The 60,948-nt window shown below is 40.2% G+C and overlaps 1 long non-coding RNA gene across 1 annotated transcript; it reads left to right on the forward strand.

Annotated features, from left to right (window-relative positions):
- The first annotated feature begins 40,371 nt into the window (after positions 1-40,371).
- Positions 40,372-55,293, forward strand: LOC138924309 (uncharacterized). Its single transcript, XR_011439282.1, has 3 exons — positions 40,372-40,586; positions 44,158-44,213; positions 54,347-55,293. It is a non-coding gene; the product is annotated as an uncharacterized lncRNA (long non-coding RNA).
- Positions 55,294-60,948: the final 5,655 nt, after the last annotated feature.

Genomic DNA, 60,948 nt, shown 5'->3' on the forward strand with positions numbered 1-60,948 from the left:
CTGCGACTTGACTGTATTCACTTATTGTTTCTAAAAGGTTTTTAGTGGATTCTTTAGGGTTTTCTATATATAAAATCATGTCATCTGCAAAGAGTGACAGTTTCACTTCTTCTTTTCCAATATGGATCCCTTTTATTTCTTTTTCTTGCCTGATTGCTCTGTCTGGGACTTCCAATACTATGTTAAATACAAGTGGTGACTGTGGGCATCCTTGTCTGGTTACTGCTCTTGGAGGGATAGCTTCCAGTTTTTCTCCATTGAGAATGATATTTGCTGTGGGTTTGTCATATATGGCCTTTATTATGTAAAACCTGATTCTTTGAAAAAAGTCAATAACATTGATAAACCTCTAGCCATGATAGCTAAGAAAAAAATAGAGAAGACGCAAGTTACTCATATCAGAAATAAAGGAGAATTTATCAATACTGATCCCTTGAATATAGACCCAAATAAATCTAGTCAACTAATCTTTGACAAAGGAACAGAGATAATTCAATGGAGAATGGATAGTTTTTTCACCAAATGATGCTGGAATAATTCGACATCCATATGCCAAAAAAATTCATTTAGACAAAGATCTTACATTTTCCACAAAAATAAACTTAAGTAGATCATAAATATAACTATACAAATGCAAAATTATAAAAGTTCTAGAAGTTAACATAGAAACTGTAGATGATCTTGGGTTTAGTAATGGGTTTTTAGATACAAGACAAAAACCGCAATCTATGAAAAAAATAGAAAAGTTAAGCAGCATTAAAATTAAAATCTTCTGCTCTGTGAAAAGTCCTGTTAAGAGAATAACAAGATAAAGACACAGAGTTGGGGAAAATATTTGCAAAGTATATATCTGATAAAGGACTTGTGTCCAAAATATACAAGAACACTTAACACTCAACAACAAAAACAAAATCCAAACAATCATATAAAAATGGGCAACAAATTTGAACAGATACCTCACCAAACAAGATATGTGTTATGAGCTGAATTATGTTCCCCCAAATTTATATGTTGAAGACCTAACCCCTAGTATCTCAGAATGTAACCTGATTTGGAAATAATGTCTTTAAAAAGGTAATTAAGTTGAGATAAAGTCTTTAGGGTGGGCCCTAATCCAAGGTCACTGGTGCACTTATAAGAAGAGGAGATTTGGTTGCTCTGGCCCTGTGGCTGAGTTGTTAAGGTTCCACACACTCTACTTCAGCAGCTGGGGTTCACGGGTTTGGATCCCAGGTGCAGACCTACACCACTCATCAGCCATGCTGTGGCAGCATCCCACAGACAAAACAGAGGAAGATTTTCACAGATATTAGCTCAGGGCTAATGTTCCTTAAGCAGGAAAAAAGAGGAAGATTGGCAATAGATGTTAGCTCAGGGCAAATCTTCCTCACCAAAAGAAAGAAGAGGAGATGGACATAAGATGTATGCACAGAGGAAAGAATATGAGAGGACACAGAGAGAAGGTGGCCATCTTCAAGGCAAGGAGAGAGACCTCAGAAGAAACCAAACTGTCAACACTTTGATCTTGGAGTTGTAGCCTCCAGAACTGTGAGAAAATAAATGTTTATTTTTTAAGCCACCCAGTCAGTGGCATTTTGCTATGGCGGCCCTGGCAAAATAATGCAAAATAACAAGAATGCAATAATATACAGATGGCAAATAAGCATATGAAAAAGTGCTCAACATTATATGTCATCAGGGAATTGCCGATTAAAACATTAAAAGATAAAATTAAACATTAAAAGTTAAAAGGTGCCACTACATATCCATTAGAAAGATAAAATCCAAAACACTGATAATGATTAATGTTGGTGAGGATGCAGAGAAACAGGAACACTCCACTGCTAGTGGGAATGGAAAGGGGTTCAACCACTTAGGAAGACAGTTTGGCAGTTTCTCACAAATGTAAATCTTATCATATGATTCAGTAATCATGCTCTTAGGTGTCTACTCAATTAAGTTGAAAACTGATGTCCACATAAAAACCTGCACACAAATGTTTACAGCAGCTTTATTTGTAATCGCCAAAAACTGGAAGCAAGCAAAATGTCTTTCTTTTTTAAATTTATTTTTACTTTATTTTATAATTTTCTTATTGAGATGTAATTGACATACAACATTGTGTAAGTTTAAGGGGTCCAATGTGTTGATTTGATACACACATATGTTGCAAAATGATTACCACCATAGAGTTAGCTAACACCTCCATCACATCACGTAATGCCCATTTCTTTTTGTAGAGAGAACACTTAAGATCTACTCTCTTAGAAACTTTCAAGTATATGATACAGTATTGTTAACTATAGTCCCCATGCTGCATGTTAGATTCTCAGAACTTATCTTATAGCTGAAAGTTTGTACCCTTTGACCAATATCTCCCCATTTTCCCCACCTCCCCAGTTCCTGGTAACCACCACCATACTCTCTGTTTCTATGAATTTGGTTTTTTAGATTCCACATGTAAGTGACATCATGCAGTATTTGTCTTTCTCTCTCTGACTTATTTCATTTAGCACGATGCCCTCAAGTTTTACCCATGCTGTCAAAAATGGCAGGATTTCTTTATTGCTCATGGCTGAATAATGTTTCATTGTATGTAAATGTCTTTCAATAGATGAATGGATAAGCAAACTGAAGTACATCCATACAATGGCATATTATTCAACACTAAGAAGAAATGAGCTATCAAGCCACAAAAAGACAAGGAGGAATATTAAATGCATATTGCTAAATGAAAGAAGCCAACCTAGATAGAAGCCAGCTAGATTATTCCAACTATTTGACTTTCAAGAGAAGGTAAAACCAAAGATCAGTGATTGCCAGGGAGTGGGAGGGGTGGAGATGAAGAGGTGAATTACAGAGGATTTTTGGTGTGGTGGAACTATTCGCATAACACTGCAATGGTGGATATATGACATTATGCATTTGTCAAAACCCATAAAACTTTACAGTACAAAGAGTGAAGCTTAATGTAAACTATGGACTTTAGTTAGTAATAATGCATGGATACTGGTTCATTAATTGTATCAAACGTACCAACTAATGCAAGATATTAAGAATAGGAGAAACCGTGTATCCATGTGATACAAAGCATGTGAGAACTCTATACGAGCTGTTCAATTTCTCTGCATATCTAAAACTGCTCTAAAAATAGTCTATTAATTTTAAAATATTTATATTGGAGCATTTTGGGTCCAAATATAGCAACAATTTACTTTCTCTAGCAAGCTTAGGAAATCACAAAATTTGTCACACAAATTATTATATCCTCACTATGTAGTATGAATATTACATTTTTTACCATTCAGTGTGTTTTGAGGCTTGCTTCCTTTAAGGAGGATGCTGCGGTAGACCAACTTTTTTGAAGTTATATGGAGGAAGCAAACATTCTTGATGACCAAGAATGCTTTCTGCATATGAAATATTTCCCCCATAACATCTAGCCTATTAGTTTTTCTTTTGTAAACATAGACTTTATTGTTTAGAGCATTTATATGTTCCCAGAAAAACTGAGTGGAAAGTAAAAAGAGTTCCCATATATCTCTTCCCGCTGCACATGCACAGCCTCCCTCGCCATCAACATCCCCACTAGTGGTACATTTGTTATAATCAATGAATCTATATTGACACAGCATTGTCACCCTAAGTCCATAGTTTGCATTAGGATTGGTGGTGCACATTCTATGGATTTTGACGGATGTAAAACGACATGTATCCACCATTATAGCACACAGAATAATTTCACTGCCCTAAGACTCCCTCGTGCTCTGCCTATTCGTCCTCCCTCCCTGCAAGCCCGGGGACCACCGATCTTCTTACTTTCTCCATACGGATCTTCTTTTTCAGAAGTTCATGTAGGTGAAAGCATATACTGTGTAGCCTCTTCAGATTGGCTTGTTTTACTTAGTACTATGCATTTGTGTTTTCTCTATGTCTTTTTGTGGCTTCATAGCTAATTTATTTTTAGCACTGAATAATATTCCACTGTTTGGATGTACCACAGTTTATCTCTTCACCTACTAAAGAACATATTGCTTTCAAGTTTTGAAAGTTATGAATAAAGTTATTACAAACACTCATGTGTAGGATTTTTGTGAACATAAGTTTTCAACTCATTTGGGTAAATACCAAGGAGTATGATTGCCTGATCATATGGGAAGAATATGTTTAGTTTTGTGAGAAACTGCCAAACTAACTTCCAAAGTGGTTATACCATGCTGCATTCCCACCAGCAATGGATGAATTTCTGTGCTCCACATCTTTGCTAGCATTTGGTGTTGTCAGTGTTTTGGATTTTATCCATTTTAATTAGTGTGTAATAATATCTTGTTTTAATTTGTAATTCCTTAATGACATATGATGTTGAGCATCTTTTCATGTGCTTATTTGCCATTTGTATATCTTCTTTGGTGAGGTGTCTATTCAGATATTTTGCCCACTTTTTAATCAGGCTGTACATTTTCTTACTGTTGAGTTTTAAGTTTTCTTAGTACATTTTGTATAACAGTCCTTTATCAGATAAGTCTTTTGCAAATATTTTATCCCAGTCTGTGGTTTTTCCTGTCATTCTCTTAGCAGTGTCTTTCATAGAGCAGAAGTTTCCAATTTTCATGAAGTTCAACTTATGAATTTTTTTTCATGGATTGTATCTTTGGTGCTGTATCTAAAAGGTTGTCACCAAACCCAAGGTCATCTAGCTTTTCTCTTACATTATCTTCTAGGAGTTTTATAGTTTTCCATTTAATATTTCTGTATGTAATCCATTTTAAGATGACTTTTGTGATGGGTATATGGTCAGTGCCTCAGCAAGGACAGATGTAAGCAAACCATTCACGTGCCTGATATTCTAGGAGGACATGTTTCAGAGAAAAGAGGGACACAATTCCACGACAAGAAGCTTCCCAAAGAGAGGGAAGCTGCCCATGCTTTAATTCTGATTCAACAGTGGGGAGAAAAATAGACACCTAAAGAAATTGGAGTATCAAGTACTGACCTCCACAAGGGAACTTAGATTTTTTTTTTAACAAAAAATTGTCCTGGACCAGTGATTCCCAGAGTGTATGGGCTCACAACTAAGCCTTTTGTAAAGTATTTCCAGGTATCCCACAGAAGAGATAGAGATCATGGGTAGTTGGAAGCTTGGCTAATGGACATATGTTGACCACCAGTCAGATGATGGTAGCCAGGGTCCTGGTCACTGGATGGGTTTCTGCTTTGGGGGATCTCACTGATGGGCTTAGGAGTCCTTGGCCCTGTCCTGGTCAACATTCCTATGAATGATTTAGAGACACCTGCATTAACTGCCTCAAATTTGTGGACTGTAAGAAAGAACTTGGGGAAAAAAAAGGTTCTTCTTTCTGTTTCAGCAGGTCAGATTGTGGGCTAACCAGGATGGGACAGGGATGCCCATAAGTGAAATATAGGCACTGATGGAGGGAGGAATGACTCTGTGTTAGCAGGGCTTAAAAAATAAATGACAATAGAGTTAAAAAAAATTGATTGTTTAAGGACAGAGTATTTAAGAACAAGTCAGCTGCCGGCTGACAAAAGATCCCCAAAGCTGCTTCTTTCATGAATCCCCCACATGAGTGCCCCGCCTCAGCCTCCTCAGAGCGAACCCTGTAGAGAAGGGCTGTCCTGGCTGGGGCCAGAGTCATCTAATCACACCCATAAACTCTCCAGAAACGGATGCAAAATGTTCACCATCAATTTCCTTATTTTGGAGGAGAAATGTAATTGTAAGGGGAGTGGATGCTTTGTCTCCTCTTGTCAGTGATTCCAAACTGCCTCAGTATCTCAATGGGAAAACTGGAAAAGCTACCAGTTGTGCCACCTGAACCCTGGAGGGGCTCTGTCCAGGTTCCCAAAATGTTTCCATTTCAAACACACTTCATCTGTCCGAGGACCCCTTTTCAATCCCTGGTTCTGCTTCCTGGCTGAGACCCTTCAAGGTGATGTTTTAGGAGGTGAGTTGTATTGCATCTGGGTTTTCACAGGGTTATTTTGAGTGTTTCTTTCTTTCCCACTCCTGTTTCTTAACTATGTTTCAGGGCACAAAGTCTCCCTACCCCTGTAAGGGATGATTTAGACAATCTCCCTGTCTGGGCAAGCACCTGGGAAGCCACATTGTGAAAAGGATTCAGGTAGCAGATAGCAGATAACGCAGTGGTCTTTAAGCCCTGGGATTCAATGAGTCTAGATCTCTATTTGTATAAACAAGTGTAGGGGTAGGGAAAATTTCTCTTCTTTCCTTCTGGATTCTTTGGCTGGCCTAACAATTAAATTGATATAAGACAGATTAACAGGAGAAAAAATTAATTTTGCAAGTAGGGGAGCCCCATGAAAATATGAGACTCAAAGAAGTGAACTTTTAGACAAAGAAACAATAAATTTGTGAAGAATTGACAAGACAAAGGGGTTTGGGCTTGGAGTAGTAAACTAGTGAAGAAGTGACAAGGTTTGTTTATATAGCCTTCTTGGCCCTAAAGTCCCCCTTTTTTGTGATAAGGATGTCTTCTACCTTCCCGGTACAGAGAGGGTAACTTTCAAAATGGAAATGTATTTCCTCGTATTCCTGGGGGACAAAGGAGGATCAAAGTATCCTTCTTATACCAGCTGTTTCTCAAATAGCTTTAATTCAAAATAAGCAATATTCCAAAGTGGCATATTTTGGGTGGTCTATTCTGCTCTTCTTCACATGCTACCTGCAAGGAGAAAGTCTTCAGACCTACCACCAATTTGCAGGGAATATAAGAGAGAGACACAGATGGAACAATTAAATGATCCTACCAGGAAGCCATCTCCCCAATGCAGAACAAGGGTGGGGAGAGGGAATTCCAGAGACCAGGTTCACCCACAGATCCAATGCTGGAGGAAAAGAGATGGAGGACTCTTTGGATAAAAAACACATAAGGTACAAAAATTGAAAGCAATATTTGGGTCCTGATTCAAAAATAAACCAACCGTGAAATGACATATTTTGAGACAACTGGGAAATTTTAAATATGTACTGGACATTAGTTGAAGTTAAGCATCTACTATTAATTCTGTCAGATGTAATTATGTCATGGTGATAATAGTAAAAAAAAGTCATTATCAGTTAGAGACACATATTGAATGGTTTATGGCCTATCTTTAAAATTCTCTAGAAAGCAATTTAGCACACAATCAAACAAATAAAAATGGGAGTGAGTATGGTAGATGGAAAAAGATTAGCAAAATATTGATAATTATTGAAGCTGAAACATGGGTACATGGGAGATTCATTATACTATTCTATCCTTTTGCTTATTTGAAACGTCTATAGAAAGTTTTTTTTTTAAGTTTAGGCTTTTTGTTTTTTTTTTAAAGATAGGCACCTGAGCTAACAACTGTTGCTAATCTTTTATTTTCTTTTCTGCTTTTTCTCCCCACATCTCCCCAGTACATAGTTGTATATTTTAGTTGTGAATCCTTCTAGTTGTGGCAGGTGGGACGCTGCCTCAGCATGGCCTTATGAGTGGTGCCATGTCTGCGCCCAGGATCTGAACCAACAAAACCCTGGGCAGCCAAAATAGAGTTCGTGAATATAACCACTTGACCATGGGGCTGGCCCCTCTATAGTAAATTTTTAAAAATTGATTTAGAAGGAGAAAGAAAAGGATTGTGACAAAAATGGCAAGCAATGGGATACATTGGAGTATATGAGGAAGCCATTTGGTGTAAAAGCTAATTTAGCCCAACTTTGTTTTTTCCAAAAGGGCCTGACAAGACTGTTGAGCATGCATTGTATATCTGCTTTAAGCATTTGCTATGTCCCAAAGACAAGAAAAAATGGTCTTAAGATAAAGATGCAACTTCTCCCGCATTGGCATTTCCTTAAGGATAAGAATCTCTCCCTGGGCTAGGAACTGATTGCTGCACCCACCCTGTGAGCACCCAGCTGGAGACAACAGACCTACTACCTGCTGTGTCCACCAATCGCTATGCCGACAGCAATCACGTGACTATTGTAAAAGGGACACTTCAATCATATGTGAAATATGCTCTTTGAGGGTATATAACCACTCTGTACACCTCATTTCTTTGGTGCCCTTCCTTCCCTGGGAAAGGAAGGCCCCAGTCTATATGGTCCTCACATTTGGCTCATGATAAACTCACCCCAATTTCCATTTATAGATTGGTTATGGGTTATTTTTGTTGACAATAGTTACTGTGATCTGTCTTATTAACAGACTTTAATGTTTTCAAATGAATTATTATTTAAATACTGTTTGTAAGTGTTTCTTATCTGTGGAGTTGAGTTCCTACACAATCTCATGTTAGGATCAGGCCTGGGAACAAGGAAACCAAAATGGACTGACAGTTTGGAAAAGGCTGAGATAGGGAGATCCAGGAAATAGTATCTCCCCTGAGATTGGAAATATTTTCTTTCCTTCCAAAGGCACACACTATGGTGAGACTATTAATTACATTACTGAGTTAAATTCAATTCACAGAGAAATAGGACACTCTAGAATATCCTTAAATAAATACTGAAGGACTTAATTGCAATGGCCACCAACAGTAAATCATAAGAAGCATATAGCCGAGAGGAAATCGTACACAGTTAAATGGCTAGGAAAACACATTTGCTTAAATGGCAATGCAATTTGGAGTTGTGTTTTAAATATTGCACTGCGAAATTTCAATTAGGAGCTAAGTGCTGTAAAATGGGTTGTACTCAAGGACTTCAGCCAGCCATTGGACTAGCACTATGATTTTCCAGATTTTCCAAGTATGATATAGACAGAGAGAGAGATCAGGGTAAAAATTGGTAGTTTGTTTAGATTAGAATCTAAACGTTTTGATGCCTTTCAGAGATGTGTGTTTTCTGTCATGGGGGACAAGATTGGTATCCCTATTTATAAAGGTGATATATGAAATATACTAGATGTTGTGTAAAATGTCAGACTGGGTGTAAAACAAAAAGTGGGAAAGTTCCCAGTGACTTGTGTCGACGAAAATAATCCATAACCAATCTATAATGAAAATTTGGGTGAGTTTATTCTGAGCTGAAATGTGAGGACCATGGTCCAGGGCCTTTCTTCCCGAAGGAAGAAAGGGCACCAAAGAAGTGGGGTGCACGAAGTGGTTATATACCCCTAGAGAGGATGTTTCACATAGGATTGAAATGTGCCTTTTACAATAGTCGTGAGATTGCTCTGCGGCACAGCGATTGATGGAAACAGCAGGTAGGTCTTCTCTCTCAGTGAACACAGCAGGGTGGCAATCTGTTGTCTCAAAGCTGGGTGGTCACAGGTGGGCGCTGCAATCAGTTCCTATCCTAAGGAAAGGTGCTTAATCTTTAAGGAAATGCCAATGTTGGGAGGGGGAGGGAAGTTGCACCTTTATCTCAAGGGCCTTTCTTATTTCCATAGAAAATGTATATACAATGCATTCTCAATGGCCACAGTCAGGCCCTTTTGGAAAAAACAAAGTCAGGCCGAATTAGGTTTATACCAAATGGCTTCCTCATATACTCCAATATATCCTATTGCTTGCCATTTTTATTCGTCACTTGACACACTGAGTTCCCTTAAGGGAAAGAAAAGAACAAGACTTCATTATGCTCCCTTCAGGCTGGTTTATCATTTGAAACACAAAAGCTGGAAGTGCAAAGTTAAGGCCTGTTAGTAAAGCACACTGTTTTACTGTAGACAGCAGCACTCCTAAAAGCAGCCACTCCAGAACTGATTGTGGCAAGATGTAGCACCATTAAATATTTCTTTGGCTCTGCCTCCTGGAGTGCCAGGAGGGGGACAATGGTTTTCTTTCAAGAGTGTTCTTAGAGTTGGTGAATTTAGTCAAGATTATAGATCTGTCTCTTCACTTCAGGGTCCTAAAATGGGATTGCCAGGAAGGAGTTAACTCTGCCAGCTAATGTTGAGATCATCACAGTCATCTTGCTGGGAAAATCATGGAAAGTGGTCACATACTGTCAAGACAGTCTTCCACCAATAGGCTGGAACCCAGTTTATGTCTGTGCTCAGGGCCCCTGCAGACAACAAATGCAGCCAGTGACTTCTGCCATGGAATTAGAGGGTGTTGGTTAAACTAAGATTGACATGTTTCCAGCCTCACAAAAAAAGAGCATGATGTAGAGGGAAATGAGGGATTTAGAATCTGAGTTATCCAAGTTCAAATCCAATTCTGTGGCTCAAGAGCTGTGATCTTGTTTTGGTTAATTATCTCTTAGTTGGCTTGGGCTGCTATAACAGAATGCCACAGACTGCGTGAGTTAAACAACATTTATTTCTTAGTTCTGGAGGTTGAGAGGTCCAAGATCAAGGTGCTGTCCAATTCAGTACCTGGTGAAGGCTCTCTTGAAGATGGTGTATCCTTCACAATGTATCCTAACATGGCTGAGTGAGAAAGAACCCTAGTCTCTTCCTCTTCTTATGTTTGTACTAATCCTATCATGGAAGCTCCACCCTCAAGACCTCCCAAAGGCCCAACCTCCAAATATCATCATATTGGGGATTAGGGTTTCAACATATGGATTTTAGAAGGACACATTCTTAACTTCAAGTTTGTAGTGGGAAAAATAAGAACTACCTTATTATATTTGATGGAAATTAAATTCAATAATAAACACTGCGTCCTTTCTAAGGGAATGCTTAGTAGGAAGACATGTGTTACATACTCAGGAAGCCACAATGCCATGTACTAAATGACAGTGACATAGGTGTAATGGTGATGCCAGCCCTGATATCAGTTCCCCTACATTAAACCCAGCATATGTAGGGTTAAAACCAAAGCACTCTTTCCCTGCTTACTCCTTGGCTCCCTGGATCCAGAATCCACTATCCGCCATGAAGACAAACAGCCAAGGTTGCCCACTTGCAAATTTCCTTATCATCTGCTCTTCCCTGCAAACAGCCTTCCAAGGCCGAACACAGGCTGGTGGGAAAGCTCTGACCAGAAAGGCCACGGATTCTCCCCACTATCTACAAGTAGCCACATTCCTTAAAAATCTTTAAAACCCCTCTCCTCCCCTCTTTCGGGGAGACAAGATGAAGCAAGACAAATTTGAGGGCTCACTCTCATCTCCCGGTTGATATTATCCAAAATAAAAACACTTTCCTTGCCATAAGCCTGGTGCTTCAGTTTTTATTTGGCCCCTCTTGTATGGCGGGTAAAGGACCTATGTTTGTAGGCATAACAATGGGAGTGAGGGTAGCAGTGATTCTCCAGGTGAAGACCTCTGAGCATGTGCTTCATGGGACAGAGGAGGGATGGAAGGAGTGAGGCAGTGTGCAGTGTCTGTAGGGTCTGTAAGTGTTTGTAGGGTAGGCCGGCTGAGGTGGAGTAGCCCATTGTGACTGTCAATGAGCTGAGTGGCCTCAGAGAGTGACTTAACTTCCTGGTCTTTAACTTCATCATCTGTAAATCCTCACACAATATCAATTAAGAGTTTTGAAATTCTTTACTTAATTTTTAATAGTAGTACATGAACATGGTTCATGTATCAAAAATATGAAAAAGTGGTCCTGGATGTCTTCCTTTACTTGTCCCCATCTGCCCAGGTCCTGTTTCCCTACTCCCCTATTTGTTAGCCTTCCAGAGGCACTTGTTTCTTTGTTTTCTGTGTTTGTGTTTGTTTTTGCACTTGCCACATATTCTTTTTTCTCTCTCTTTCTTATTTAAACAAAATGGCTGCATTGAGCATACACTATTCTACAACTTGCTTTTTTCACCTAACATATTTTGTGAGAATGTTTTAGAGTAATTTGTGGAAAACTGGTCTCAGAGCTCCCTCTCTAGAGATTGAACTATGAAGTTATCTAAGAGTCTTCGTCATCAGCTGGTTTCCTGTCACAGAGCCCCATGATGTATTTCATTATGACTCTTCAACTTGGACACCTCCAGTCACCACCCATTTGCTGTGGGACATTGCCCACATACCAGGGATGGCTCTCCAGATGCCCACCATCTGTCCCTCACCCTTCCTCAGTGCTCTAGCCCAAGAGACCATCACTGCTCCACAGTACAGCATGTGTGGGACATGCCCAATCATTTGTCATGCCAGCCACACACTTTAAAGTACACAAACACATGTGCATGTTGTGCACCATGCTGTGGGCTTCTACTCAGACTGTTAGGGACAATTGCCTTCAGAGTGATCTAAAACAGATCATTCAAACAGTATGTTGAGGTTTTCTCAGATCTCCCCAAACAGAATCATTTACCCCTCGTGCTCTGTGTTGACCTTTAAGACAGTGTTGCTAGTGGTAGTGTAAGTGAGCATAAGTGAGGCCATCTTGTTATGCTAAATGGCTCCAGCCCCTCTTCTGTGTGATTACACCCCGCTCTCCATGTACTCTAAAAAAATTCTCATGCTCTCCTGATTTATGACCTCTACTTATGTATGTACTCTCCGATAGCTTGATAGATTAAAAGTTTGTTCTATGAATTTCTCTCCAGGAACAGGCTGACCACAGGTGGGAAACACACCTGCAAGCTATTCATCACAGCTGAGAGAAAGAATGGAACAATAAAAGACCCTGGAGTCCATCACGCCTGAAGGAAACCCCCACCTTACTCTCCATTTTCCCTGTATAACTACCTTAAGATTCTTCAATTTTTGAAGATTTTTTTTTGTGACATTAGTCTGCCATCTTCCCAATTACGCTGCCTAATTGAACTAAAACTTCCCTCCTCAGTCCCTAACTGGTTGTGATTGATTGGTTCAGACCATGGCGAGCAGAGCAAGCCCATTGCTCGGATCAGTAGTTATTGTTATTTGCCATGAACGCTCCTGTAAGGTTCATGAAGGTGAGTCTTACCTATCTTGACGCTGGGAAGGTGATGATGGTGGGAATCAAACACATCTTCTAAAGGTTCACCTGGGGTCACCCAACACGTTCTCACAAAATGAGCCTTAAACTCCTCCAGAGAAACACTCTGCAGAGACAGACCTCAAAGTCCTTTTGGCTCCTTGGAGGCCTCATTCAGTACTACTGAATAGATGAATGGATGGCAAGGTCTTTGAATCCCACCCCTTACCGGACTCCTATGGAGCCTAACACAACATAAAGTGTGTGATGATAGCAAAACAACAAAAAAATCAGTCCAAAAAAATTCCACAACAAATACAACATCTTACTGAAATGTGACTGAAGGGATGTGGTAGTGTTTAGGCAGCTCTAAATGTTGCATGGCCATATAAAAGGATCCTTCATGCTTCTGTAGCCGCTAAGTTAGGGAGACCTTCAATATGGCCAGAGATGGACCTTTTCTTTCATTCTTCCTGAGTTAATGCATTTGCTTCTTTGCTATCTTTAGGAAAAGGTTCTGCATCGTAAATCATTTTAAAACACTTTATTTACCCAAACCTTTGTCCCTGGGTTTGCACTACTCTTTCTGCAGGAACACTGTGACAAGTGACACAATGTTGAGTTAATCCTTGTTTCCATTTCAGCGTCTATACAGGCTTTACACATCTAGGATGCTCAATAAATGCTTTCGAAGGAATTAATGAGTGAATGAATGAATGAATAAATAAGTGCCCACACCCTGCCAGTCACCGTGAAGACAGAGGTTTAGAGAAAGTGAGGGCCCTCCTTGTCTGCCCAGAAACTGTAACTCAGATTCAGGAGGCAAATAAGCCCCCAGGATGTCCTCCCATCCATGGCCTCAGGGGTTCTAACTCTCAGGGGTTGGGCTGAGATTTAAACATCCCACATTGAAAGGGATCTAAAAAGAGGGTCTTCCTATACTTACAGAACACGAAGAAGCAATGCTCTAGTTTTCTACCATTTTTTTATTAAACAAACAACATTCCTTATTGAAGATGGTGTGTGGTGTTTATCATGTTCCAGGAGATTAATTTGTTTTCACAAAGTGGAAGTCAGACAAAGGGAAGGAAAATCTAACTGATGGCTGGTGTTAAAGATCACACAAGACACACTTTAATCTTTGATACAAATAAATAGTCACACAGACATAAACACATACCTAGCCTTGAAACACCATTAGGGATACATTGCCCATGGCAACCAGAATACCCTGCTCTTTCATAACTGAACCTTTTATGACACGTTTCCATGGTGACTGAGCTCTCCCATCTAAACACACCGTCCTTCCCAGGAGGAGCTGATGAACAAAAGCTGCAAGTAGATTATTGCAGGAAAACAAAAGTTCCTTCCTTTTCTTTCCTTGCTTTTCCTCAAACTTCAATTTACTCTGAGGGAGGAATGGGAGTAAGCTGAAGTGGAAACATCTCTTGAACTTCAATCATATTCTACTCCGATTTTTAAGTACTTTTTAAAATTTGAGCTTCTGTCTCTAAATTATAATTCCAGTCATTATAATTTCATGATGGGTTTCTAAGAGTAACAGTGGCTGCTTAGGAAGACAAGTCTGACTGGTGGCTGAGGAGGGACTTCTGAGGAAAGGTGACAGTGCTGGTTCATTCCAAGTTGTTCAAGCTGATGGGTGTGCCGCAGGGTGCTGCAACCTGTCATTCGGGAGGGCTGCATTCTGCTTTTGCATCCTGAGGGAAGAAGGAAGCCTTGTTTTCATATCACATGGATGTGCTTAAATTGGAACTAAATTTCTCAGCCATATACTTTTGTGGTCATCAATAAATGTTTTCTGCTTAAGTAGTAATGATGACCATCAGGGACGCTGGGTTCCAGGCAGTGTCCTAAGTGCTTTACCCAGGTTGTGCCTCACTTAATCCTTACAAAAACCCTGAGACAGCCCTCAGGCAAATGTAATTATCCCTGATGAATAGATGAGGCAGTGAAGGTTGGGGAACCTAGTAGAGGCGATTCAGAAAGTGACTGCTCAGGAAGACTCTGATCCCTTTCCCTAAACTGATGCTCGCCCCTGAGATATGCTACCTCCCCCATCATTACTATACTTTGAAACACTCTTTTGCAGATGTCAGGAGAGAATGCATAGCATGAAAAATGTGTTCAAGGGCACTGAATCCCAAGAGGCCCTATTCCAGCTTCTGTAATTTCCAGGTAGGGTGAATGCTTCTTTGTTAGCGTGTCACATAAGACAATGGGGTAATCAAAGTCTGTCTTGAACTTTGACACCCAGATTATCAGAAGGACTGGAAGGATCACCTCGTAGTAATAAAATGTAGTCATGCATTCACAGTGCATGGCTGCCAAAGAAGTTATTGTTGGCCGCAAAGTCTAAGCATCTTCTTCCAGCTCCTTAGACTCTTGGAGATTGATGGAAAGTCAGAGACACAAGGTCAGTTTGGAAGCATGGAATCAAGAATCCATCAATCATTTCAGCTCTCTTTTTCCACTGGACCTTAGAATGTCTTGGTCTGGTAACATCTGGGTCACTGGGCAGGTGTACAGGGGCTATGGAGCCACCACTTACCATAAAAAGAAGCCAACAGTGCTCAGCCCCTGGGGAAATTCTACTTCCAGAATCTCTATCAGTGAAGCTCAGGACCGTCCACTTGGCCAATGAACTCCTACCATTTGTTTCATTTGCCTTTATTTTGTCTTCACAACCAGACTGAAAAGTCAGGCGCATAGATTCCCCTCCTCCCACCCACTCCTGCCAGTTCCTTGCCTGAGGCTGAGTGCGCCTCAGCTCTCTGCCTAAGTTTTGGTTGCTCAGGAGTGGGAATTTGCACAATGCACTGTTCAAATATCCTTGAAACATCCCAGTGAGAAATATGTTCCCCCTACTCAGTGCAGTGAAGTGCAATGCTTGAGGACCTGGCTGAGACGTGGCCCCGTGAGTGAAAAGAAAGAGGCATTTTGTGTTATAATCAAAGAAACATAACTTTTGCAAGCTAGGAGTGGCTTTCAAAATCATCTAGACAAACTTTGTAATTTTGCAGTTAAGTTCACAGTATGAGAAAAGTTAATGGACCGATCTGTAGTTGCACAGTTAGCTTTCAGTATATGGGTACACAACAAAGTGCCGTTTCTAACAGTGTATGATTGTGAAAGCTAGGCTAGGTGGCAGCATGTGTAGTGGCCACATGAACTAGTCTGTTGGCCCACCTTGTACCCATGTCTAAGGACCCCAGTGTAGCATAAACTTCCTTGAGTTTTCAAGCATGTTTCAGTTCTGCCCTTTATAAGGTCTGTAAGTGTGAGTTGTTTAAAGGATGTAAGTTAATTTTCATTATTCACAGTAGCTACGTTCTATAAAGTCTCTCTGAACACTGAACATCATTGCTCCCAGGGGATATACAGGGTTAGATTCTAGCCACAATATTTTCATCGAGTTATCATCACATAACCTTGTTTTATGTGTGTTTCGTTTTAAAGAGACCTTATTTAATATTGCGATGTTGTGACATAATAAGAATATATATTTAGTCTTTATCTCCACTTCTGCCATAGAGCTCCTAAAACCCTTGGAATTTCCTATGTGATGAGAGTGATAAAGGTGTCTTCTATTATGTTACCGAGTAACTTTTGGAAAGCACCTAAGGATGGGGGCTGGTTGCCAGGTGGACCAACCACTGATTAGAGGGTTGGAAATTTCAGTCTTACTTTCGTGACCTCCTGGGAGGCGAGAGGGGCTAGAGATCCAGTCAATCATCAATGGCCAAGGATTTAATCAGTCATGCCTATGTAATGAAGCCTCCATAAAAACCCAAAAGGATGGGATTCAGAGAACTTCCAGGTTGAGGAACCAGAACACTTCCACATGCCACCATGCAGGACCCTCAACTCCATGAGGACAGAAGCTCCTTTGCCCTATGTATCTCTTCATCTGGCTGTTGATTCGTGAAAGGTTATTAAACAGGTAATCTAGTGAGTAAACTGGTTTCCTGAGTCCTATGAGCTGCTCTAGCAAATTAATTGAATTGAAAGAGGCGGATACAGGAACCTCTGTTTTATAGCCAGTTGGGCAGAAGCACAGGTGACAACCTGGACTTGCAATTGACATCTGAAGTGCAGGCAGTCTTCTGGGACTGAGCCCTTAACCTGTGGAATCTGATGCCATTTCCACGTAGATAGTGTCATACTTCAGCTGAATCGTAGTACACATAGCTGGTGTCCAAGAATTGCTTGGTGATGTGGGGAGAACTCCCCGCACATTGGAGTTGGGTGCAGAACAGTAAATTTGTATCGTTGATTCAATAACTTTGAACTCATGGCCAACAGCACCGTAACTCATGCCTGAATCAAGCACATAGATTTTCTGCATGAGACACGTTGCAGTTCCCTGTGCTTAGCTGCAAGAGACAACACTTCAGCACTATGCTTGGGGGCCATTTCAAACAGTGAAAATACCAACAAAAATGTGAAAAAGGTGGCACTAAGTAGACCTAAGAAAAGACATTTGTTCAGTGTGAGAGCTGGAACAAGAAGGAGAGTGTCACCTTGTTCACCCTCAGCTGGGACTGTGTTCATCAGGTGACTCTAATTTTTCACTGCTCTGCTCTGCACATGTCTGCAAATGGTCCTAAAAGTATGTCAAGTATTGATTTTGTCGTGATAAATATTAGTAAGCAGATGAATTTATAAATATGGGATCTGTGAATACTGGTATGTGATTAAAATTAATGAACAATAGATTCCAAAATAAATCAAGTGTTTATTTTGTGGCTGGTACTGTACTTGGTGCAGGGAGAGTAAAGACCCAGTCCATGATATCTGTTTCCAAGGAGTGTACACTCTCTCCGGGGAAATATGTGCTGGGCAGTGTGACAAACACTAGGATAGGAGAAAGCTGATTACGTCATCAGGCCAGAGAAAAGTGTCCAAATCTGGAGAAAGTCGCTCCTGAGCTGAGTCTTGGAAGAGAAGGCACACTGGGCATGGGAGAGCCTGAAACACCTGTGCCGCCTTCTGGCCACAAGAACAGTCAGAAAGAGGCCAGCCTGGAAGGTGGGAGTAGGTCAGACAAAACCTCTGAGGAATTCTGAACTTGGTCTGTTACCCAGGAAACATGAGGAGTTATTATTTAAGCAATTTCAGGCAACTTCCTCTGGTAGGTGACACAATGCATTTTGAATTCCAAAAAGGTCCTTCTGATTGCTGTTTAGAAACAAGGTTGTTTGTAGAGGGGAGGAAAGGAAGGCAGCCTAACTGGAGAGGCTGTTCTTTCCCTAGTTTGTTTGCAGTTCATTCATTTCTTTGCTCCTCATTCATTCGGTCGTTCAACTAACATTTTTTTTAGGGTGCTAGTAAAGTTCCAGGCTCTAGGGATTCCGCAACAAACAGCCAGAATGCACTGCCTTTGAGGAGTTTGCATTCTAGAGAGGGGGATGGTAAAGCAAAGAAGTGCTGACATAATCTCAGAGGGTGGTCGTAACATCTGTGAAGGACCCAGGAGGCAACGGCAGGGTGGAGAGGTGTGGGTAGGAACGGTTGCCTCAATAGCCATCGGGCTCTGTGGAGGTAACCTGGGAGTTCTGGTCTCTGGGAACAGATGTGCACAAATGAAGAGATGAGTCCTGATGATCTCAGAGTCATCACCAGGGGGTGAAAGTAGCTCCTGCAAACGGTAAGTGGGTGGAGAAGGTGCAGTCTTATCAGAAGCCCACAGTCTGGGTCTCCCCAGGATGCCCTTGATTCAGCAGGAGGGAGTTCTAGAACAAGGGCTGGGACAATGGAGATAGAGGGAGCAGGATTTGAGAGATGTTTGGGAGTTAGGGGGCACAGGGCTGGGTCCAGTGGAATGGTAGGGAGCAGAGGAGAGCAGAGGAGTCTCCAGCTTATAAAGGTGGACTGTTTACTGCCATAGGGAACCCAGGAGGAGAAGTGAGTGGCAGAGGGACTTGTTACTTCTCCTTGTGTCTGCTGAGCTTGGACTCCTGTGTATCGTCTGATCGATTAGAGCAGTTTAATGCGAAGCCATGAGTGTGGTTCTAAACCCTTCATGTGGCATCCTTGAAAGAACCCTTCAGGGAGGGATGTGAGGACTCCCATCTCATTGGTGGGAGAGGCACGGTGCAGGGAGGCCTAGGTAGTAAAGCTGGACTTGGAACCTGTGACTACACTCCAAAGCCTATGCTTAGCCCTCTCGGGCGGGGATGGGGTACGAGTGGGAGCCTGCCAGCGCAAGAGCACAGAGGGGAAAAAACCTAAAAGAGGAGTGGAGCCTGACAGGCAGCGAGGCCAGCTGGTAGCAACGTCAGTGAAATTGCCGAATTAGGAGGGGAAGGGGGACAGCGGGAATCGGCATTAATGATACTTCAGCCCTGCCCGTTCTCCCACAAGCCCCACTACGGCCCGGGGAGCACACTCAGACTGGAGACCAGCTCCTCTGAAGATTCTAGGTCCCAAGCTCTCGCTGTGCCTGTCCCCAGGGAAGCTGATGATTTTTGGTTTGGAGGAGGGGGCCAGGGAGTTTTAAAAGCTACCGGATCTTCTAATGTGAAGTTAGCTTTGAGAGAGGAATCAAGGGTATCAGGACCCCAAGGCCTGGAGCCAGTTCAGAGCGAGAGGCCTGGATCAGGCAAGGGGATGGCGACCTGGGAGCTTCCAGGGCTGTGACAGTGTGGACCATTACAAACAGAAATGTGATTACTGGGTGTTGGATACCATTCTCCAGATTCCATGATACTCTGGATTTTGCAAATGTAATTTCCATGAGAAAAAGGAGAGTTAGGTCTTTTCACTCCACAGAGATTTCCCTGGCTCCTGACTTGGGGCCCTGCACAGTGGTTCTCCTGAGGCTTGGAGCACTCTTTCGCAGAGCAGAGGCAACAGGTCAGCTAGACCCGCCACACCCAGTTCTCTCTCCACCCTCCTTCCTCCATCCTTCTTGCCAGCTTTACATCTGCTCCATTAATCACTGAGTTGTGCAAGTTGAAAAATCTGCCTGTAACTCCTGTGAGAAGAAGTCACCCACGGATGTGGGTTTCCATGGAGACCAAATGAGAAATGCAACAGAAAGGAAAGGAAATAGAAATTAGACCTGCTGTCTGGTTTTCATTAGCGTCATGTTTCTCATTATCGCCTCTCTTGCATCTCTTTTAGTGTGTGCACATTTAGATCAGAGTGGTTTTTTCATTTTTTTTCTTGGTGAGGTTCTAGGAGTTCTGTTTATTCAGTTTAGAAAAGGATGATTAATTTAGAGTGCTTATCTTTGTGAAAAGCTATTATGTGGAGAATGGTGGCCACTTCCTCATTATTACTAAAGACAGATAAGAAAAGGAAACTTCATCCTTGTAGGAGAGATGTAGATCAGCTTTAAGGAAGAACTTCCCAATTGATATGGTTGTAAAATACTATATCAGAATTGTCGGGATGACTGAGAGTGTTGCTTCTGGGAGCTCCTTTAATTGTAGAATAGTGTATTAGCTTCCCAGGGCTGCCATAACAAAATTACCACAGACTGGTGCTTAAACAACAGAAATTTATTTATTCCCAGTTCTGGAGGCTGGAAATCCAAGATCAAGGTGTCGGTATGCTTGGTTTCTCCTCTCTCCTCAGCTCTCCTTCTCAGGGTGTCTTCCCATGGTCTCACTTCTGTGCGTGCTCATGTTGTGTACGAATTTGACACCAGTCAAATTGGATTAGGGCCACTGAAACAGCTCATTTTAATTTAATTGCTCCTTTAAAGTTCCAATCTCCACACACGATCACATTCTGAGGTACTGAAGGTTACGACTTCTTCTGTAAGTGAGTTTTGGGGGAACACAATTCAGTGCATAACACATTCCATCTGAAGAACAAGATTTAGAAGCTAGCACATGAGAGCCGGAGGAAATTTTCCTTAGAAGGTGGCCTCCAAGCCTGATTTCACAGACAGGACACTGGGCCCCAGGGCAGTGACTCAGTGCAGCCTACCTGACGGGATGGGGTGAGCAGGAGCTCTACAGGCATCCTCTCCCAGCTCTGCTAGACCTTGCTTTAGACTGTTTGGAACTCTCCAGAAGGACAAGATATCAGTGCAAGATAATGTTGCTCTGCCTTCTGATACAGGCTTGGTGTGACAAGTGCTTTTGTGAGTGAGTGATCCTGTAGTGCCCTCAGAACAATGACAGGAGGCATGATTCCATGTGGATCAATGGTCCTACATAGCATGTGCTTCTTCAAACTTTGCAACGTCATCCCCCAAATCCTGCTGACTGTGATCTGGTGAAGGTGATCCTTGGGGCCTCCCTACCCAACCCCACGCTCCAAGGGCTTTGAAGTGATAAAGGAAAAGACCTGGACTTCTTCCAGTTTGGCACCAGCTACAAAAGCCTGCACTCCCTGACACTGGAAGTTGGAATGATGACCCTCAAACACTAGTATGCAATCAGATTATTCTGTGACCACACCTGGAAGAACAATGATTTAGACTAACTATTCAGAGTGTGGTCTACAGACAAGCATGTGAAGCATCACCTGGAAGCTGTGAGAAATTCAGGATCTTAGCCCTACTCCAGACTGACTGAATGAGAATTTGAATTCTCATTCAAGTTTGAGAATCTCTGCTTAGGCAGGATTGCGTCCACGTGGTCTTATGGGCTACTGCAGTCCCTTAATGGCGATGATGAGATTGTTGAAATTATTATTAAAAGGATGTTTCAAAAATGTCCAAATGCTTAAGAAATCATCGTTAGCCAGCCTAAGAAAATTACTGTCAAGAACTCTGAAGGGCCAGAGATTTTACACTATTTTCAAGCTGAGTTAGCCTGCTGGCAGAAGACATGAGACTCCTGGGCGGTCAGAAACAAAGGATGGTGACCGCACAGTAGGCAGCCTGAGCTCCGGGTGCATAGTGGTCCCCCTTGCCCTCCACGTTCCCTGGAGGTGACATGGAGGAAGGACCCATGCGGACAGTGTGGACAGTGAGTTTGTATCGTAACTGAGGAACTCCAAGCTTAGGAAACCCAATCGATGCCACAGAAGGAGACATTATCTTTATTATCCTGGTCAGGAAATAAACCTACCCTCTGCCTCAGAGGGAGACATTCTATCTTCCAAAGCTGTTTGCTATACAAATATCCTTGAAATGATAGTCTGGAACAAAAGCTGATTTAAGAGGTGCAGAAAAACCATGGAGAATTGTCTCCCAGTCGTTATTGTCTTGAAAGTCCCCTTGTTCATCTACAATCTCTGTCTCAATACTCTTGTTTGCCGAGAAATCCTGATATACTCAGGTTTATACTCAACATGTACAGAGTTAATGAATAGTACCTAAGTCAGGCCTTCTTGGAACTTTAAGAAAGCTTCACATGTAGACACTGCATATATCTGAAGATTGTAATTTCTGTCTTGGACATTCTATAACAGAGACCTGTTGGGATCTGTTTTTACAGAAATGCAGTGGGTGAGCCAAGAAGCTGTTCAGTTTCCTTCTGTCAGCTTAATCATGTGAATTAGTTACAAGAATACAAATTGAATAGTAATAATAGCTTCTCTTCTTTAATACTTTACGTTTACTACTGCACTTTCACGCTCATTATCTAACAATTCTCAAAAAATGATTGCTTCTCTTTTCCACGTGAAGATGCTCAGAGAGATGAAGTAACTTGTTCGATGGCACAGCTAGTTCAGTAGAGCCAGCTCTCACAGCCAGAGGCTGGCACTTTCTAGGAGAAAAGTTTTAGCTGACACATTTATTCAGTCAAGGAAAAAACATGAAACCAGCTTCATGCTTAAAAATAAAAATCAATGACACTAGTTCTACCAGGAAAGAGAAGAACCAAAAGGCACAGATGAAGTAACTTTTCCCCGTCTACAGCCATTTTTGTGGCAACTTAGTACCTTCCAGGGAACATTTTTTTTCGCATGTAGGATCATTAACAAGATTTAGCTTCTTCTCATGGCATCTGCTCCCCTAGAATCAGGAATCTGAACAGAAACTAAATCTAGGAGGACAGTATTGTTTGTTATATTTGAAACTGACTCTGAATTCATTTAAAGAATCCTTCTGAGACATTATAAAAGAACCTTTCGTGGTATCACTAACTACCATAAAGCTTAGGTATGGGAGGCCTCATCTCATTGATCACACTGCGTAATCACAGGCTTATTCAATCATATTTAAGAGCAGACTTAAAGGGATTTTTTTCGTATTCCATTCAGTATATTTTGAAGAGTTTTAATGCCAACTTTCCTTTTATTTTTTTCTATTTTCTATATTTTTAGTCTACATGTTATTCTCTCAACATTAATGCTGCCTCACTCCCATCCTCTTCCTCTTTTATCATTGTATAGGGACAGGCTTGTCCTATGATTTTCTACCTATTTGGACATTTTCCTATTCCTTCGTTTGCTCTTTCTCTCTCCTCCCTCCCTTCTTCTCCCTTTTTTCTTTCTTTCTCACTCACTTCCTTCCTTCCTTCCGTCCTTTCTTCCTTCCTTCCCCTCTTTCTTTCTTTCTCTCTTTCCTTTCTCATCACTTGACAGTAGGTACTAGCAGAGCAGTGCCTGCCCTCCAGGTTCTTCAAGTCAGTGGAATGCACACAAAGCCTCTTGGTATAGCTCCTGGACTGTGGCATGCTCCATCTCTAATGGTAGAAAAAGTGGGTGGGCCTGGCCCTGTGGTCGAGTGGTTAAAATTCTGCATGCTCCACTTCGGCAGCTCTGGGTCGCAGGTTTGGATCCTAGGCACAGATTTACTCCACTTGCCAGCCATGCTGTGGTGGTGTCCCACATACAAAAAAATGGAGGAGGATTGGCACAGATGTTAGTTCAGGGCTAATCTTCCTCAAGTAAGAAGAGAGGAGGATTGGTAATGGATGTTAGCTTGGGGGTGAATCTTCTTCAGGAAAAAAAAAAATTGGGAGGGAAAACAAATCATATTTTTTTCAGGACTTCTTGTTTGTAGGTCACTGGATTCAGTTTCTGCCCTGATATCTTTTTCTTAACACCTTTTCAACTGTGTTTTCAAGTAATACAGCTGCTTGGAAAATTCTTGGGCCAAAGAGTGTAGAGTCAGTGTTGTGGGCTTGAGATTTAGGACAACATCAGACATGGGCTAGCCCAGGTGATGATGCCTTTGTTATTCAGTAAGGAGGGAAGACCAAAGGACAGACAGACAGGAGTTTGTGACCAGCACAAAGAGTCACCACGTTGGTCACGATTGTCATTTTGCATAGCTGTGCCGCCATTGGTTAGTACCACTGCCACAAAACTATAACCTGAGTGTGTGTGAGGAGCAGGTAGAGGGCAACAAAGTCAGGTCTGCTATGCGTCCTTTCTATGGTTCAGGTTTATTTGCAACCCACCAGACTGCAGGCTGGAGCTGCCTGAATTTGTACAGCTTCCCCTATCCACACCTCCTGAACTCCCCATAGCCCCAGGGTCTGTTGGGTGCCAAGGCTTTTGGAAAGAGGAGCCCTGAAGTTCATGGGCCAGTTCCCTGGATTTGGGGTAGGAAGGATGCACATTGCCCCTGCTTCTCCAACAGAAGGAGGGCAAGAAGCACAGCAGTAAGATCTCATGCTCTTCAACACATACCAGACATCTTTCAGAGCCTCATTAGACAGCAAAGTGCTCGTGATACTATAATAAAAATATCCAATGCACTGCAGGAAACAAGCGACAATAAGCATCTGTTATATGTGCTGGTGGAACCGCTGCTCACAGAGCTGTCCTGACTTGAGAACTCATTTCGATCAACTGAAAGCTGGCCAACTCTGAGGCTGCACGAATACACCACCCAAGAAATGTCTGTGTAATAACAGAAATGAAGCAGTTTCCTCTTTTCCATAGAGGGCTTAACTGAGAGCCGCATTGATTTTTATTGTAGTTCCCTCCCTTTAGTTTTATGTGATGTCAACAAAATTGGAGGGAAACTTGCTGGTCTAGGAGGTAACAGAAAAATCACTTCTGTTAATTATCAGTTTTTATTTAAATAATAATATAAACACAATTCAACCTACTGATTGAAATATGAATGCTCATATGTGATAAGAACCTAGGAAATATTTATGAGAACAATTTTGTTTTAAAATGAAGAACTGTGAATATTGTACAGTTAATTTCCTCACTGAGGATTCTGAACCTTCCTGTATTATTTCATGCATGTTGAAGAACATTGTTGTGCGATGCTTTGTGTAAAGTTACTGAGAAAATTTTGTCTTTATTTTTCCCACAGACCTCCCATAGTGTGAACATTTGAAGCAATACTCATATGTATACATATATCTGCAGTTGTTCTCATGTCGTTTATAAAAAAGCTGTCCTTACTTCACTGATATGCCTTGCAACTCTGCCAAAACTCAATTGTCCGTATATGTGTGGGTTTATATTGGGACTTTTTATGCTATTCCTTTGATTTAACTGTCTCTTTTTATGTTAGTACTACATTATCTTGATGAATTTAGTTTTATAAAAAATCTTGAAATCAGGTCTTCTTAGTCCTCCAATTGGGCTCTGTTTCAAAGTAGATTTGGCAGTTCCAGGTCCTCCGCATTTCCATGTGCATTTTAGAATCAGTTTGTCAGTTTCTATGAGAAAAAACTGTGGGGATTTTGATTGGAAGTGCATTGGATCTAGAGATTAATTTGTGCAGAATAAGCATCTTAACAATATTGAATAGTCTAACACGTAAATAAGACACGTCTCTCCATTTATTTAGGTCTCTTATTTCCCTTGGAAAAGATCCAGAGAAACTTTATCTCTTGAAACTCATAAATTTTATTTTAATTTTTGTTACTGTTTCATAAGAAAAAAAAAAAAAAACCAGAAACTCACATGCCATTATCCCTGGAGGCAAAAACCTTAACTCTATCTCTTCAAAATCATCACCTTGGCTTCCTTGGGGAGAATAATTCCAATCTTCCTTTTAATTACAATTTACCCATCAGTGATGTAGGGTTTTCTTTACTTCACAGAGATGTCATTGGTTCAACTGTTTATCATAATTATTTTAAAAATCCAAGGCATCATTATCTTATTCTTGCTTTTACCTGTGAATTGTAATTTTAGTACTTGCAATATTGCTCCCTTTATTTCCTTTTGTCATTAAGTTGGCAACAGTGGTAGTTGATTATACAAATTACTTACGATTAAAGAACAAAGCAAAGATGTCATTATAAGGAAATACATCCTCTGTGACCAGCAGTCCATTAAAATCTGCTAAACTCTACTGACAATTTTAAGACATAATAACACTCTTAATTAACTTACAATAGACTTTCTATTATGAAGAATTAAATTTGCAGATATACATTAAAGTCCTACTAAGTAAATCAATTAAAACTACAGAAGTCAGGAAATGACATCCTGGCATTAACAACACCTTATATCATGAACTGGCTGAGTTGGGGAAAAGCAGAATTCTTCGGTGCATTTTCCACTTCAGGGAATTGCATTTCGTAGAAGAGGAATTAGATTAGGCACCAAGAGACCTGGGCTTGAAACCCAGCTCTCTTCGTGCAAGCTCTTTGTGGGGTCAGGTCTGACTTCTAACAGATGCAGGACAGCCTGGCCTTGTTCCTTGATAGCGTCTGCTCAAGAGTGCAGGCTCTGAGTCAACCTCTGCCTCAGGCATTTGTTTCCTGTGTGGTTGTGGGTAAGTCACATTCATCTATAAATCCTGTTTGTTCATCTGTAAAATAAAGCTAAAAATAATGTGTGTTGCACAGGATTGTTGTAAAGATTAAAGATACAGAATGCAAGTAACATGCTTACTATAAGACCTGGACAAAAAATAATAATAATTATTATGTCACATTTCTCCTCTTAAAGTACTGTTATGGAGAGCCCTGACTCTTCTCTTTTTTTGGCATAAATTATGACGTTTCTGGGAAGGAGGGTAAGAAATTCTCTGTAAGACTGTAAAATTTGATTTTCTGCTACAGCTCAGATTTTTTTTATCTCTAGCATCTCTTAAACTTCTGGACTAATTATTTACATAAGCTGCTTTCAGATTTTATTCAGCTTTACAGGGGGTGAGCAAAGAGGCCAAAATTAGAGACAGTTTATTCAGCTGTAGGTAAGTCTCTTCTATATTTATTTTAAAAGATGGTGGTTAAGATAATATTTTCAAAATATTTATGGTTTTATATCTCAGTGCTAAGCTATGCTACTATGGACAAATAAGATTTGTCCCTGCTGAGCCTTCTGACTCTTAATTGAACTAAAAGACAATTCAAGTATAATTGTGTGGGCAAGGAAAGGTACTTGAGTGTTTTTCCCCTCCCATTTAGGTACCATAATAAACCAAGGAAATATGACAAGGGGCAGAATGATATTCTTTTATTAATAATAAGATAATTGCTAGTGACTATAATAGCATACATTAGGTTTAATTTATTTCCAAAAATGTGTCAAAACATGTTTTTTAATTCTTCATTATTTACTATGTGCAAGGCAAGCATTCATCCATCTGATGCAAGGACCTGTTGACCTTGAACAAATAAAGAGCCAGCTATTTCTTCAGCAAAATTAGGTTTATTTGGGATCAGCAAAGAATTGCAATTCGGGGTCTGTAACCATGGTGAACCACCTGCAGGTCCCCCAGCAGCAAGGGAGGAGAAACTCTTTTATAGAGAGGAAGAGAAAGTAGGGAGGGCAATTGTAAACAAGAAGTTTGAAGTGTGGTGGCTTTTCACTGGCTGAGTTGTGACAGTCTCTCATTGGCTGAGGATCTTGCTTGTCAAGAAGAGGAAGTCTTTCTTCTTCCTCTTGGGCTCTACTATCAATATAGGGCATGAGAGCTGCCCCTTTTGGCCTCATGACTCCAATTTAATGAGGTTTCTGTTTATTAATTTAGCAGAACATCCTTTCTTTCTAAAGAATGTTTGAATCCCATCGAGGTGCTGTGACCATCACACTTGGTCCAACTGCACTGTACCTCCAAGGCTTAGTGTCACCAGAGCACTAGCCATAGCCTCACCAAGGTCTCTGCCTACACACTCCTGCTCTGTCCTGGATCCATGCCTTGTCATTCCCTCACCAATGTCGCTGTCACAGCCTGTCCAGGAGGGAAAGCTCTTTATAAACAGTAGAGGTGGAACCAGCAAAGCCAATCAGATTTTCCCTCTTTGAATCAGACAGGGAAATATGGAGAGAGAGTCCAGTCAGTTTCAGAAGAAGATGTTGAAATGAAGCAGTAAGAGCGGCCATGGAAGACCAAGAGAGAGTTGGAATTTTGAGCCAGCAGAAACCACACGAAAAAGAAAAGCCATTTAGGGAATCAGATGAGGCGTGCAATTGGGAAATAGGAGTGTTATAAACAGATGTGGAAGCTGAGTGATCACAAAGACCTAAGGTAGCCAAGTCCTACTGCTGCCTCGGTCCCAGAGGCCTATAGCTAAGATTTCTGGCACAATTACTATTCTTAATTTTCTGGTAAGGCCCATCTACACACTGTTCCTGAGTTCCTATGAGATTTTCATCTGCTTTATTTCCACATTTATCTTTACTATCAGGCCCATCACTGGAAGCAGACTGAAAATACTTTTCTTTTCTGTTATTCCAATGGCCTAAATAGCACAACAGCTATATTTCTGTACAAGAGTCAGGCATTGTTGAAGGGAAATTCCCCCATCTTCCAGTGTAGCTCAAATGGCCTCATTGGATGCTAGAATGTTCTTACATCTCCAGTTTTAGATTGAGTTCAACCTGGTTCCATGGGGGCAACCTGCTTATTGTGGCTCCTGCAGATTTTATGGGAAGAAATTGCATATGGACAAAAGTCTGCAAGTTTTCAGAGACTCATCTTCACAACCTTCCTCTCATGGTCAGGAAGTAAGTGTAGATGTAAAAGTCATTTACAGTGAACACAATACAGGCTGTCTTCATTTTGCATCATGGTGCAGGATCATAAAAATGACCGTGCAAGCTGAAACTATACAAAGTGGGATAATCAAAAGAATTGTCCTGGGACCTTTAAAAAATTTTGTTAAAACATTAAAATTTGTTGGGGCTGGCCCCGTGGCCGAGTGGTTAAGTTCGCGCGCTCCGCTGCAGGCGGCCCAGTGTTTCGTCAGTTCGAATCCTGGGCGCGGACATGGCACTGCTCGTCAGACAACGCTGAGGCAGCGTCCCACATGCCACAACTAGAGGAACCCACAACGAAGAATACACAACTATGTACCGGCGGGCTTTGGGGAGAAAAAGGAAAAAATAAAATCTTTAAAAAAAAAAAAAAAACATTAAAATTTGTTGAAACATTAAACATTGAAACATTAATTAAATGTGTAAATGTTAAACATTAACATTAGCATTTTTAATATAATTTAAAATTTAATTTTGATGTAATTAAAAATTTTAATGTATTTGAAATTTTTTGATGTAAGTCAAATATTAACATTAACATTTTAGTTAAACATTAGCATTTGTTGGAACAATTTTATTGAAACATTAAATGTATAGGGAAATTAAATAAATAATAAATGAACTATTTATATACTGTAATATTTGTACTTTTTATAACTTAATTTTGTTATAATTTCAGATTTACAGAAAAAAATGCAAGAATGACATAAAAAATTTTACCCAGTTGTTTCCATTTTGCCCCGCTTGCTTTATCATTGCTTTCTCCCTTTGCCCTCCCTCCCCACCCCTCTTTTAAATCATTTCACTAGAGGTTGGTAGACACTGAACTCTTCTACTTGAAAATACTCCGAGTACATTTCCTAAGACCAAAGAACAAGGAATTCTCTTACACTACCCCTGTGCAATGATCAAAACAAAAAAAATGTAACATTGAACTGTTATCTAATCCACAGTCTGTATTCATTTAGTGTGTCTCTCTAAACAGTAGTTTACCCAATTATGAAGCACTTTCCTCATAGGATGCTTTCGAAGATGAGACAGGCTGTCAAAATAATTTTGTATTGTGCCTAGAAATATAGGAAGTGCTCAATAAATCATAATTCTTATTACACAAGTAATAATGATACAGGGCTAAGGTTGGCTGTTCCTTTTCCCCCTTTTCCATACATCATTCAAGCTGTATGTGAACTCTTTTGTAATCTTTTCTCCACTAAAACACAGGATACACTGTTCGTTTTGGTTATATTTCATCTGAATGAGATACATAAGATGTGATCGAAAGAATGATTGATTCCATAAATGAACTTCTAGAGAAATACCTAGACACACTCTCTAACTCCAGGAAAAGCAATTAACAGTGACACGGTCCCATATGCCCCATGGGAGATGGATGGCTGCTCAACAATGTGACACCATTGTGGCCATGTTCTCTAGCAGCCGTATAGTTTGCCCTAGTGTTGAGGACAATTATCACCTTGCAGGTTCTTGGCATCACCCCAGGTTGTGCTTGTAGTAGAGGCAGTGAACCCAGAAATTGTTGCTCAGAAGTGGACGCTGCTACGTGGAAGGCAAACTACCATATGCTTAACCAAGTCAGCTCCATAACCATCTCTCAAAATGCTGATCGATTCACTGACCAGGAAAGCGATAATATTGCCCAGCGATACAAACTTTTTACAAATTTCATTTTCAACTTCACTCTACAAACAAAGCCTAAGGATTCCTTCAGAGATGAACTTAGAACAGATTTGCTTCTTCATGCTGGGTTTGGACTTCCTCTGTATAAAAGTCACCTTTGCTCTAATCTAATGTTATCTGGAAATAATCAGAGGTGGACTATTATTTTTAGCTGTACAATATTTAAGTGGACATTATTCAATCTGCAGCATCAGTACTAAATTGCTTTCTTGCTATTTCCCATTTAAAACTAAAAATTTAAAACCAACATCCTCTGGTTCACTTTATTCCCCACCTAGTTGGTCTAATCAGGAGATATATTTGAACCAGGATTATATATGTCTAGTTATTGAGAATTAGAGGTCTTAGCGTATATCTGGGCAAATCCTGACTACTCTATAAAAGTTTTTTGTTGTCTCTAAATTGAATATGAAATAAACACAAAATAGTATTATAAAATCTACATAAGATTAAAAAATTATATATAATAAAAATTTGTGTGCAGACAACTTAGTTTAAGAAAAAGGATGTGATGCTTATCCGTAAAATCTCCTAAGGTGTTCTCCTTGCTTGCAACTCATTCCTATCTCTGCTGCCAGAGTCAGGGGCAGCCACCGTGTTGGATTCTGTGATTCCCATTCTCTTAGTTTTCTTTGTAATATTAGCACATATATTTGTATCCCCAAATAGTGCATTACTTACTTTGCGTGGGTTGTTTTTTAGCTTTATTGAGATATAATTGACATATAACATTGTATAACTTTAAGGTGTAAAACATGATAATTTGATATACTTATATGTGGCAAAATGATTACCATGTAGGGTTAGGGAACACCTCCATCATCTCACGTAATTACCACATTTTTTTTCTGGTGAAAACATTTAAAATCTATTCTCTCAGTAACTTTCAAGTATATAATACATTATTGTCAAATATAGTCACCATACCATACATTAGATCCTAGAAATTATTTGTTTTATAACTGGAATAAGTTATAATTTATAACCTTTTACCAACATCTCCGTATTTCATCTACCCCCCCAGCACCTAACAACCATGATTCTACTCTCTCTTTCTATACGTTTGACTCTTTTGGATTCCACATATAAGTGACATCATATAGTATTTGTCTTTCCCTGTCTGATTTATTTCACTTAGCATGAATGCCCTCAAGGTCCATCCACATTGTTGCAAATGGAAGGATTTCCTTCTTTCTCATGGCTGAATAATATTCCATTGTATATATATATACCCCATATTCTTTATCCAATTATGTGTAGAAGGACACTTAGGTTGTTCCCATATTTTGGCTATTGTGAATAACGCTGAAATGAACATGGGCGTGCAGGTATCTCTTTGAGATCCTGGTTTCATTTTCCTTGGATAAATATCCAGAAGTGGGATTGCAGGATCATATGATAGTTCAATTTTTAATTTTTTGAGGAATCTCCATACTGTTTTCCATAGTGGCTGCACAAATTTACATTCCCACCAACAGTGCACAAGGGCTCCCTTTTCTCTAAATCTTCACCAACACTTGTTATCTCTTGTCTTGTTGATATTAGCTATTCTAACAGGTGTGAAATGATATCTCATCATGGTTTTGATATGCATTTCCCCTAATGATTAGTGATGTTGAGCATCTCTTCATGTACTTGTTGGCCACCTGTATGTCTTTGTTGAAAAAATATCTTTTCAGTTCCTTTGCTCATTTTTTAATTGGACTGTTTGGCTTATTTGCTGCTGAATTGTATGAGTTCTTTATATATTTTGAGCATTAATACCTTAACAAGTAGATGGTTTGCAAATAGTTTCTCCCATTCAGTATGTTGCCTTTTCATTTTGTTGATGATTTCCTTTGCTGCGCAGAAGCCTTTTAGTTTGATGTAGCCCCACTTGTTTACTTTTGCTTTTGGTGTCACATCCAAAAGATCATTGCTAAGGCTAATGTCAAAAAGTCTTTTCCTATGTTTTCTTCCAGGAGTATTATAGTTTCAAGTCTTATGTTTAAGTCTTTAATCTATTTTGATTAATTTTTGTGAGTAGCATAAGATAGGAGTCCAATTTCATTCTTCTTCATGTGATGATATCCAGTTTTCTCAACACCACTTATTGAAGAGACTACCTTTTCCCCATTGAGTATTCTCAGCTCCCTTGTAAAAACATACTACTTGATCATATATGTGAGGGTTTATTTCTGGGATTTTGATTCTGTTCCATCAGTCTGTGCGTTTATTTTCATGCCAGTATCATATTGTTTTGCTTACTATAGCTTTGTAATATAGTTTGAAATGAGGAAGTATGATGCCTGCGGCTTTGTTCTTTCTCAGAATTACTTTGTATATTTAAAGTCTTTTGTAATTCTGTTTGAATTTTAGGATAGCTTTTTCTATTTCTGTGAAAAATACTATTGGAATTTTGATAAGGATTGCATTCAATCTATAGATGACTTTGAGTAGTATGGACATTTTAACAATATGAGTTCTTCTGATCCATGAACATTAGTATCTTTCCATTTATTTGTGTCTTCCTCAATTTTTTTCATCAAAATCTTATAGTATGCAATGCACAGATCTTTCACCTTCTTTGTTAAATTTTTCTTATTTTATTGGTTTGGGTGCTATTGTGAATGGGATTGTTTTCTTTATTTCTTTTTCAGGTGTTTTGTTGTTAGCATATAGAAACACAACTGATTTCTTTATGTTGATTTTGTATCCTTCAACTTTACTGAATTTGCTGATTACTTCTAACAGTTTTTTCGTGGAGTCTTTAGGATTTTCTATACATAAGATCATATCGTCTGCAAAAAAAGACAATTTTCTTTCTTCCTTTCTGATTTGAATGCCTTTTACTTCTTTTTCTTGCCTGATTGTTCTGGCTAGGACTTCTAGTACTATGTTGAATAGGAGTGGTGATAGTGGGAACCCCTGTCTTGTTCCTGATTTTAGAGGGAAAGCTCTCAATCTTTAACTGTTGCGTATGTGGTTTTTATTATGTTGAGATATGTTCCTTCTATATCCAATTTGTTGAGAATTTTATCATGAAAGGATGCAATATTTTGCCAAATGATTTTTCTGCATCTATAGCAATGATTGTATAATTTAAATCTTTTATTCTATGAATGAGATGTATCACATTTATTTGTTTGCATGTGTTGAACCATTCTTGCATCCTAGGAATAAATCCCATTTGATCATGGTGCATTTTGTGGCAGAGAACATAGTCTGCATGATGCCAATCTTTTAGAATTTGTTGAGATTCACTTGCCGCTCATTATCTGGTCAATAAATGTTCTTTTGTGTTTGAAAAGTATGTGTGCTTTATAGAAATTAGATGTTCTATATATGTCCTGTAAGTCAAGCTTATAAAATCTATTCAAATTTTCTGTTGCCTACTTATTTATTTTTGTCTTTTTAATCTATAATTACTGAAAGAAGCATGTTGACAGCTTCTATTAATATGGTGGATTTATCCCTTTCTCCCTGTAATTCTGTCAATATGGCTTAATGTACTTTGAGACTAAGTTATTAGTTATATACAAGCGTAGAGCTGTTATAGCTCCCTGGTCTAATGAATGTCATCATATTATTTCAAGACTCTTTATTTCTTGTATGTTTTTGCCATTAAAATATATTTAGTCTGATATTAATATACCTGTATGAGCTCGTATGAATGGCCTTGTTACACCCTAGTCGTGGGACCTTGTGCTAGTTAATTATCATCTCTATACTTCAATTTCTTTATCTCTAAAGTGGGTAGAACAATGAGACCAACCTCACAAGGTTGTTTACTCATTAATGTCTTCATTCATTCAATGCGTATTTATTAAACACCTACTATGTGTCAGGGCTTATTCTATGCTTGAGAGAAATAGCTACAATCAAAAGTTCCTCTCCTTCTGGAACTTAGATTTTAGCATGGGTTATTAAATGAGTTAATATATGTAACCTGTTTATAATATACCTGGCACACAGTGAGCACTCACTAAGTGTTACTTATATTATTATTACTATTATTTTTTTTTTCCAGTTTTTCCTCTTAATATGTGGGTGTCCTTGTGTTTTGGATATGTCGCTTAAACAGCATATTGCTGGATTTGTTTATTTATCCAGTCTGATATTCTTTATTATTTATATTTTACTTGGTATTTATTCTATTTCCATTTATTCTTATTAGAAATATATTTGGCTTTATTTTTAATATTCTATTTTTTTTCCCTGATCTCTCTCTCTCTCCTCTTTTGACTCTTTTTATAATCTTAAATTTGGTGAGGAGTTCAAAAGACCTTGAAGAAGTTTTGGGACATTTTCTTTGTAACTTGTCCATGTGGTAATTTGGTTTTGGAATATAGCATGTATCACGGCTTGGTGTCTATAGAAATTTCCATTTTATCATCCTTTTACATAAGGAAGTTTTCATGTGATCTTTTATTTTCAGTTTATTGTGGATGTTGGGTTCAAGTATTTCCTTACTGATTTTCTGCCTGCTGGATCTGTCCATTTCTGACAGTGGAGTGTTGAATCTCCATCTATGACAATGAATTCATCTATTTCTCCTTGCAGTTCTACCAGTTTTTGCCTCTTGTATTTTGATGTTCTGTTGTTAGGCACATACATGTTAGGGATTATTGTGTTTTCCTGGAGAATTGAGTTGTTTATCATTATGAAATGCTTCTCCTTATCCTTGATAACTTTCTGTGCTTTGAAGTCTGTTCTGATCAAAATTAATGGGGCTACTTTCTCTTTCTTTTGATTTATGTTAGCATGGTATATCCTTCTCTATCCATTTACTGTTAATCTATATGTATCTTTATGTTTAAAGTGGGTTTCTTGTAGGTAACACATAGTTGGGTCTTGTTTCTTGATCCACTCTGACAATCTCTGTGTTTTTATTAGTGCATTTAGACCATTGATGTTCAAAGGGATTATTGATATGTACTTGGATTAATATCTAACATGTTTGTTACTGTTTTATATTTATTGTTCTTATTCTTTGTTCCTATTTTTGCTTTCCACTATTTTTCTGCCTTTTGTGGTTTTAATTGTGCATTTTATTTGATTCCATTTTCTCTCCTTTCTTAGCATATCACTTGTACTTTGCTTTTTACTTTTTTTAGTGGTTGCCCTAGAGTTTGCAATATACATTTACATCTAACCCTAGCCCTCTTTCAAATAACACTATACTATATCATGGATGATGCACGTTATCTTGTAACAACAAAATACTCCTAATTTCTACCTTTCATCCTTTGTATCATTGCTGTCATCTACATATGCACATACATAAGCACACATAGGCACATTTATATGTGTATACATATATGGTGTATACATAAGCATACATAATCAAAAACATTGTTGCTGTTATTATTTTCAACAGACTGTTATCTGCTAGACCAATTAAGGATAAGAATGATAAAAATTTTTATTTTATCTTCACTTATTCCTTCCCCAGTGGTCTTCCTTTCTTTATGTAGATCTTAGTTCCTGATCTGTATCATTTTCCTCCTTTCTGAAGAACTTTGTTTAACATTTCTTGCAAGGCACGTCTACTGGCAACAAATTCCCTCAACTTTTGTTTGTCTGAGAAAGTTTTTATTTCTCTTTCACTTTTGAAGGATAATTTCACAAGGTACAAAATTCTAGGTTAGTGGGGATTTTTTTCTCTCACTCTAAACATTTCTCTCCATTGTCTTCTTGTTTGCACTGAGGAGGAGTGAGATGTAATTCTTATCTATATTCCTCTATAGGGAATATGTATTTTCTTCTGGAATGGCTTCTTTCAGGATTTTTGCTTTATCTTTGATTTTCTATCATTTGAGAATTATACACTTGCATGTAGTGTTTTTTGTGGGTTGTTTTTTTCTTGTATTTATCCTGCTCGGTGTTCTCTGAAATTCCTGGTTCTACGGTTTGGTGTCTGACATTAATTTGGGGAAATTCAGAAATTCTCTGACATTATTGTTTCAAATATTGTTTCTGTTTCTTTCTCTCTGTCTTCTCCCTCTGGAGTTCACATTACATATAAGGTATACTTTTCGTGGTAGTCCCACAGTTCTTGGATATTCTGTTTTGTTGTTTTTTTCTTTATTACTTGTCTTTGATTTCAGTTTCGGACGTTTCTATTGAGACATCCTCAAGTTCAGAGGTTCTTTTCTCTGCCATGTCTGGATTACTAATAAGTCCCTCAAAGGCATTCTTTATTTCTGTTACAGTGTTTTTGATTTCTAGCATTTCTTTTTGATTCTTAGAATTTCCATCTCTCTCTGCTTACATTGCCTATCTATTCTTGCATGGTATTTACTTTATCCATACAGCCATTAGCAAGTTAATCATAATTGCTTTAAATTCTTGTTCTAATAATTCCAACATTCCTGCCATATGTGAGTTTGATTATGATGCTTTCTTTGTTGCTTCAAACTGTATTTTTTTCTTTTATTATGTCTTGTAATTTTTTCTTGGTAGCTGGACGTGATCTTGGTTAAAGGAACTGCTGTAAAGAGGCCTTTAGTAATGTGATGGTGAAATGTGGAGGGAGGGCAAGTGTTCTATAGTCCTATGATTAAGTCTCAATCTTTTAGTGAGCTTGTGCCTCTGGACAGTGAGCTTCATATATGCTTCTCAGTCTCCCCACCTGAGTGGGTACAGGATGACTAAAATGGGCTGGAGGTGGGTATTTCTCTTACCCATATCAGTTAGGCTCTGATAAAACTCTAGCAGCTTAGGCTCTGGTTGACTAGCTTCTCCTGAGGGCAGGCCTTGTTAAGAAGAACAGAGTGTAACAACTCACTTTCTGACTTACATGCCCTGATTGTTTCGTCACTTAGTTTAACTTTACCTTTTATCTTATAGCTTTTAAATCTTACAAGACACTATTATTGTTTCACAAATCGATATTTATTTAGATTTAATGACATAGGACCTCTTTTTCTCCTTAATATGTATATCTTGGACCATCTATTAGAAATTCCTTCAGTTGTGGTTTGTAGGTGGCAAAGTTGCTCAGTTGTTGTTTAACTGAAAATATCTTTATTTCCCCCTTATTTTAAAAGATATAGTTTCATGTCGCATAGAATTCCCTCTGCATATGGATGATATTATTTCACTGTCTAGGAGTAGATTTCTTTTTATTTATTCTGTGTGAGCTTCATTAGTCTTTATAATTCTATGGATTATGATCTTTAATCAGTCCTGGAAAATTCTCGGGCTTTATCTTTTCAAGTATTGCCTCTATCCCATTTTCTCTCTCCTTTGCTTCCTCAACTCTGATTACGTATATGAAAACTTCCCATAGTTTGCACTATACATCCTGACCTCTCTTTTACATTTCCCATTTCTTTGTGGGTTTGTGCTACATTTTGAGTAATTTCTTCAAATCAGACTCTCAGGTCACTAATTCTCTAGCCTAATGTTAAACTGCTTATTTTTAGTTTATATAGTTTTCATTTCTGAAGTTCTATTTGGTTCTTTTTCAAAGCTACTTATTTAATAGATATATAATATCTCTTATTCTTTATTCATATTTTCATTCTTTCCTTTTAGTTCTTTAAAAATAATAAACTCCTCTATTTTTAATTCCACGTCTGATTTTTCCAATATGTAACATCTCTGCAGGTCTGTCTTTGTTGTCTCCCTCCTTGGGAATTTTGTGATTATTTTACCTTGGATCTTTTCTGTGCTAATTCTTTGAGGCCTGGCTGCAATGGGTCCTTCAGGAAAGAGTCAAACATCCTTCTTCCACTGAGCATGAGTATCAGCCAGAGTTTAGTCTAAACTGAATTCTCAACTTGTGGATTTTCTGACCACCTGAGAAATCTGAATTTGGGCTGAAAACTCCTGAGGGCTGGCTAATGATCATGGATTCTCAGCAGGAATGTTTTTCCATTGCACTCAGTGCTAAGGTTTGACACAACCAGACAACTATCTTTGTAGCTGTGGGGGACTGGAATTGGCCACCCCAAGATATGCCTCTTTGGCATGAGGAATATTTTGGGCTTGTTAATTTAAAAAACTGCAGACAGGAAAGAAACTTTGAAAAGTAGAATTTACTTATGCTTTGTTAAGAGACATTTACATTTGTAAGGGAAATCTCCATCTGTAAAGGTGTCTCCCTCTGTGTACCATGAAGAAGGGGGGATGACCTTATCTCTAGAAACTCTTAATCAATGTGGAAGGCAAGGATCTAAATCTGCATAATAATCTTACTCTTGTTTACTGTACTTGTCTGGTAACCTCCCCCAACATCCTCCTTTATCTTTAACGGAAGATGATATTTAAGGTGGTAACTTCAGCCATTTTGGGGAGTTGCTCAGGTTGCCAGAGCCTCTCCCATGTGTACAAGTTATAAAGCTTTGTTTAATTTTCTCCTGTTATTCTGTCTCATGTGAATTTAATCTGCTCTCCGGCTGGAAGAACCCAGAGCAGGTAGAGGAAATGTCTTCCTCCCCTACATAGTCCTGAGGGATGATGAGTTTATTTTGAGTCTATCTTATACCACAGTGACTACCTGAGGTGGGAAGGCTGTCTACTGTGCCCCCAGTTTGGGCAGGGTCTGAGCTTCTTCTCCCTCTTCCATCAGGCCTTAGAACCCAAGGCTGAGGTTCACTGTGTTTGTCAGATGCCTTCAAAGCAAAACCAGCTTACCTCCCTGGGTTTCAACTTTCACTTAGAGTTTGGCTGCAGAAAATTCTGCTTTCACTTGCCAAGTTATTGCTGCATATAAAAATATTTCCTGTCATATTTTTTCCAGTTTTAGTTCAGCAGAAAGATCTGTCATGGTATCTAGATTGCTCTATTGCATAATTGTAAATTTTGAAGTTACAAGAAAAAAGTCAGTATACATTAATTTCTTATGAGAAAGAAATTTAAAAGTGTAACTTTAATAGATAATAACACAGTGTTTTCTACTGTCAGCCTTCCCATTCATAGTGGCCTATGACAGTAGCAACTACAATTTGCAAACAAGAAAGACAAGTCTGAGTATTGATCATTTAAATGCATAACCTCTTAGAGAGTCTGCTTTGTATCTGACCATGTGACAATGCATGAATATTGCACTGTTTGCTAGAAAAGTTTGACTGGTACAAACTCTGAGTTTATAAATTTGTCTTGTTAAATGTCCTTTAGTGGATCACATTTGTAATTAGCTGGAATTTTCTATCTTACGTCTAAAAAGGATTTTGATAATTGCACTTGGAATAAATGTTTGGGTTTTTTAAAAACTGGGATTATGGGGGAAAAAACCCATCAATTGCCAGAGTTGTACAAAGAAAAGTTGAATTGACTGAAATTTATCTCACAACTAAAAATAACTGATTTCTTCATCAAAAGGAGCACACTCCTTTTTATTACTATTCTGGTTCTGTTTGAATACTGAATATGCTAAGTATAATAGACAGTATTTTTCTTTTTCTGTCTGAATTATCTCACTTAGCATAACTCTCTCAAGGTCCATCTCTGTTGTTGCAAATGCAAGATTTCCTTCTTTTTCATGGCTGAATAATATTGCATTGTGTATATATACCACATCTTCTTCATACATTCATCCATTGATGGACACTTAGGTTGTGTCCATGTCTTGGCTATTTTGAATAGTGCTGATAATAAAATGAGCTATAAACATAATAAAAGGTATGACAGTTTATTGCCACAAGCTGTTTAGAAGTAACAAATTCATCCACCCAACCTTGTTTTTTGCCATTTTGGCCCAAAAGCTACTTGGAAATTAATCATATCAATGTCTATAAGTCAGCTTCTGCAAATTTCTGGCCCTGAGAACAGCCTACCACCCTCTGGTTCCTCAGGCTGCTCTCCTTCTTCCCCTTATTGCCAATGGCTCCTGGCTCCCCTGTGGTCCCCAGCATTCTCCTCCTAGAGCTCTGTCATCTCCCATGGGAGGCCCTGTTGCCTTGTCACAGGGCTGATGTTGCTCTACTCAGTTATCCAAACATGCCTTAGTTTACTGGGTCTCAGTCTCTGACAACAGAGATCCGGCACTCCTTTCTAGTTAACACCCAAGCCTCCTGTCACTCTCAAGGATCGTCACCTCATGCAGTCACCTGGCCCCTCTTGGCCCCCTCTGCCATCTTGGTGTGGATAGTTCAGCCCAGGGGCACATGGCTAACTAACCATGAGGAACTTAATGTTCCAGGACACACTGCCTGGATCCTTTCCCCTCCTCTGCACACAACAGGTGTGCCCACCATCCTTAAAGAGAGTGCCTCTGAGCAGGGTCCAGGCTGTCTGACAACTTTCCAGCAGTGGAGAGGGAAGCCCAGGGTATGTCATCCCCAGGACTGTCTGTTACAGGGTCACTTGCATCACATAGAAGGATAAGGAAGGAGAACAACTCTGATCAAGCAAAGCTAGGAAAAGTAACACAAAAACTGGTGAATAAAGTTCCCAGAACTAAAACATAGTTATTATTGTCAGAAGCAATTTTTAAGAGGCTCGATATTCAGTATGATGGGGACAAATTCAAATAATGGAATGTAAGAGAAAGGAGTTTATTTGGAACATGAGCTGCCTACTGAGAATCTTAGCAGGGTGGGGAAGAGGGTGGGGACTCCTGTGACTGAGATGTCTGTCTCACGGGGAGACTGGCAGGAGCCCACCAATTTCTAGAGGAAGAAGATAGGGGGCCTAGAAGAGCCTGGGTTGAAACATACACCCAGGGAGGAAGCTTTGTCTGGAGACTTGGGAGAGAAGAGTCCTGCCTTTCAAAGGAATGCTATCCCAACCACAAGACACCTGTCTACCCCTGCTGAGATTGCAATTATTGACTTGACTGCACTGTTGGACTCTTCAGACCATGAACACATAGGCTTCTGAATACTTACTGGAAAATAAGGCCTGCACTCAGAACCTGTGGTTCAGGGGTTTCTAGAGTTCACCTGGACTCTGTGTCCTTTTGTGCCCACACACTCCAAATGCAAGGCTTTGCACAGGAAACACTTGTTAATGCAGCTTGAACTGAATGAAAGTGCAGAGTGGAGAGAAGCCAAGAACATTGGCTTCTTATCTCCAGTAAGGGAATGAATCTTCAGTAAGGGAATGAATCAGACCATGCCGATTTAACAAAGCAGTGAGTATCTAGCCTGGAAGGTTTACAGGAACAGTGAATGATTTGGAGAAAGATGGTGTGAAATACAGATTTGTCAGAGCCAAACAAGAGCAGCAATCAGAACAGTTATGGACAGAGATATTCCGAGGCTTAGACTGGAGGTTCCCTGCTGTTTACAAAGCCAAATGTAAATCTTAATTTAGATTTGAATAAATACATATTTGGAAAACACAAGGAACAGAGTTGGAATATAGCTTAATATAGAAAGACGTGAACTTGGAGGCATCTGAATAGTATCAACATTAGTTGGTTCTTGCTGGCTTTGAAAGCCTTGCTGTTATGCTCAAACAACCAAGAGCAGCAATAGAGTACACACACACGCACACACACACACACTTACACCAGTCAGGTTTACACACTCGTGCTCTCTAACCTAGGTCTGGGCAGCACACTTTACCAGCATGTTTGCAAGGACACAGCATTCATGTACAGTCAGTCAGTCCAAGAGCCAGCCAGAAACATTTATGAAGCACCTACTGTGTTCCAGGCATAGTACCAAGGGCTGAGGATATAGTGTTGCATGGCTGTACATTATTTCTCTCTGTGGTCCAACAGAATTACAGGGAAGACAGGCATTACAGAAGTGACGACAGATAATTGAATGTTAGTTAGAAGCACGGGAAAGACAAGCACTAGGCATTTGCGAGAGGCTTACAGAGGGTGAGAAGGTTTCCCTGAAGAGGGACAAGGCCAGCAGCAAGTGTTGAGATGAGAGGAAGCCTCAGATAGAGAGCAGACAGAGCAGGGGGCTGGAGGGAGAGCTGGCTGGGGTGGTGATCAAGGGGGTTCCTGCAGCTAGAAGGCTGGAGATAGTGGCTGGACACAGTCCTAAATTCCCCTGAACTTTGATTTTGTGGGATTCCCTCCCCCAATGCGCCATCGCAGGCCAGCTTCCTTCTACAAACAGAAGCATCCTGCAGCCATGTTGAGAGACTGGAAGTTGTGAAAGCTGGCCATGGAATACTTACTGGCATGAAAGACTGGTCACTGCAGTTGGGAAAACCAGAGCCACCTACATTGTGTCCTATTTCCTACACCACATGATCAAAGAGAATGATCAAAGCCTGCTTAAAAAATATACCTGTTATGCAAATAAATCTGCCCTCATTCATGGCCCCAACCAAGAATAATGTACAAGGCAATTTAAGTTTCTGGCCTCAAGCGATTTTGCCTAGTTAGAGGAGATGAGATATGTAGGTATGTCTAGAAATATCCTTCCTGCCTATCGTTGGAAATTGTCTTATTGTTTGCTCCTTACTCCAAAATGGAAAAGGAAGCCATGGGAGGAGCTGAGCTCAGGCTCATGCCCTTCAGTAGCACAACCTTGCCCTCACTCCAGGAGTCCAGGCCTGCCCAGGGCTCGCTTTTACCCCTTCTTGTTTTCTTTCCTTTCCTTTATCACTAGGAAAGTACTGCATACTCAGTAAAGGCATTTGGTAAATAGAGAAAAAGTAAAAAAGAATCATCTGGTCTATTTCTTTTCGGTTTTAATGTTTTAAAAAAAGATTAAAATAGAGAGAAAGATACTATTGGTACAGTTTTATTTCTTAATTTGATTACTTCACATTCCATCACATTTTTCCATTCTAGTTTCATACCTTAACATGAATGGTTGAATGACATTCCAGTGATGGAATTGCAATTATGATCACTTGTATTTTATACCTTACCCTTTAGAGTCGTCACTATCTGTAGAGTAAGAAAGGTTTTCAGTCACTTTCTTGCATATTATAGGAGGACCCCAGATTCACTTAGTATCTTTACACAATGGCTTGGAGAGCAGGTATAGGATCACCTCAACTAATGATGACACTTCACAAAGTACCCCCTTTGAAACCCCATCAGTGCTCCTGCAGTTCTTCTGCTTTCTTCATAGTTAGAGTTTACCTATAACACTGGCTACAAAAAACATCTCCCTCTAAAGTGATACTGAGGTGATTGCATTTCTAGAATTGAAGCTCTTTCTAAAACAAAATCTACCTCATAATAAACCTATGAACTCTGAAAGAATTTGAATACATCAAGGCAGAGGTAGATTTTTAATATGTGCATAGACAACTGCTGAGAAGGAAAGATGAAAAGGGGGCTGCTGTGCCTAATGCTCATGGGCAGCTATGCCATTTCATGTGCATCTTAATGTACCTCCTTCCTTGGCAAAATGGGAAGGACCATTGCTTTAGGATGGCTGTAATTAGAATCCCAGAGGAAGACAGCAGTTATTTACATGCCAGCACAAGTTTTTCTTAAAGGAAATGCATTTAGAAACTGAGCAATATCAAAGCATCTTTTTTCTTGCTAGCAGCACAATCTGCCACCAGGAATGCTTTAAATGCTCTCTTCACAAACACAACCTTCTTGAATTATTAGGTAATTAATCCTGCATAATGCCTTAAATTCCACATGGGTGGCTGCCTGAAAACCCTCCAGTGATTGCTGCATTTGGTATTGCAAGTCAATTCCTACTTATTTGGAGAGTGAGAAAAATAAGACACTGATATTTTTGCCTGTTTTTAATGTTGACATGAGCCACCAAGCAAGTTGCCCACAGTCGTAGACACCCTCCCCCCTCCCCTGACACCTAGCCCACTTTGCACCCTCATCTGAACTAATGATAATATTATATGGAAGTTATTTAATCACACAGCACAAACACTTCATGGACACTCTCGTCATCCTTTAACAGCTCCTTAAAACTGAAATGAATGCTTTGATGTGTTCTATTTCCAGCTTTTACATGGATCCTGAGGATAAACAGATCGATAAGCATCCTTGCTCCTGAATGGGTGAGATTTGGGGTTAGTCCTGCATTGCCATAAGACGCAGAGCTCCGACCTCCCTTAGTCCCTCCTCCCAGTCCAATTACTCTCATCCTTCCCTCCCCAGGATTGTGGCTCAGTCGGGTTGCCTGTGATATTTCCAGGTTGTCTAACTTTTCACTATTAAAAGAACTCCGTCCTTTGAAAACCCTCAGACTTTTTCTTTTTTTCTAAATTTTACCATTATTGTTTTATGTTTATTCCTATTTACTTTTATATTCTGACTCCTCAGCAGACTGTAAGGTCCATGAGCTTAGGAACCATGTCTGTTTTGTTTTACAATATGATCAGCCTATAATAAGTGTTAAATAAATGTGTACTTAGTAAATGAATAAGTGAACGGAGACAAGTGCACTGTGGTGCATTAGCTAACACCTCCATCCCTCACATAAATACCATCTCTTTCCCCCAGACTGTTCTGTGAACATCCTCATACCTGTCTATCTTTAGTTAACTCCCTCGATCCATCTCCCTCTCTTCTCATTTTCTGGCTAGTGACTGGCTGTAATCAACCAGGAGAGTGCATGAAAGGTGAACGCCAAGTGAGTGGGCCGCTCAGTGTGATCTCTCACACACAGGGGGCACCCTATGGACATCAGTTCCTGAGATAACCATAACCTTTTGAGTCTTGGACATCATCAGGGCTTCTTCATAACGGAGATCAGCTCCACAGTTTCCTCATCACCTGGCTTACATCCTTTCCCCTTCAACAATTCTGCCTTCTAGCTTCCACTCACTGGGCTCAGCCCCACCTTCCTTCCTTTGACCACCATACCTTTAAGCATTTGCACCTACCTCCATGACTTGGGGAGTTGTACTAGTTTTCTATTGCCGATAACAAATTGCCACAAATTTAGCAGCACAAAATAATGCAAATTTTTGTCTCCTAGTTGTGCAGGTCAGAAGTCTGGGCAGGCACGGCTGAGTCCTCTGCTTAAGATCTCACAAGGCCAAAGAAAGATATTGGCTCTACTGGGTTCTTATCTGGAGGCACTGGGGATGAATCCTATTTCCAGCTCATTCAAGTGGTTGGAAGACTTCCTTTCCTTGCGATTATAGGACTGAGGTCCCTGTTTCCTTGTCAGCTTTCAGCTGAGGCCTCTCTCAGATTTTTAAGGCTGCCCTCATTCTTCCTCTTGTGGCTCCCTCCATCTTTAAACCTGCAACGGCACGTTGAGTCCTTCTCATACTTCAAAGCTAACTTCTTTTATCACCAGCTGAAGAAAATTCTGCTTTTAAAGGGTGTATTTGACTAGATTAGACCCACCCACATAATCTCCCTTTTTGCAATATAATATATGATAATCTCAAGAGTATCACCAGGGAGCAAAGTTCCTGGGAGCCATCTCACAGTTCTTCTGACAACAGGAGGGAACGACATGTTTGGAGCAGAGATTTATTACGGGATACTCCGTGTCCAAAGTCTAGCCTTGGCAAATAGGATTTTTGTCCCCCACACCCAAAAAATCCTGTCATATAGGATTTAATGAAATGAAATTAAATGAATTTTAATTAATGGAATGGAATTAGTGAAAATAATGTTTTACAACATCATTGATCTATCTTTCTTTCTCTGTTTTTCAGACTTTTTCCCTCCTATTTCTAACTCCCTTAACTCTCTCTAATTATCTTTGTTATCCTTACTCACTTCCCTTGATTATGTCTTTTCCTATAGCTTTATTTTTTTCTCGTGATTTTCAAAACAAGCAAAGTTGCTCCCAGGTGTCATCAACTAAGACTTCTAATTAAGTGCCTGTAAGGCCACAAGCCCAGTTGGGCTAGGGTGGCAGGATATCCTGCCGAGAGACCGAAGAAATGACCTGGAGACTGTGAATGAGACATCTAGGTTTATTGGGCACTACTTATGGGAGAGTGTCCAGTGGCGGCCCGCTGGACGGAAGTGTGCACCTGCAACCACCCCCCAAGAGAAGCTTGCTTAAGTAGGCAGAGGAACAAAGGCTGCATGCTTGCCAAAGGGCTGTCCTTGGTACGACCAGGGTTCCCAGGAACAGTGGCTCACATGGAGGGGCTCTGTGTCCCTGTAAGATGCGATGCTCTTCTCTTGAAATAAGGGGGTGCCAGGCTGGCCAGGCCGGGATTGTTACAAATCCTGGTATCTGGGCTGCCTGCCCAGAAGGGAGCCAGAAGGACACATGGTTGCAATGGGCCTGGGGGCTTTTGCTGAACAAGCAAAGCCCAGGCCCTATACTCCACCCACCATGTGTCCTAATGGCCCTCACAATCTTATCACGTCATTCTTCCACGGAGTCCCTTGAGCCAGACACAAGGAGGAGCATTGTAACTAGATACCACAACAGCAATAGAGAGCGCAACATGAGAATAAAACAAACAATAAAAAGGCAATGATACCAAAGAAAACATGTCGCCAGGTGGAGGGGAAGGATTGTATCCAAGTAGATATGGATCGGTGGATAGGTTGTCAATGGCCTGTATGTGAGCATGTAAGGAGGCCATTGCAGAGGAAACATTGTGAGCATAATCAGGGATATACACACAGCATTCTACTTTGGTTAGGGCACAGGTCCCTCGTTGGGCTGCAGTAAGCCTGTCCAAGGCCATTCTATTTTGTAACACTACTTGTCTCATCTGGGTGGTTTCTTCATTTAGTAGAGTTATTGCATGTCCGGTATTATTGAAGGCTGTTGCCATATGTTGAGCTAAGGCAGACACTTGCCATTCTACAACCATAATTGCAGCCTGTGGAGAAAAGATGGCGAGGGGGTAAAACCATCCAGCAGTATGTCATGCACGGACTGCCTCCCAATTAGAAGGAAGCCTTTGAAGAGAAGACAGGATGCATGCAGGAATGTAGGGGGGCCCCCGTGTGCATCTGCCAGTCCAATTATAGGGCAGTCGTGGGCTCCACAAGCCCACAACCACCCCTGAGGAGAGGCATAGGCCTCTTTCATGGTGTTGTTTTGTTTTCCCAGCCACATATCAGTGGTAATGATAACCGTTTGGTTACACATTGCTTTAGGTATCCACCCCATATTTTTTGCAATACTTTCATTTGATGGTGCAGAGTTATTATGACGTTCAATGCACCAGGGAAGAAAACCCTTCAATTCTATTTGTACAGCAGTCAACCATCCTACCCCATCAAAAAGAGAGTACCCCACTCTCAGAGTTACATTAGCCTGCTCACGCACAAGCTGAAAGATATACTTTCGCATGGCAGCATAAGAGGTAAAGACAGGCTACTTGATGGGAGGGGGTAGGAATGGGAAAGTGGGGGACACTTTTCCACTCTCACAGGGCTCTTCAGTCAGAGGCATTGGCAGCTTGGAGACGTCATGGTAAGCCCGTGGTTGAAGGGAGAGGCAGTTCGCCTTCCTAGCAATTGGAGCGATTTTGTACATCAGTAATGGGGTGTGCCCAGGCAGCAAAAAGGTTAGCAGATGTTGTCCTAAGGACGAAAAGTAAGATGTTTAGAGGGGACCAGAAACGGGAGGTCATGACCGTCCAGCAAGACTCATGCAGTTCCAGTGCCTTGAGTCAGCATGGTACCAGCTTGTGGTTTCAAGCCAGGCCAGCAATAGCATATTGTCCAGTTGGTGTGAGCACCAGAGGGGCAGTACTGTAGGATAAGGGAGGAACAACAACACACCAGAGGGAAACGATAAAGGTACCTTAAGGAATTGGAGGCCCTGCATTAGTAAGTTTGGAAGTTTTGGCGTGGCCCCCCTCCCCTGATGATAAAAGGCGTCACTGTGACAGCCTGCTCCAAACCTCTTCCCCAAGGAGCTAAGAGAACACACCAGCGGGGCCCCACCTGCCAGTCCCAGGGGCAAGTGACCACGTGGGTTCCAGTAGGGAGCTCTTGTGACAGAGGCAAATGCAAGTTGTTCTGAGTGCACAGCTGTGGTTACAATTTCTCTCTTTGATTAGCTCTTGTCTGTAGACAGACTGTCGGATCAGGTCCTTGTGTCAACATCCAATAGGCACTGGGTTGAGTGCGTCTCTCATGTTAATTTAGTTGGCATATTACCATTGTCAGGTGTGTTGTCCAATGGGCCAGAGTCCTGTCATCTGTCTTTAGTTGTTGTTTCAGCAGGCTGTTCATTAGTTCCACCACTCCTGTGGCCATGGGATTGTATGGCAGGTGAAAATGCCAATGTATGTCCGTTTGATCAGCCCACATCTGTACCTGGTGGCCAGTAATATGCATACCTTGGTCACTGTCAATGTCCTTGGGAACACCGTATGCAGCACAGAGGTGTTCCAGGCCTCTTGTGGTGGTCTTCTGTGTGGCCCTCTTGCTAGAATATGCCTGCGGCAGTCTTGCATGTGTGTCCACATAAGTAAGAGCATATTGACAGCCATCAGAGAGAGGCAAGGGGCTGAGGTAGTCCACTTGCCAGCATTGGGCAGCCTGGTGGCCTCTGGCTATTTGGGCCTGTGTCCCAGGGAATGGCCCAGAGGGTTCTTTGTCCTTTATGTCCAGTCTTCTTGTGTAGCCATTCTGCCACTCTCTCGGCTGGTGCTTCTTCCAGGAGGCGAATTCGAGCTAACTCATCTGCCTGCTGGTTTCCTGGCGGTGTTGCTGCCTGATGTGCAGACGCATGGTATACTGTTATTGTCATTCCCCGGACCCATTGCTACATATCATCCCAGAGTTCTGCCCCCCACAAAGGGCAACCATTAATAGTCCACTCTTGTCGTGCCCATTAGGCCATCCACATGGTGAGCTCTTTATAGACTGCCCAACTGTCCGTACATAGACATATTGGATGGGGCTCTCGAGTCAACACCATCCAGGCAGCCCGCAATTTGGCCCATTGACTGCTATACCCAGAGCCAGAGTCCAACCACATGCTGTCAGTTGAAGGTTGCATGGCCACTGCTGTCTACCGGGGGAGGTTTCCTCTTGCAGAGCCATTCCTATATCAGGCCTCCACCCGGATTGGCCCTTCTCCCCCTCATATGTTTGGCAAGGTTTTAGGCACAGGTACCTCATCTAACAGGGTTGGTTCTTCTGTGGTATATGTTACTGGTCCTAGGATGGCATGCAATTCTGCAGTTAGGGGACTGCTGGTGAAGGTCCCTCATTGTTGTAAATATGTATGCCATTTTGCTAGTGTCTGTGTTTGGGCTGTTCCAGTGGGGCTTTTGGAAAGCATCCCGTAGCTACCTCGTAATGGACAAATAAGTCCAGACCGTGACTGGCAGAGAGCGGGTCATGGGCTCCACTGGCTGAAGGGCCAGGTAAGCAGCACACAATTGTTGTTCCAGGGCACTGTACCGGTTTTCAGCTCCTTTCCACAATTGAGACTAGAAGCCAAGGGGCACTCGGTTTATTGCCTTGTCTCTGCCAGAGACCCATTCGAACCCCTCTGGGTAACTGGAAACAACCAATTCCCATGGTTGTCTTTGTGTTAAAACACCCAAGGATTGAATTTGTTTTATGGCTATTTTGGCTTAGGTGAAGGCCTCCTGCTTGGTGGTCCCCCAGTCCCAGATAATACCCTTTGGCACCAACTTTTAAAGGGGCCAGGCAGCCTCTATCTTATTTATAACGGTAGCAGGAAGCGCTTTTGTCTTACCCAACCAGATACCACCCAAATACTTGACAGACAACCCAGACCCTTGCACTTTGCTGTCCTTTACTACCCATCCTCGTTGGCATGGGTGGGTGATGAGGGAGCAGGAGGCTTCTTGAAGGTCTGGAAAAGACTCCGAGTTTAACATGATATTATCAATATAATGAAACAAAGTAACATCGGGGGTTTTGTCCATGGATGGTGTAATAGCAGCATTGCCATAGGGTGGGGTGGGAAGTGATAGAAGTCATTTTGTTCATTTCCACCCCCCACAGCAAAATGCTTCTTGCTCCTGCAGACCAATACATTATTTCCATGCACGGCTTTTAGTTCCCAATACCTGAGCCACCTGCATGGCGCTGCAGGGATGGGTCAAGGTCCTCTGGCCCTCCCCCTAGTTGAGGGGGCTAGGCTGTTCCCAGGCTGTCACCGGAGGCGCTGTTAAAGCTGCAAGAACAGCATTTGGTTGTTTATCACTTTTTTTCCCCCAAAGGGGTGCTTGTTGCTTCCCTGGCCTACAGCAGTCAGTGGCTGGGCAGACTGCTTTCTTTGAGCCTTGCTCGTCCTCAGTCATGCCACTGGAGAGAAGGGAGGGGCGGGGACTTGCTGCTGCCTTTTGTTTGTGCTGGTGCAGGGTGGCTGGACCAGGTATCCACTGTGTTCTCCCTGCCCTCACAGGCTCTTTCTGTCCTGGCAGGACGCACTCCTGGCCCGTCCTTGCTCCTGTGCAGGCACTGGAGCCAGTAGCTGTTTCTGTGACTGCCTTACTTTTCATATTGAAACATTTATTTTTATGTCAGCCAACTTGACCATACACAAAACTCCTCATGGTTTTACTTTCACAAACCTTCTGTCACTTACTTTTTACTTTTAGAATTTATCCCATGTCTTCTTTTGTTCTTTCCCTTCCTAGTACTTTAGGACAAATTTATCTTTTTTAACAAGACAAAGAAAAATATCTCTATTCTTTATACCTTCTTTATTGGAAACATACATTTTACTTTCCTCCTATAGAGACTTTCTAGAAATAGGTGTTTTCTCATAGAAAATTCCTCAGCATGTACAAAACTTGTTTATCAATAACCCCAAGCATCTTTTAGTTTCTTTGAGAGAAGTAAACAAAGGCAAACAAATCTGTTTAGTAAACAATATCTAATATTTTATCTTGTTTGGAAAATAACCTAGATATTCACTGAATTTTTACCATTTAACTTACTTTAGCAAAACTCTAAAGTTTCAAGTTACCGAAAAGATTTGGAAGCTGTCTCTCAAGGGTTTACACCATAAAACATAACTATTGTTAAAAATTCCCCTGCCCTCAAATTGTCTTCCTTTTCAGGTCTATTTACTTCACTCGTTCCCTGGCTCCACCAGCTCTGTGGCAGTATAACCCCACCTAGGGGAATGCGCATGCGGAACAGGCAGAGGCAGATGGTGGGACCTGCCCCTGCCAGTCAGGGCTGGTCAGAGCTCTGTCCTCTTCTCAGACTCCCCTGGGTGTGTGGACAGAGCCCTGGTAGTTTTGACACAAACCAGCGTTCTTCCCTTTCTAATTTTAACTCCTCTTGCAGCTGGCTCACCTTCTCTCTAGCTTCCGTTTCGGCCTCTGTTGCTAAGTGCACAGCGGCAAGGAGGGGCCACCCCTCCGCAGCAGCTACCCCCTGGGCTTCTACTTTCCATTTTCCCACATCAGCCATGCCCAGGACTTCCCCTAGGCCCTTTGGCATTTTTGGGGCATCCCCTTACTCATGCAGTGGGCCCCATCCATAAGGGATGGTGATGACTGGCCCCCACAGGGAGGACACCAGCCAACTCAGGATTTCCCCATGGAGCTCCCTTCTCCATCACTCATTGTCTTGGCGCTCACGGGGGCTTTCCTTGGCCTCCTGGCTGGCTCACCGTGTATAAGGCCGCAAGCCCAGCTGGGCTAGGGTGGCAGGATATCCTGCCGAGAGAGCGAAGAAATGACCTGGAGACTGTGAAGGAGACATATAGGTTTATTGGGTCCTACTTACAGGAGAGTGTCCAGTGGTGGCCAGCTGGACAGAAGTGTGCACCTGCAATTGCCCCCCAAGAGAAGCTTGCTTAAGTGGGCAGAGGAACAAAGGCCGCACGCTTGCCAAGGCTGTCCTTGGTACGACCAGCATTCCCAGGAACAGTGGCTCACATGGAGAGGCTCTGTGTCCCTGTAAGACGGGATGTACTTCTCGTGGGATAAGGGAGGATCCAGGCTGGCCAGGCCCAAATCCTTACAAACGCTGGTATCTGGGCTGCCTGCCCAGAAGGAAGCCAGAAGGACACATGGTTGCAATGGGCCTAGGGGCTTTTGCTCAGCAAGCAAGTCCCAGTGCCCTTTGAGGAATTAATATGATCGTCTATAGAGAGTGTCATGGTTGCTTATTTTCCTAGTCCCCATGTTGGCAGTAGATCATGACAAGAAAAGGCATCAAACAATAAGGGATGATATTGTATTAGGCAGGGACAAGGCAAAGTGGCTGCAAGAGAATCAATAATAGTTTAGTACCATAAGTACAAAGATGTTCATTTTTTTCTCACATAAAACACCAGGAAATATATAAAAACTCTTGGCTCTATGTGGGCATTCAAGGAGTAAGGTTCCTTCTCTCTTGTTTTCATGCCACCTAGAACTTTATCCTTTTTTGTTTGGTTGAAGCAGGATTTCAGATGTCCCTATGTTCCATCTCTTGGGAAGGGGACACAACATGCAGGAGAATGCTACAGAGTTTTAAGACTGGTCTGTGATGTGTACATGATCACTACCACTTCCATTCCACTAGCAAGAACTTAACCTTTAGCTTAAGCTGTGGCTTCAGAGGCATTGGCTGGGGGATATGCCCCCTAGCTGGGTGACCAAACACTCAGCTACAATCATATTATGAGAGAAAGCATGGATGGATTCTGATGCACAGCCTGGAGTCTGTGTCACATGTGAGTATTTTTTATGCCATATTTATTGAGATAGAAATCATATATGACATAATTCACCTGTTTAAACTCTACAATTCAATGTCTTTTAGTATGTTTAGAGTTGTGCAACCATCATCACAATCAATTTTAGAATATATTCATCATATCAGAAAGAAACATCATGTTCAGCAGTAGTCAGGCACTACAACCTCCCTACTGCCAGCCCCTGGCAACCACTAATCTATGTTCTGTCTCTATATATTTGCCTAATTTGGCCATTTCATATAAATGGAATCATACAATATGTGGTCTTTTGTGAATGGCATATTTGACTTAGCATAATGTTTTCAAGGTTCATCCATGTGGTAATTTATTCCTCTTTATTACTGAAAAATATTCCGTTGTATAGATATACCACATTTTAAAAAAAACTTTCATCAGTTGATGGACATTTGCATTGTTTTCACCTCTTTGGCTATTATAAATGATGCTTCTATAAACATTCATGTACAAAATGTTGTACAGACATGTTTTCATTTCTCTTATTTATATACTATATTGGCTTGAATACTTTCTCTCAAAATTTATACCCTTCCAGAATCTCAGAATGTGATCTTATTTGGAAATAAGCTCTTTGCAGAAGTAATTAGTTCTACTTAGTAATTAGATGAGGTCATAATGGATTAGGGTGCATCTTAAATCCAATGATTGGTGTCCTTTAATAAGGCTATGTGAAGACATAGATACTGAGACACAGAAGATGTAGACACAGGAGAGGAGAATGCTATGTGAAGATGGAGGCAGAGAATGGAGCAATGCAGCTACAAATCAAAGAATCCCAAAGATTTCTGGCAACCACTAGAAGCTGGAAGAGAGGCATGGAATAGATCCTTCTTCAGAAGCTTCAGAAGGAACCAACCCTACTGACACCTTGATTTCAGACTTTTAGTGTCCAGAACTGTAAGATAACAAATTTCTGTTGGTTTAATCCACCCAGTTTTTGGTCCTTTGCTACAGAAGCCCTAGGAAACTAAACTAGGAGTGGAATTGTTGGGTCACATGATAACTAGTTTAACATTTTGAAGTTGCTTGCCATTAGCCTGAAGCATTTTCTTCAGCATTTCTTGTAGGGTGGGTCTGTTAGCAACAACTTAACTAATTATCTGTTTTTATTTATCTAGAAATTTCTTATTTTGTCAAGACTGTTTTGCTGGATACAAGATTTTCAGCTGACGGCTCTTTTTTTTTCCCACTTTGAATATGTCATCCTACTGCCTTCTGGCTTCCATTGTTTCTGATGAGAAATCAGCTGTTAATCTTATTGGGGTTCCTTTGTATGTGATGAGTCATTTTTTTCTCTTGCTGCTTTCAAGATTTTCTCTTTGTCTTTGGCTTCCAGATTTTTACTCTGTGTGTGGATCTCTTGGAGGTTATGCTACTTGGAGTTCTTCAAACTTCTTGGATGAGTAGATTAATGTTTTTTATATGAAATTTGGGAAGTTTTCATCCATTATATCTTCAAATATTTTTATCTACTCCTTTCTCTCTCTCCTTCATTTACTCCATTACACTTATGTTGGTGTGCTTAATAGTGTCCCACATTTCTCTTAGGCACTTCTACAAGACAAAGGAAACCATGAACAAAACTAAAAGACAACCCACCAACTTGGAGAAAATATTTGCAAATCACATATCTGACGAGGATTAATTTCCAAAATATATAAAGGACTCATACAACTCAACAAAAACCAAATGAACAATCTGATTAAAAAAATGGGCAGAAGATACAAACAGATATTTTTCCAAAGAAGATATACATAAGGCCAGCAGGCACATGAAAAGATGTTCAACATCACCAATTATTACGGAAATGAAAATCAAAATTGCAATGAGATATCACCTTATATCTGTCAGAATGGCTATAATTAACAAGACAAGAAATAACGAATTTGGAGAGAATGTGGAGAAAAGGGTCCCCTCACTGCTAATGGGAATGCAACCTGGTGCAGCCACTATGGAAAACAGTATGGAGATTCTTTAAAAAATTAATATTAGAAATACATGATGCAGCTATCCCACTAGTGGGTATTTGTCCAAAGAACATAAAATGAACAATTCAAAGAGATTTATGCATCCTTATGTTCATTGCATAATTATTCACAATTGCCAAGATGTGGAAGCAACACTGGTGCCCATCAACAGACAAATGGATAAAGAAGTAGTGGTATCTATACACAGTAGAATACTACTAAGCCATAAAAAGACAAAATTGTGCTATTTGCAACAACTTGAATGGACTTTGAGAGTATTATGCTAAGCAAAATAAGCCAGACAGAGAAAGACAAACACTGTATGATTTCACTTATATGTGGAAGATAAACACAGGGATAAGGAGTTACGAGAGGGGAATGGGGTGGGGGGAGGGTGAAAGGAGTAAAGGGACACATATGTATGGTGATGGATAAAAACTAGACTATTGGTTGTGAACACAATGCAGTCTATACAGAAATTGATATATAGTAATGTACACCTGAAATTTATAGAATGTTATAAGCCAATATGACCTCAATAAAATAATTAAAAAAAAATTTTATTCTCAGTCTTCTTGATTTCAACCATTCTAGTGGGTATGAAATAATACTTCATATGGTTTTAATTTTCATTACTCTGATGACTGAAGATACTGAACCCCTTTTCATGCATTTCTGGGCATTTGTATATCTTCTTTTGTGCACTTTCTGATCAAGTCTTTTGTCTGTATTTATAAAGTGGGTAGTTTGATTTTTATTGTTGATACGCAAAAATATGTATATATGTGTACACATGTACACACTAGTTCTTTGTCAGATGTATGTATTGAAAATATTTTCTCCCAATATATGGCTTGTCTTCTAATTTTTTTACTGGTGTCTTTGGATGAATAGAAAATTTTAATTGTGATGATGTTCAATTTATTACTTATTTAAATGGTCAGTGCACTTTGTGCTCTGAGTTAGAAATCTTCCCCAACATTATATATATACTCTGTTTCCTTAAGATTTTATAGTTTTATCTTTTATTTAGGTCTATAACCCACCTTAAATCATTTTTTATGTGAATATCCAAATGTTCTAGCACCATTTGTAGAAAATAATCTCCTTCCCTCATTGGTAACTTTTTTGCATATCACTTGACCTTATGTGTGTGGACCTATTTACGGGCTCTCCATTTCATTTCATTGAAATATGTGTCCATGCTTATGCTAATATTACTTGGATTTCTAATTCATTATGGCAAATTATGCATGTATATTAAATGTTTGCTAAAATTTTGGCTTATTTATCCTTATTCCTATCTATTGCAAGTTTGTTTCTCTTGTCACCTTGTCCCCAAAGATGAAAGCAGTCATTGTTTTCTTCTCAGCTGAGAAGAGCACATTCCTTTCTAGAATTTAATTTATTTAGATTTCTTTGTGTTCTCAGCTCTCTGAAAGGCTGAAAAACAACTGGAACCATAATCTTACAGCTTATCTGGATTTTCCTCTTTGTTAGTGTGAAGGTAATGTTTTCTGTAACTTTCTCCCTCCTAACTGAAAGCAAGCTCCATGTAGTAGATGATATTAGAGAAGTGTAATTCTCAGAAGCAGACGGATTGCTCGGGCTAGTGGTGGAGGGAAGCTATCACAGCTTGGTGGCAGTGTATTCTGAGGATTATATTTTTTCACATAGCCCAAAGAATATGCTATTTTGTCTTCTTTTAGAAGTGTGACACTAGATCCGAGCTTACTAGACATTGGAAATCAGCCTGGAAGCAATTTTTCCCATCTATATTGTTGGATCAGAATCCAAAACACATTAAATGGAGCTAAGAGGAACCTTCATTACCTAAGCGGAAAGCAATATTCTTATCTGAATTTGCATAAAGAAAAAGGAAGCAAAGCAAAAATCAAAAAAGCTATGAAACTTATATTAATATTTCAGAAAAATAAAAGAATATATCAACTGGGCATCAAGACCCAGACAAAGTTTTGGGACAGTATTTGGTATCTTTAATTGTATTCAAGAAATTATTTTCCCTATTAAACAAGAACAGAAAGTGATAAAAAAAATAGAAGAGACTAAGGTAAAAAGTAAGTAGCATGAACTTCTTGCAGTTCCCTAATATACCATAGCACCAGCTCGTCCAGTCTCCCTGCCTGGGAAGCATCTCCCTCCTTCCTTGCCCAACTGACTACTATTCACCCTTAATATCTGCTTTGATTTCCATATTCTGGGTAGATGCCCTCTAATTTATGTACTTGTTAGCACCCCTCACTAAACTATATGTTCCCTTGGTGCAGGAACCGTATCTTCCCTACATTTCCATCTGTAGCTCCACGCCCACATTAGTCAGTCAGTAAGCATTTGAGTGAAGAAATGATGATCTGGCAAGACAACAGGAAAAGCTCGAAAGACTCTTTAGAGGAAGAAAAGATCTGAAATTAGAAGAATGAGAAATTCATTGTACGCACACACACAAAATGTAATTATAGAAATCATATGTTCTCCCCCAAATTTAAGCCTATAAAAAGGAGGGTTTTAATGACTCAGAAACCAATGGATAAATCAGTCGAACAGAATCTGTAGTCCTGAATACTGCATTAAGTCTTGTCTGAGAAGTTTCAGAAACCAGTATGGGGGCCGGCCTTGTGGCCAAGTGGTTAAAGTTCTATGCTCTCTGCTTCAGCAGCCTAGGTTAATGGGTTCAGGTCCAGGTGTGGACATACTCCACTCATCATCCATTGCTGTGGAAACATCCACATACAAATTAGAGGAATATTGACATAGATGTCAGCTCAGAGCTAATTTTCTCCAAGAAAAAAAAAAAAAAAAAGAGGAAGATTGGCAATGGATGTTTGCTCAGGGTGAATTTTCCTCACAAAACAAAAAAGAAAAGAAACCAATATGGAAAGGATTGTTTAAATAAAAAAATAGTATTGGGCAAATTGACTCTTTGGAACAAAAATGAAAATGAAATTAGAACTTTCTTTCTTAGAGATATACAAATACAGATGAACTAGAGTGAAATACTAAAAAAAGCAAACCATGTCAAAAATATAGAAAGCAACATTGCTTAATAGTTAACCAATTTTTTTATTAAACAAGTGCTTCTTAAACCTGAAAACATTGGACAAATTTCTAAAGAAAGACAAAAGAACTATTTTGTAATATAAAAAAGGTAACATTTCTGAGGCTAAAAAACAAAGGGAAAAAGTGGAGGGGGAGGACACAGTAGGGAAATGGTTCATGTTTTTCTCTTTCGTGTATACCAGGGGTCGGCAAACTCATTCTGCAAAGGATCTCATACTTTGAGGCTTTACAAACCAGAGGGTCTCAGCTACTCAACTCTACTGTTTTCACACAAAAGCAGCCATAAACAATAGGCAAATGAATGATCATGGCTGTGTTCCAACAAAACTTTTTATGGACACTGAAATTTGAGTCTTATAAGAGTTTACATGTCATAAAATATCCTTTTTTTAAAGTTTCAACTATTTAAAAGTGTAAAAAGAATGTTAAGCTAATGGATTGTGCAAAAACAGACAGGTGGCCAATTTGGTGCATAGGTCTTGGTTTGCTGCCTCGTGATACACTGTGGGCTCTTGAACACCAGCATATGTTATAATAAGAAATGGCCAAGTGCCAGAGCATAGCAATCAAAATGGCAAGGCTTGATGCAAAAATGTGCAACCTCATTGATAACTAAACGTAAAATAAAATGAGACAGCACTGTTTGACTTAATAAGTTGACAATGATTAGAAAAAAATGATGATATTTGGTATAAGACTCTCTGGAAAGCAACATTGCGTAATGTTTTATAAGTCTTGAAGGACCCCACATCCTTTGATGCAGGTTTCCCACTTTTAAGAATCTATTTAAAGGAGTAGCTACAAGTATAGGCAATGTTTAAGAAAAATCATGCTCTTGTGAAACTATTTTTAAAAATTAGAACTGGAAGCAATTAGGTTGGAGGAAAATACACGTAAATTAAAGCACAGTCATAAAGAAAAAATACTACATAGTTCTCAGAAATCATATTTTCAATAGTAATATAAAGAAAACACACCACAATATTAACAGTGGTTATCTCTAAATAGTGGGATTATGGGCAATTTTAATATTCTTTATGTTTTTCTACATTTTCTTCACATGAAATAATACACATTTGAAATAAAAATTAAGATGTAACATTAGTTGGTTGTGAAGTGATTAGGCAGCAAAGAGAATGAACAATAAGAACAAGCCGCAGAACTGGACAACAGAGCCGTGCTGGCAGAGAAGAGACAACTCTTTAATGTGGGATGTGTCAGCCAGGGAATGGAGGGGAGAGGCATTAATGCAGAAGTGAAAATCAGCTTCAGACCACAGCAAGCCTCAGCTCTTTACAGAACAAGCACCGCTGGTGTCCCAACTAAGGGTTGTCTTAGTCAGAGCTCCGTCTGAAGATGGATAGTCTGTCTGCAACAGGAAACAGAGAGTGTCAGGGCAGAGACTGGACAGTGGGGCCAAGTCAGAAGGTTGTTGTGATTGCCTTGGTGAAGGGAAAGAAGGTCTGCTTCAGCGGAAACAGGCAAGAGAGGAGGAGATGCACAGGAAAGAAACGTCGCAGAGTTAATGGTACCTGAGCATCGTCCACTCTTCAGTGTCTTTGGTTAGGTATGAGAAGGAATTAAAAAGAAGACTCTAGAATTTTGAACCTGGGAAATTTGTGAGTGATGATGTTGGCTAAGGGTATGCAAGAAATGCACATGTGGAGCCAGATAATAAGATAGTTTTTATAGAACTTTCAAGTGAAAATAACTGGGACTCAGAATTCAATGATGTTTCTAGAGTTCACAGAGAAATGAATTGGAGGCCAGTGGGCCACTCTGAGAAGAAGTCATGTGGTGGTCCAGCTTCACTAGAGGCAGCTCAGCCCCCTGGGTAATCAAAGAATGCAGAACTGAGAGCCACAACCTCTGCACAGCATTGCTCCACCTGAATGCCCAGATTTACATTTTCTTTCCTTTTCTTTGCTTTTTTAACTTTCTGTTATAAACTGACCTTGTATAAAAGGTCATATGTACTCATCCTGGCAAATTTAGAAAGAACAGAAAAGTTTAGAAATAGGAAAAGGGAAATTTCCCTGAATCTCACCATTTAAAATTTTAGCATATTCCCTTCTAGCTCTCTTTTGTGTGTGTGAGTTTAGAAACAGTTGCAACATGCATCATTGTAATATGTGATTTTCTATTAATTTTTCCACTTAATGCAACTTCAGTGTGATTTAAAGCTCTAAGTATAAAGGAAAAAAAATGATAAAAAGAAAAAATGAAATGAGAAAAAAGGAGGAGTAATGAAGAAAAGGAGAAGAGGAAATAACCCCAAATTTGTCTTGTCTTTGTTGTATAATAAAGAATTGATTTTGTCCCAGTTCCTGCTACAGGGCTTCTAAAATCCCTGGCATTTCACAAGTGATACAAGAGTCTTTGTTAATCATGACACATTGAACCGCTATGCGATCACTATCAATACCACTGTATGCTAATGAGGTAACTCAAGGTGGCCCCCTAGGTAACTTCAGGATGGGGGTTGGTCACCAGGAAGATTAATCATATGGTTAGAGGGTTGGGACTTTTCGCAAACCCAACCTCCAGGGAGTGGAGGGGGACTGGAGATTGAGTTTAATCATGTAGTCAATGATTAAATTAATCATGCCTCCGTAATGAAACTCCAATAAAATCTTTGAACACAAAGGCACAGTAGAGCTTCCTTGTTGGTGAACACACTGATGTAATGAGAGAGTGATGTGCCCTGATTTGATAAGAAGGCATGGAACCTCTGCATACCTCCCTCATCTCACCCCGTGCATCTCTGCATTTACCTGGTCCTCCTGATTTGTATTCTTTATAATAAAACTGTAATCATAAGTATAGCATTATCTTGAATTCTGTGAGTCGTTCTAGTAAATTATGAAATCTGAGGGGGTCATAAAAACCCTTGAATTTATAGCCAGTCAGCCAGAAGTATGAGTGGCCCGGAGATACCCTAAGTGTGCCTGGTATCTGAAGTAAGGCATTTTTATTTGGGACCATGCCCTTTAATTTGTGGGATCTGTGCTAACTCTGGGTGGTTAGTGCTGGAATTGAATTGTAGTACAACAATCAGTTGAGTTTCTATCAGATTAGTCTATTTTAGGAAGGACTCAAGAGAAG

Source organism: Equus caballus, chromosome 1 (genome assembly GCF_041296265.1).
Source record: "Equus caballus isolate H_3958 breed thoroughbred chromosome 1, TB-T2T, whole genome shotgun sequence".
Classification (NCBI taxonomy): Eukaryota; Metazoa; Chordata; class Mammalia; order Perissodactyla; family Equidae; genus Equus; species Equus caballus.